The following is a 72,089-nucleotide window of genomic DNA, read 5'->3' as shown; positions in this document are numbered from 1 at the left end:
ACGGTATATTTATTCTAAAAAATATGCTTGTAATTGTATTACGACTTACGTGTAAATCAAAATGTAACGTATTAAACGTAAAGAAAAATTATCATATTCTGTTCTTTGCTTCTTTAAATAATAGTTCTGCGTAAACTAATCGACTACCTTAAAAAACGATTGAATTCGTGTTCGGTGTTCGATTCGTGTTCGATTGATTTCATAAAAATGTGAAAATAATTTGACGTGGAAGTTGTTCGTTAAAAAAATCATTTTTTTGGTCCAATCGAAGTGGTTATTATTTTGGGACAATTGGAAAAATAATTTACTGCTCGATTTACGAAACCATTCCAATTTCGTGTTGATCATTTCTTCGTATTTTTATCGACAGAGGAAATTACTTGAACGCGTTATTTTTTACAGAATATAACTTACACTTATAATATCTATTTCTTTTCAAAAATGAGAAACTAAATCTTAAATCTTAGTTGTTATATATATTAACACTAGTGACAAATTTAATTTCAAGAAAGAAGTCTCCGCAACGAAATAGATTTAACCAACGCATCCATTGCTTCGTTGTTCCTGTACTCGATGGCATCTTCGTTAACCTTAATTAATACAGATCCAACTTACAAACCCGCGACCGAAGTAACTGTCGATAGTCGTAAAGTTTCGTAATTGATTAAACTGGAACTTGAAATGTTCATTTGCGAGTGTATAGATGCGGTTACCATTTCCGCAACCGTACAAAGGTATTTGTCGAAGGTACGTAGGTACGTGTCGCGAATGTAGAAAAAGCAACGAGTAAACACACGAAGTTCTCAAGGATCGCAATTAGGAGAATTTAACGTTCGAATTCGTTCTGAACGAAATGTTTTACCCAACGATTCGCTATGTCCATTGAGTCGAGCTTCGATCGGATATTTTCGTGGCAATTATTCGATTATTTCGGTATCCATTTTTTTCTTTTTCCAGATCCACGACGCCATTTGCACACAATGGGCTGCAGCATCGTTCCCCAGAAAATAATCTCACGTTCCTCGCTGCCTCTCGTTCGTCATCGCTAAAGTTTTTACGACGCCGAAACCGCGAGGAAGCTCATTTTGGGAACACCAGCACCAGGTTGCGTGTACACATAGACGCGTGGGGCTCGCACTTCTACCAACATGGCCGACTGCGTAGAAATTGCAAGAGACAGATCTGCTATTGTAGCTTCCCACTGGATCCCGTTCCAGACGGAAGTAATAGCGCAGACACGTTTCTCAAGGAAGAAATTGCTCTTCGAAGTATTCGGTTTCAAAGGAAAGGAAATCCTCGGAGAAACACTTAACATTACCCACGGGGTGGTTTCATCGATCGAAGTTCGGATTAATTTCGTCGTGAGTAACAATCGACAGGAATAAGGGACACACGATAGAGCGTTCGAAACAGTTTCGAACAGTGATCAGCAATGTGTAATCCGCGAACCGCATGTGATCTTCTAAGTACTGTCTAGAGATCGTCAGTTGCCAAGTCCCCAAAACTGAACAATAAAGGGGGGTCTTTGCCCTTGGGACATCCCAAATTTAGGTGCTAAACGGACACAGTGTATAGAAGTAGGATCTCCACAGACGTGGGAAATATACAAAATCGCTGATACGAGGATCTCACTGCATAACAAAACTGTTGTAAACGTACGAAAAAAATAGAGAAGAGGTACAGTTATACTTCGAGTTACGTTGTTTCTATTAGTGACACGATATTCTCAATAATTGTTCAAAATCGTATTCGTAATCCCGTGTTAAGAATAGTACGTTTGTTCATCTTCGAAATTCGAACAAATAGTAAACACGAGAAACAAAGGAAAAGAAACAAAAATGAGTAACAAATTGAAAGAAACGATGCAGTTCCTACGATTGTAATATTTTCAATGTTGTGTAGAAGCAATCGTACTTTAATAATATATTTGAAACTAATTGCATTCCCGAATAAACTTGTCGATGTAAGTTCCTTCAAAACCTAAGTAAAAAAATTGTAGAAATAGCACGTGTGTGTGTGTAAGAGAGAGTAAAGAAAGAAAGGCATTGAGAAAAATTTCTTCATCGAAAATAACAAATTCTACCCTGTAAATTAAATTTGTTTAATTAATAAATTTAAATATTTAATATTACGTTCTTTGCAGTCTGTACAAAATATTAGATTTTCAATTTCGTCACACTGCGAAACAAAGGTTATTCGTCATTGATTTAGAAGATGACTCATTTATACGACTTTATCGTTCGATAGAACACGTTTTCAAAACTATGTTACGTAAATGAAACATTTAACGTCAAGCACGCTTAAAAACGAATAAACACAATACGTAGGACGTAATCTATTTCTACGTATTCGAATTTCAATTTACAGGGTCACTCCGGAGGTTTCCGTAGACTTCGTACCGAGTGGTGACAATTCGAAGAGCAGGTAAGTTTTCCAGGAACCGAGCGGAGTTACTCGTCTCCAGTTAGTTCGCTTTCGAGTACAAAACTGAAATAAATTCAGAGCAAGAAACTCGATAGAGATACACGACAGAAACCGTTACAAAGGGACGCAAAACCGTATCATCGATCTCGATGTGTCCAACGATCTGAATATCTTCGGTTCGTCGTCGAAAGTCGATTAAAAATGTTTATCGATCCTGAGTGGTGAAGAAACCAAAGATCAGTCTCGGAAAGCGAGAAGAGGTCGGTGTATCCTTTACAATTTCGCGAGATCGAGATTCCTTGGCTCGTTAAGAGCGGACCGTTAACTGAGCGCAAGTTTACGGATTAACTTTAGGGGCAGGAGTCCGTTGCTCGACGGTTCGTCAATTACGTCCCGGCTCCACTGTTCGTGACCGTTGCTCGCGAAGAAGAAACCCGTGGAACGTAAAACTGGCCTTTTATGAGCGGCACGTAAGACGAGAGTTGCGAAATATCCACTTGAAAAGCCCACAGACTGCGCAGCCAGACACGAGAGCCCCTATAAACCTACGACGATCCCTGTTGCTGAACGTGCTCCGTTGCTAGCCCTGTAGAACTGGGAGGGGATGGTGCCGGTGAAAATATCTAGCTGGCACTTATCTCGTAATAGGATAAATAATGGAGCCGCTTATACAGGGTGACCGGCAGCTAAACTACGTATTTCGAAAATACCGCTTCCGTTTCGATGGAGTTCTTGAAATAAGGGGACAACGAGGCAGACTGGTGGGCGGGAACGGGGTGGTACCGAAGTAGACGGGATTCGAGAATTAAACGTGGCGGAACAACGGCAATAAAGAACGGTGCAGGAGACTATGTTGAAGATTAGACAACGTGATCGACGCGATTCGTTTTAAAAATAGTACACCAAGTGTAACGCGTTACAGGATGTGTCGAGCAATTCGAGGTACGGTAGAAGCTACGCGAGAATATTTTTTTATAAAGTATTCCTTTCGTTCAAATCTTTTATGAGGATACGAAGTGATTCCAATTGTTGTGTAAATATTTGCGGATAACTTCTTTTACTTAACAGTTGAAACTATACGAGACTCGTTAATTCGATTAGAAGTTTTCATTTTCGTTGTCTATGTTCTGTTTGTATTTTTGTTTAATCTTTCTTGTCACCCTATTGGTACGAATAATGGGAGTTACTGTATTATCGAAAACGAGACAATTACTTGTTTCAATGTACATTGAGATTGGATAAATACGTGGCTCGATAGTTTGTTCGATTTGTGTGTCTCCGTGGACAGCTGCATACTGATTGCTTTTCCATCTTTGCAATCTTTGATTTCTCCTCGGTATCAACTTTTGCGTTCCAGATCTCCTCAGAAATCTGTGGCAGCTTGTAAGAACGGCTGTTCCTTTATTTATTGATCCTACATTGAGTTACTACATTACCGTATCTTATATCGATTCGAAAGCATGACTCTTCGATGTAACTCGATGTCTTTCAATCATTTCGGTTGATTGCATACAGGACGGCCAGAAAGGTCGGGGAATAATTAAAAAAAGTTCGTACAAACTCGTGATGGAGAATATTTGATTGACAATTATGAATCTGCGAAGACGTATCAATTGTTACGACAATTATAATAAATGTTCGAAAGTCCTCTCTTCTGCAAATTTCTATTCGAACCAACGAGCATCGAACTCTTTCGAAAAATCCTACTATATTAAAAATAGCAGTAAATGCATTTTACTATTAAGTACGTTCCCAAAGTTGATCTTTCGTTGTTGTAGTCGTAAAAATGAAACCGCAACAGAAATGAATCAAACGCCAGAATGTGTACACGAACGAAGGTCTAACAGAACGGATGATGGAGATCTAGAGGCTGTACGTCAGGCTGTAGGTTAGGACAGTAAACAGTAACTGAGAATTATTTGTGTCTATTCCGTATAACGAGTTATAAGAACAATTTTACCTGTAAATCTTCGAACGTTTATAACTTTTCGGTACAGCATTTTTAAATACAATTTTAAACGAACTTTTCTCATCTGTACGATTTCGCTAACATGTTATGTAATTCTTTCTATTATACTACAATGTTGTATATATTGTAGAAAGGAAGAAAGAGTATTCTCAAATTAAAGGGAATGCCATAAGTACTATAAAACAAAAGTAGAATCTCTTGTTATTTAATCCTTGGACTTTAATTTAATCCCACACTAACTCCAAAGACGAATGAAAATCACTCAGAATATGTGTACTGAGAGTTACAAAATCAATCAGTGTAATTCAATAGACATCGAATAAGATAATAAAGTTTTTGTAAATTAATTGTAAAGAATACCGAAGCTGGTAAAGATGCAAAAGAATATTTTTATCAGAAGATAGCGTAATAGATCAAATGCTTCTTTTTAATTTTTTTCATGGATCTACGCTCTGGATACGATAGATTTGACATTAACTTTGAAATATTGATCTCATAAAATGGAAAATCGTCTTACGCAGTTTCTTTATAGAGAAAAGATTTCGGTTGATTTTTGCAATACCTTAGTCATTTATGTTTAACCGGTTTACTTTATTCTTTTTGATATTTGTTATGTTTTCCTATAGTAAATGCAATCTTCTAAATTTTTGGAGAGAAACTCCTCTCGTATTATTTCTGTTGCCTTAAAAGGATTATATTTTTTTGATAGTTAAAACTAAATCGATACAATCGCGTGGATTATAAATAAATTCTTTCTAGTTTGCCTTTGATCAGATAATTGCAACGACGATCGGATAAATTTTGTTCGTTATCGAATAGATATTCGGACAACTTACCAAAAAAGGGATCAGTCTCTGATAACGAAGATGTAGTTTCGTTTATTTCATAAATGCTACAAGTGAGACAACCTATAACAACAAACAATAAAACGTAAACTTGACGCGACCTTAAACCGCGACTTACACCGACCCTCTCCTGAATAATTTTACCTAATCATTCCATGATCGATGTAAGTACCGCCATCTATTAGTTACATACGAAAGTGATAGTACATAGTAACGTGATCGATGTCTCAAAGTTTCAACAATAAAGAGATTCTCATTATTTTCCGAAAAATTGAACATACACCGATTGGCTTTCAAACATTCCATACATAACTTTTCATACTTTTCCAATGATGTTTCCAAGGAGCGTATACCAACAAGATAAAAATATACAAAATACAATATCAAAATAACTCGTATCCAATGCTCAAGGATTAAATACATCTATATCTTTAATATCGTCGAAGATTACAGCATTGTTGGATTAGATAAAATAACCGTTCGAAGTGTCATCGTTTCTGTTTGCTCGAATAAACATTGACTTATCCTTCGTCGATTTTCAACGCTCGAAACAACGGTTACCTTCTGCTACAACAAGATAAAATATCAAATAGAAAAACCGCGTTACGCATTGTGTCGGTTCTATTCCAACTCGTAGCCCGCACCGCGAGCGAATCTCGTTACAAGGCAACATCGATTCAACCGAGACTCTGCTTTAACCCGTTATTTTTTACCACTACAATCCTGACATCATCGTATAGTTAATTCTATCCCACTCCGCAAAACGAGAATTCAAGCAAACACGGTGCAAAATACGATAACGTCGCGGAACGCATTCCCGTGTGTTTCTTCGTGTTACACTTATTCGCGCTAGCAGCTAATTCCTGTTTCGTTTCTTTTTTTTTTCTTTTCTTTTTTTCTTTCAAACATACAAAAACGCGGGACCAAGATACATCAGCTCGTACCGTGCTCTCGTTTCAAAATACAAATGGAGAGTTACACTCGCAGGTATCTACAACCGTGCTTGTCGCGTGAGCGCGTTGTGCACACAGTCTGTTCAGATACGCATACGTTTCACCTGTCCCGACACAGGTTTACGAGGTCTCTGTACATATAACGAATCCACACCAGCAGCATACATTTACAGAGACAGTGGTTAAATACGCGTTTTCACTGCGATCCACCCTCTCCACAGGAGCTCTCGAGCAGTTTTGTGTTTTATTATCCAACACTGAACGAGCTGCTAAGCCACGAGTATATTCCTTTTTTTTTCTTTCGAGGGGGGGGCAGGAGGGAAACGCAATTAGACCGGTAAACGGCGGTGCGCGGCGATACGCGTTATTACAGCTACGAGTGAGAAGCAGAATTTTGAACGAGATACGACGATCGTTGCGAGCGTAATGCGAAAGCAGCCGAATTTCCACCAAAATGCTGACTAGCATCTTCCAACGTTAGCGGCTAATCTGGATTGTAAGCTAGAGCGTTACGTTGTTAACAAAATTAAGTTTACCGACATTTCTTGCGTTAAATCGACGCGTATCAGGAAGAGATACCACATTGAGAATCATCAAATTTGGAAGCTTCGAAAAAATGAATTTCGATGTAATAAATTGCTGGATAAGTTTTGTCGTTGGATAAGAAATTGAGATATTAGGTTCGTTTTATTTTACTAAAAATGCTACTATCGTTTGATGAACATGTGCGAAGTTTCGTGTATATTTGTTGATTCATTTGTATATTTACAGTTGTTCAAAGTTGAAGTGTCATAGTATTTTTTTACGATGGAAGACGACGAAATTTATTGAACAACCTAAAGTATATTTGTCTCTTTAAGTGGATAGAAGCCGGTACGAGTGGTAGAAGAAGAATGTAAATGGTTTCTGTAATTATCCTCATCGATCGAAATGCGTCAAAATGACACGTAAACTTAGTGTTGAATTATTTACCGTTGTAACCAAGCACGCCACCTTGAATTAAAAGCTCAATTTCGATCGATCGACAACGATCCATTATTGTGAACGAAGGATTTAGAATTTTGCTCCAAAGTAGCGAAGTAATGCACAATGTATTCAGGATCAGTTCTAGAGCGCTCAAACCGTATTCGATCCGAATCTAAAGAGCACCGAGCGTTCTTTCTACGAATAACGAAGACGATTTATAACTTTACGGGACATAAATCACTGTATAAAAATGATAGAACGGAAAAAGGTGAGCCAAGAAGTTACTCCGTTGATTGAACGAAATGGTTAATTCCTCTCGCGAAACGAAGACTCGCAACTTTTATTTCCACTGTTCATCGATCGATTGAGCCAGATTTCGAACGAGTTCCTTAAATTCCGAAGGATTTGTTAAGAACCACCGTCACGGTTGCAACGAGTGCAATAGAGAAAGCTGTAGGATAAAATTGGCAAATAGCTTTCGCGATTGTAAAGCATTTGTAGAAAATGTACTGGCATAAGATAAGCTTTAGGTTACTTAAATGGCTCTGACACGAGAAACCTTTTAATTTTCTCGTCGAGGTCGATGATAGTTTGTTAAGGTTTTAGACGGAAGTGCATTTTGGCTATCAGTCCTCGTCGAACACGCATGGAGAGAACACGCGTTACGTTTTACGTTATTTTTGTTACTTTCTATGACTTTGACCATATTTTTCTAATTATTGTGTTTCTTGTTTTTGTTAAATTATTTTTAATAGTCGCCCTAACCGATATATACGTATTAATTTAAATTACAAAATTCTCTTTCGAATCCTGACTCTCGTGGCATCCATTTATTCGACTCTGACATCTCACACTTTAGAATTAGGTTTGGGTAGCCTTTGCCCTTTCGCTCGGCTTTCTCCGCGATAAGTAATGTTTTCAAGAACGTGAACTTTTATTTTGTTCCATCGTGCCCGAACGAAGTCGTCGAACGAATAAAGTAAAATAAATCGAGCAGATCGATAAGGTACGATGGTTTGCAGATTGTGTACGTGTATTACTACCCGAGTATACCACGCGTTTATAGAAACTCAGCTTTCGCGATTAACACTAAAACTACCAAAAGGGTCAATTTCATCTGTTTCAAACTTCTTTTTAAAATTACTTAATTATTACCGGTGTCTTTGTCAACAATATTCGTGGACAATTAGCGAAATGGACAACTAAAGATACTCGTAAATTAAAATGCCCTTTCCCCATCTAACATCGAAGATACTTCTGCAACTTAACCCTTCGCTGTTGTATCAAATTTGGACATGGGTGTCGTACTGCTCGGAATTAATTTCCCTTGAAAAAACAGCGACACGTAACATTTAAGATTACGAAGGATAAACAAGATTTATCGATTCTTTTGTGAACTTTAGATACATGTTCGTACAACTATGTGTTTTAATGTAATGTTTTTATGTAAAAATTATATTTTATAATTCTCCACTGTATGGTATCTTTCAAAAGAGTTTCCAAAATACAGTCCTGCATGTCCTTTTCGACTACATGTATCGCAGAAATAATTAGTTTGGTGTCTTCCAAAGTAACAATCTTTACTTTTTGCATCTTCATAGTGCCGCAATATATACAGTTTTCCATTAAGAAAAATCATCAAGCCTTTCTTCTTTACTGTAGTCCGTTATCTCTAATAGGAGCACAGTATTCGTTCGTGAACAGATTCTTTAGACATTCAGGTTCGTTCGGAGAAAGTGTAAACTGGTACATAGTTGAATAAAGTATAAAATTAACATGGTTCCTTTCTGTGGTAACTGAGAGCAGACATACGACCATAAAGAGTTAAAACAAATGATACGTTAACTGCCGGTAGTTCCAGTGTCGAACGTTAATTCTAGAAAACGCGATGCCTTCAACGATCGTGAACTTTTATTTCGTTCCATCGTTCCCGAACGAAGTCGTCGAACGAACAAAGTAAAACAAATCGAGCAGATCGATAAGGTACGATGGTTTGCAGATTGTGTACGTGTATTACTAGCCGAGTATTCCACGCGTTTATAGAAACTCAGCTTTCGCGATCGTGAATCGTCTTAGACGTCTCGTTGCGCGCTCCATTTTTTCGAAATACTCGCGAAAATCGTAAAAGTCTACGCTTCATCGTACGAATAGGCGAACTTCGGCGGTTTCCCTCTGTTCTTACATACGCAATTTGGAGCCGCGGAAGCGGCAAGACTCTCACGACGTGCCTTGGCAACAAATGGCGTCTCAAGCTTAGCGTTCACTTTAGCGCCCTCGCTTCGAGCTAAGGTGACAACTTAACGAGAGGGCTTTCGCCCCTTCTTTAGCCTTTGGCTCGCCTTGGAGAGCCTATGTAGTATACAGACACCCCTGTCCGTTGAATTTCCACTGTGTTTTTCTACTTGTTTGCGCGGCAGCGACATGCCTCCGTACGCCGACGAGACTCGAATTTGATTTAGCTCCTCGAAAATTACGTACCTGTCGCGAGAAACCATGTTCGGCCAACGACTGGTTCCACTTTTTCCACCGAACTGGTAAAGAACGTTAAGGGTACGTTCTAGTTTATGATTTAAAAAAAATCGATTCTTTTTTCGTTCCATTTCCTTAGAGTCTACGTCATCGAAAATACGTCTGCAACCGGATTTGTTTGAATTCGTAATATTTGCGAAGTTGCAACCGTTTAAAGAACACAACTGACAGTTGTAGCCTGATAAGGAAAGATTCAAACGCGTTTTTCTCGAAACGTTATTTCTTCAACTGAATACTTCATAGTTATACTTGAACGATTAACTCAAATTTGCCTGGAACCTTCAGCAGACTTGCCATTATTGCATGAAATATTTTTTTTTTACATGTTTATTTTTTTGAAAGAATAAATTCTTCAAAAGCACCAAAGAAGCAATATTTAAACTTCAAGTTTTTTTAATGATCAAGATTTTTCATTTCTCGTGATTTATACCATAGTCAGTCATACGAAACAAAACGTCATTTTGTTTGTTTGTTCCATAGTGAAGGAACGGTCGGAATCTTGCACACTAGCAAAATATTTTTCTTTACAACATTTTTTCAGGCAAATATAATTCGTGCAATTTTTATTATTTTTGACTTAAAGAATAATTTTGTATAGCTTAAATGTTAGTAAATATGTGTACCACAACCCATACACAAAATGGTTTATAGTTTTTTTCTTTAAATCCCGTAAAATGCCAAAAATCATTCTAGACAAAAATACCGCCTTGAAGAAAATATTAATAAATTGGTACTGACGAGCTCTCGGCTTCAATTTTTATCAGCCTCGAGCGGTTAAAAATTCAGATTCTTTTCACGATTTTATGAAATGATGAAATGGCTATTACTCGTTTTTCTCAAAATTTGCAAATTTATGCGAATACCGCATAAATTGTAATTCTTGCATACTAGATAGTAACCGACACGTAAAAATTGGAATAATGTGCGTTTATCTTGCATTTATGTAAAATAGACTAATAAGCTGATCACCATTAGCACGTTACACATAAGTATTAACCCTGTACATATATGCATAACAGTGTGTGTAACGTAATCCCCAACAGCTAAAATTGGATCAAAATGAACGGTAATAATTTGTCAATGCGTTGCACGAGATCGATTACAGCAGATAAATGTATTATTTGCTTTTAGTATATTGCTAGAAATAAACAATTACACGTACACCGATGAGAATCCAAATTAGGTGACGAAACGTTTATATATAAAATATAAAAATAAACTATGCTTGTTAGAGTTCCACTTATTATATTTATTTCAAATACGACAAACGTGACAAATAATATACAGAATGAACCATTTAAACGGGTAAACTTAAATCATCGTTACTTTTGATTCTATGAAAAATGGTTTCGTTGGATTTGCTTTTTGATGCTGTACACGAATATCGAAAAAGTGTATACAGAGTTTCAAAAGTTCCAATTTAAATGATCCACCTTGAATAATACTAGTATAGCAAAATGAAGAAACGAAACTATCGAAATGAAATAAAAACAAATATATTTCCCTGCATTGATGTACGTAATTTGAAATTCGTAAATAAATACGACGAAAGGCCAGGTTTTTGAAAGTCACTAATATACGAATAGCTTTTGAAACTCGCTAATTGCGAAAACGTTGTACAGCCATTCGCGATGACGAGAAACGTATATCTCTTCGGGTGACCCGTATTCTTTAAACAGCTGCTAAATATACTTATCAACGACCATCGAACACGTACAACGAGCCCATTAGCGCTTATCAGTGGTTTCGAATCTATCGAAATGCAAAAACCTTTTATATCTCGAAGCTAAGATAAATCGATATCCGTTACTTTTCGTATCAACGATTCGAGCGAAGATTTCACAAACGATTGTTCGACGAATAATATCCAACGATGCTCGGAGGGGAGTCGATTTAAAAAAAAATTGACGTTTTCACGACGCCTGTCTCTCATCGTGCAGGGTGCAGACCACGAATGTTGTTTTTCGTGCATTTTTCGGTTAGCAATTTTCGCACGTGGAACGTGTTGTATCGCTGTTAACAGAGATCCATCGGATCGCGCTCAACGATACAGCGACCCTGAATTTGCGAGCAGCCATTAAACTTTCAAATTTATTATCGTCCAAACACGACGCGAAGGTTATGTTGTTCCAACGTTTCACCCTGTTACGGTGCGCGGCTGGATTTAGCAAGATCTACAAATCTGATACATATTGCGAACTTTACTCAGAGCTATGTATATCCGTCCCCTCGTACATTGCGTTTTAACTATCCGGATTGCTTCGTACGTAGCAGTGTCAAGAACACGAGTACCGCATATTTTATCGAGTAGCGAATATCAAGAAGGTAGCACGGAAAACGACGTGAAAATTTATCCGATTTCGGAACGTACGTCTTCGGGTACATAGTAATAACTTGAAATTTAGGTATCGCGTGCAAGTGGTACGGCAGCAGTCTGCGCCAGGCGATATACTTTGAACCGGTATTATGCAGAATTGAGAACGTATTGTCGGTGGAAGAGATACCACCAACTCGTAAAAGCACCGAGGCACAAAGAACGGTAGTGCGCTCGAGTATCGGAACTTGGAACCTCGGGCTCCAATTTAGGTGACTTTTTGCACCTAAAGAATCTAATTCCGCAGGAAATCGACCAAATTCGTTACACTCGACGAACGTATTGTTAGATCGTTGGATACGAAATTCACGATTGCGCGATCGGTTCGAATTGTCCACAATTATAACGAGAGAAAGGTATCAGAGTGTATTTATCGTATATCGATTCAAAGTTCGAAAGTAGTTGAAAAATACGCGACAAATGTTTTATAAATTGTCTCGCTGCAAGATGGTAGACTGTGGTGCAAAACGAACAATAAATCAAAGTCGAGCTCGAGTTTCTTGCGCAAATTTACATCGGATTGCAACGTAGTGGCAACTGCTCGTAACAAATGGATTAGGGATAATGGAAATCTATACGTACGATGGTGGAAAGTGTTAAGAATATACGGTTCAAATTTCAAATCTATCGAATGAATAATTTCCGAGAAGAGTTGCACAACTATTTGAAAAATCTATTTAGAGAAGAACGCGTTTAAAGTTTACAGATTGAAACGCTTAGAAACGTTGTATCTTCGGTGATACATATTTTAAATTCCGCTTGAATATAGTAGGACAGTATTTTTAAAATGTTGAATTTTCAAACAGTACAAAAAGAAGAATTTCGATTTTTGTTAACTGTCGGAGAATATACAGTTAACGAGCAAACAAACTCACCTTTCCAAAATGTCGATCAAAAGATACGAACCTCCAAACGAGCGATCGATAAAATATAAATTTCTCTAATAAAGGCACAAATGCACTTTACAATGATCAAAGTGTATTGAATCTGTAGGATCGTATTCCGATCGATAAATAAAATTTTCAATAAAGCTAGAGCCGTTGAAAGTTTCAGTTTTCTATTTCTCTTGACTTAATATTTAACAGTACACAGGACGTTACACACGAGGAAAATTAGAAAACTTCTCTTTCCTGTAGAAGTAACGTTGAGTGTGACACACCCTATGTACTGTACACAGAACCACGAGTAAATCGCAAAAGACCCACCTCTGTATCTACACGAACTACCGGTGGAAGTAAATCCATACCAGTGTAGATATCACGTTCTATTATGCAGAGAGTCAAGCAAGAAGTTCCTTACGTCAAATTTCCCACGATCTTCTTCCCACATTCGTATAAACATCGTAGAGATTCGCGTAAAACGAACACATCTCGTGAACGTCACACTGTTTCGGATGCTCAGCTTGGATTTTCGTAGATAAATAAAGTTCGTTGTATCGTCTAACTGTACGGTTAACTTCGATTCCCCACTTCTACTTTGCAACTCACACAAAATTAATTTGGCGTGTGAGGCACGTATAGCAAATTCAGCGAGTCAACGGAACATTGCTCGTACCGTACACTGTTTCAGACTTCCGGGTGTAAGCCGTGTCCTCACAATCGCATACAACTGTATACAATTAGTCGTAGCAGAACACCACGGAATTACGGGACACAAAGCACTATTTGATGAAACCAAAGTGGTACCTAGGACAAAGGGACACGTTTTCGAAAAACATTGGGAAACAACGGGAATAAATAATAGGGACACTCGATTACCAAAGTTTACCGAAACATCCTCCTCTCAACCTTTTAATTCATCGGTCAACTTTCAAAAAACTGTAAGTTCTAACTAACCAATTAAACAAATTTGAGGTCGGTGTATTCCTCGATGATTAAACTACTTTGGTATTTATTATGTACGATATTTCTAGACTACAAGTTCGCGTTAAGAAAATTTAACGATCTTCCAACGGCATAGTAAACAACCGTCGAATAAATATCATGAGAGGCTTTTGCAAAGTATAACACTGAAAGAATTAAAAGTACTTCTAGACAACAATTTCGTGTTAAGAAAATTTTCCGGTTTTCCATCGAAATGGTAAACAACCGTCGAATAAATATCGTGAGAGGCTTTTGCAAAGTATAATACTAAAAGAATTAAAAGTATTTCTGGACTACAACTTCGTGTTAAGAAAATTTAACGGTTTTCCAACGAAATAGTAAACAACCGTCGAATAAATATCATGAGAGACTTTTGCAAAGTATAATACTACAAGAATTAAAAGTACTTTTACACTACAATTTCGTGTTAAGAAAATTTAACTGTCTTCAACCGAAATAAAAAACAATCGTCGAATAAATATGAGAGGCTTTTGCAAAGTATAATACTGTAAGAATTAAAAGTATTCGCGTTAAGAAAATATAACGGTCTTCAACCAAAATAGAAAACAACCTTCGAATAAATATCATGAGAGGGTTTTGCAAAGTACAACACCAAAAGAATTAAAAGTACTTCTAGACTACAACTTCGCGTTAAGAAAATTTAACGGTCTTCCACCGAAATGGTAAACAACCGTCAAATAAATATTATGATAGGCTTTTGCAAAGTATAATACTGAAAGAATTAAAAATCTGTAGCCTCCTGTTCGCGAAAACTTTAACGAACCCACGAGTCAACGCGAGAAACTTTATCGCCCTGTTTTAAAGCGAAAGGGATGTGGTACTGAATGTATTCAGCTATCTGCCGTAAAAACAGTAACGCACCACCTCGTATTTCGGGCGTAACGTCTATGAAACAATAGTCGTAACTATGGAACTCAGAATGTAAACCCACTACGTTGCGGAAATCTGAGTTGAGACTTCATATTCTGTTTCGCCTCTAGTGACACACAAAGATACCATGGCTCGTTTTAACGATCGAATCCGTGTAACGAGTACGGGATTCGGTTGCTACAACATCGAAACGTTCTCGTGTCGCCATTCTTGGTAACGATGTTGCATCGACATCGAAAAAATTCTGGGAGCCCCGATTTCTTCGAACTAATGAAACAATCGGGTGAAATTGTCAATCGACACTTTTACAAACTGTGCCAATGGTGTTCACAACTCTAACAACGAGTTTAGAGGCTACCCGATCGGGGTGTCTTTGAATAATTAATTCAAAGACAACTATTACGTGTATCAATATTTATAATTCTGAGCTACGTTAAATGAAAAAATAAAATTGATCGAGTAGGATTTTACTTAACGTTGATATTGAAAATAGTACGAGTTCTTTCAAACATCGATTTAATTTCGGAAATATTGAAACTCGTTTTCGTAAGAGAAATATCTAATCGTGAGAGATAGCGGACAAAGTATTAATAATTTTTCGTGACAAATAAACCAACACCTACGACTGCGATTGTTAAATTTTTAAGCGTTGCGAAGCATTGTTATAATAACTCTCGTTCTTGATGTAAGTATATTCCGTATCAGTAGCTTAAAAATTGATTTCAATTTCTTCTTGTTTATTCGATACTTTCTTCGTCGGGTCGCAGTTGCATTTGAACCGAAAACATTTAACAAATTCTCGCGGCATTTCCAGCGTAGTCTCTGACCTCGATTAATTACGAAACTTGCTATAGGTACACAAAGTTGCTGATTTTGTTTGTCTTATGCTCTCTGACGTCCGTGCTCGTACCCGATATCGAGCATCGTCAGAACAAACAGTATGTATACCGAGTAACGAATTTCCTCGGTGTTGGCCACTCAAGGTCACTACTCCGACCGCAAGCGATGCCACGAACTACATCGTATTTAAAAGTAGCCGGCAAAATAATTCGAGAACAAATTATAAATGAAAACATCGAAAGACATTCGCGAAATTCAAACTCGGAATCTTATATTAAAAATTTAATATTAAAGACATTGGTGATATTGAAAATGGACTGGATTTTTCTCCTATTTTCTACTCGTTTCATGGTAAAGTATCAGTGTCGTGACTGCAATGTTCGTAGCTATTTTTTAAATAGAAATGATTGACCAATTCTAAGAAAGTTGGAAAAATTAAATCAAAATGTTTTCTTATTCTTGGTTCTAAATGATAGTTTCGAACGTTTTAAGGAATATTTGTACAGAAGAAATGCATTCTATGTCTATTAGAGCGCGGTATCGAACACGAATAAAAGAAATTATTCGTGAAATAGAACTTTTGCCGCGGTCGAGTTAAGTGTCGCCACCGCTCGAGCACATCCGAACTAAATGCTGTTGCTACGCGACTCGTTCTCTTCCGCGGCGATGTAAAAATGATATTGATTTGGCAGAAAAACAGAATAAATAAATAAATAAATAAATAAATAAAAATATATATATATTATATACACATATACATATGTATGTATATATACATTTTTTATTTATTTATCGTGTCGGGTGTACATAAATATTAATAGTGTAAACGCATTAAAAATTGATCATTCTGCTTCCCTTTTCTTTTCTTAACCTATAACAAATTTTGAACGTATTCTTTCCACGTTTCGTTATTAAAAAATAATAGCTGTTGCGAAAGCAAAATTTACGATTAAATGAATTAAATGAAATATATATTGTTATAAGGTAAACCTTTTGGACGTAAATATATTAATACACCGACTTTACAATGTGGAAATTACCTTTATTCGCAGCACGTTACAAAGCTTTGTTAACCAAAGACGATACGTGTGTATATCATTTTTTCGTTCTCACGGTTTTCGCATTTGAATATTTTCAGTGAACTTCCATGTATCAATTTAAATGAATTCAAATATTTTCTAAAAGAAATCTGTATGCGAAGAAAGAACACGATATCGTTATTCCGCGTAAGTAACCAATAACATGTAACAATGAAAGCATGTTGAGATACAAGTCACGAGCTATGCGCTTGTAAGAAATTTAACGTCCATTTAGCGCGAACTCTTCGGTGCAATTTCTGCACTTGCAACGACACGTGATTTTTTATGTATAATTTCTTAGAGTGTATACAAATTCAGTGCATAAAATTTGTAAAAATACAACACGATGTAATAGAAATTACAATGTGTCATTATAAGGTATCACTTTGTTATAAATTTACTTCAATATACATATATATAAATAGTGCAACATGTACTTTGTCAGTTCTCTGTTCCGACGTAAGAGAGCGGTGGCATCGTTCTGAGAATTACGTTCTCATGGAATGCAATTCTGTATACATGATTTTTCATGGCATAGTGAGCCGTCAGGGGACGCCATGTTTATACTGTAGGTGGTGTGGTGCGGGTATACGTGTGTCCATTATTTTCAAGTAATAACGTTTAATTATTTATTTACACGGTACACCGCGGTACGAAGTGTCCTGTGCGTGAAGTGTATTGCGATTAATGTTGTGGAGGGTCACTTTTCTTTGGCAATACATGAAATAATCACACAGACGCGAACAATCTATGACTTATGGACCTTCGTTTCTGGGAATTCTTTTGCTACTTCATAAATTGTTTACAAGTTGTTCACGCTGGTTTACGGCTAAGCAAAGCCTTTAGAACGTGCTATTTGCGCTAGGAGTACAATTTCCTTTTCAGGAATCGTCCGCAAACGTTGGATGGACGTAATGCACCCTTATTACGAGCATTTGCGCGTTTTATAACCTGACAACACGTCTAAAGTTTCTCTATCTTTATCATGTCACTGCATCTTTGACAAAATATTAAGTGGTAAGGATTCAACACAACCATGACGTCCCCGCTTTTACGTGTTTTCTAGCACGTGCTATATAGTGGGAGAAAATTGCACGTTTAAATAATTATCAAGGATGTTACACATTTTGTAAAATATCAAATAACTTTGTGAAATAAATATATGAATTTTATTTTTTATCCTTCTTGTTTGTGCTCTACTTTGTACACGAAATTGTGCCGCTCATTTTCATTTCTAGAATTTTTTTATAATCATAATTGTTAAATCTTTCATTGCTTTATAATGGTACACATATTAAACATAAATATACACATAATCAGAGTTTTAAGTACAGTGATTGTATGAAAACAATATTAAATTTTATTGTTTTAAAAGCATTGTTAAATATTATGCATATAATTATAGCCATGTGTTTTATATTTACATTGCATGTTCTTTCAGAAGATATTGATGAATATCACAATTGTTGAAAAAAATAATGTATTTCATTACAATGTATTTGAAATGTGATTGAATTATTTGTTATACACTATTTTCTTTCATGGAAATATTTTGTTTCATATATTTTTACAATAATACTGTTAACTGTTCATCTATATAAACCCATGTTTGATACTTAGATAATAATAATATACATTCCAATATAGTTTATTGTTTATATAATCAAATTTCAATAAGTCTGAATGTTTAAGTATAAAAATTTGAATCCTTATTATGTTTCATTATTATAAAATGATCACAAATGAAAGTAACATGTTGTTCTATTCCAGATCTGAAACAAAATTAATGAATGCCAAAATGTGGTCATCACAAGGTAATAACTCAAACACAAATTCTTCAAATGAAAGAAATCTTCGTACATTGGGTATGACATCTGCTATCAGTGTAGCAGAACCAAAACCCAGTGATCTTACTAGGACAAATGAGTTAAAGGAAGCATTAAAACCTTATAATGTATTTGAATCGGAAGAAGAATTAAATCACAGAATGGAAATTTTAAGGTATTTTTCTGCACATAGTTGCATTGTGCAATATTAATTAAAAGTATTATATGTACATTATATTAATTGTTGCATTCAATTAGCAAATTAAACGCACTGGTGAAGCAATGGATAAGGGACACAAGTATTGCCAGAAATATGCCACCCAGTGTTGCTGAACTAGTTGGCGGTAAAATATATACTTTCGGTTCATATAGGTTAGGAGTACATCACAAAGGTGCTGATATAGATGCCCTATGTGTTGTACCTCGTCACATCTATAGGTTGGATTATTTTACATCCTTCTTTGAATTATTGAAAATGCAAGAAGAAGTTACAGATTTAAGGGTATGTATTTCAAATAATATTGAATAGTAGTAGCCATTAATTTTTCCTTTAACACGAATTTCTTTTCAAATAGCATTTACACGGTAAGTATGGAAATTGACATTTAGAGTAATTATTACAGTTGACAAAAAGCATAAGATTCTATGCAAATACATCATTGACGTGTCTTATATAAATTATTTGTGTAATTTTGATTAAAATTTCATTGCTTTATGTTATATTATTTAATATTTTTTAGGCAGTGGAAGAAGCATTTGTACCAGTTATAAAAATGAATTTTGATGGTATTGAAATTGACATGTTATTTGCAAAACTAGCACTTAAAGAAATTCCTGATTCAATGGTTAGCAAATTATCTGTAGATAATGTGAAATTTTTAAATATATTTTATATATATTACTGACAATAAATTTTATTCGTATGTATAGGATCTTAAGGATGATATGCTTCTGAAGAATCTTGATCAGAAATGTGTGAGAAGTCTTAATGGCTGCAGAGTAACAGACGAGATACTGCGTTTAGTACCTAATATAGAAAATTTTAGGTTGGCACTTAGAGCTATTAAATTATGGGCAAAACGTAAGATTATTGTTTTCTTGTTATTTTTACACTCTATAATGTAAAATATTTTTTTCTTAGAACTAATTTTATTTTTGTATTCTTAGGAAATGGCATATATAGTAATGTGCTAGGTTATCTAGGAGGTGTTTCTTGGGCAATGTTGGTTGCAAGAACGTGTCAACTGTATCCTAATGCTGTTGCAGCAACACTAATAGAAAAATTTTTCCTTGTATTTTCTCAGTGGAAATGGCCACAGCCAGTCCTATTAAAGCAGCCTGACAATGTTAATTTAGGGTTTCCAGTTTGGGATCCAAGAGTAAGAACTTGTATCATATATACATATACTTTTGATTACTTTTCATTTTTTAATACTAGAAGCTCCTTACTCTGGTACATTTTTTTCGAAGGTAAATATATCAGATAGATATCATTTGATGCCAATAATTACACCAGCATATCCTCAACAAAATTCAACGTTTAACGTATCAGTTTCAACGAGAACTATTATGCAAGAAGCATTTGAAACTGGTTTGTCAATAACAGAAGAAATCATCATGGGGAAAGCAACGTGGGATAAATTATTCGAACCTCCAAATTTTTTTGGCAAATACAAACATTATATTGTATTACTAGCCAGAAGTTTGACTGCCGAGGATCAACTTGAATGGTGCGGGCTTGTCGAGTCAAAAATACGACATTTGATAGGTAAAATATTGAATACAACAATAAATATATTCTATTGAACTTTAGGGATATGTTGAAATTTGTTTACAAGTACACGTGAAGCCTTATTCTACATTGTATACAAGATGTTATATAAAAAGAACATGAATTATATGGTAATGATCGCCAAACACAAATAAGTTATAGGGTAATAAAAGCCATTGTTTCCACTTGAAAAATGGTGCGAAACAAAGGATAGAAGATATTTTTTTTTATTTTTAATCACTTAATGCCGTTCATCGTGAATATTTATACAGAAAATTTGAAGATAATAAAACACATAACATCTTGTAAATTAAAGCAAGCATTTCAAGATTCTTAAAAAGTGTCAATAATAAAGCATTACCTGCCCTTGGTACTAGATTATTACATTATGTTGTGTTTGTTCCAGTTAAATGACGTAGATTAAAACAGGTTACTTTTATTGGAATATAAATTAAAAAAAATTATTCATAGGTCTTCGGATAAATGTATGCATCTTTCACAGGAGTAAGCAGCAGCTAAAAATCAGTGAATTTGATAAATTTCTGTCTTAATCTGTGTCTTTTCTTATCATCAAACTTTGAATTTGTTTATTACTTTGTCGATATTGCAATGCTAATAATCCGCGGATGCCAAAATGGCAAAATCCTAACTTAAAAACAGGTACACTGGAAAGGAATCCCCACATTACATTGGCACATGTAAACCCAGAGGCATTTCCACCGTTAGAACCAGAACCGGAGGGGCACTGCTCCATGTGGTTTATTGGCTTACTGTTTGCCAAAAGTGAAAACTTAAATGTTGATCTGACATACGATATAAAATCCTTTGTAGATTCAAGTAAGAATATATTGATACGTAGCGGATCATAATTTATAACGTTTTCTCAATTTCAACAATTGGTTTTATATAAAATTGCAGTTCAAAGGCAAGCAGAACAATTAAACATGTTGAAGGATGGCATGTGGATAGAAGCTAAGCATGTGAAGCGAAAGGACCTACACACATATGTTTCTCCTAGTTTGATCAAACGTGAAAGAAAAGTATGAGAACAGATAAATTTATTCTTAACAATTAAAATATTTTTTTTATATCCCATCGCCTACATAATTTCGTGGCGAACGCTAACTAGCGATCTTTAACAGGTTTCTGGCAGTGTACATAAAAATGGAAACATTGCTGGCAACGGAAACAGCGGTAGTGTTTCACCACGAAATCCAGGAGATGCAGCGAGTAGGAAGAGACTGTCAGATCAAAATCCGGACGCGTGTGGAAAAAAACGAAGGCTCAATGACGGTGAACAGCAAGTGACACAGGTGTATATTAAAAAGAATATAATAATGCATGGTTAAGAAATACAAGTTCAAGATAAATGTAACTAACACGATATCAATACCTATTCAGGGAGAAGATGGATCGTTAGTGGTTCAATCTTGTGGAGAAGATAGCAATTCCGGATTTAGCTTGGATGAATACAAACAAACATTGACAGCTACTAAGGATGTAAGACATTGTACATATAATGAACAGTAATCACCATAGAACAAAATTAGGTAACTACATATAAAAATAGAGAATAGTAAGTGAATTTTGGATTCATTGGAGAAGAAAATTTTTTAACGTAAATCGGAATCACGAGGAGGTAAGGAGCGGAGAATACCGTGTATAATTTATTTGCAATGTTCCGCTTCTTTCTCTTACTTTGATGTACTTGATTTCCTAATTTCTCGATCGGTTGCCTTTAATTTCTCTGTTACCTTATATGTTTCAGGATGGGCCTACTGGTACATCTACAGTAGCACAGGAAGGATACGTTTGCACTTGACCACTGCAGGATTACTACCTCACGTCGATCCACAGATGCTCCTCTGGGCCATCTAGACTGTAATCACATCTCATGCAACCATCCACTGCCCACTGTAAGTCCCCCGTTTCGTAAAAACAAAGCAACGTCATGCGTTGGAGAAAGCTACCCGTTGGAATCAATCGATGCACGACTGTGTGACAGACGCTCTGATTTTAGTATTTATAAACAACATCAACAGTCAATGGGAACGATTACGCTACGAATTAATGATTGTGCCAGTGTCTGTGATGTAATTTTTATTACGAACCGTATAGTAATTTGGGAACTCATAACGAAATGATTACAAATAATACGAAACTTAAATCCATCATTATCTGTAAGATTAATAACTTTATTTTTATATTTCATTTTGTACATATCGCTTATAATGATTTTTATTCGCGAAATTATGAAAAGGAAAAGGAAGTACGTCACGGTGACGTACGTCAGTGGGTGACGGGTCTGGAAAACAGTTCGTGTTATCGTGCTGATATGTGAATATAGGCAACGGTATTTTGATTAGAAGCTTGTACTAGAATTTTCGACTAAAAGAGAAAAAGAGTGAAAAAAAAAAAAATACGAAGGTTTCAGTGTTACGAAGATGAAACGTATTCTTGTATAAAAACGCATTTCTTTAATGCATAAGTAGATAAACTATAAAAAAAAAAAAAAGAAGTATGTCTAAGTTGTAAATAATTCGTGCTCTTTGTTACTCTCGCGCGTCGATGTAAAATACACGAAGCGATCTGTCTTTGAGTTTGAGATACTGTAATCGTAACATGGTAATGCGTTTTACTTGCTTCAGTTATTTAGATCATATTTATAATAACATTACTTAATATTATTTATAATATATATGCTAAACGGATTATTTGAATATCAGTTACTAAATGGAGCTCAATTCCGATGCATACGATATTATACTTTCGCGTAAATCTAAGGTTCTTTTTTTAGTTTTGTATCGTATCCGTAACGAGTCGGCTAATGAACGAAAAATCACCGACACTGGCATAACAGATTTAATGTTTCATTTACAGAGAACGAACAAACAAACAAACAAGCGTTCAAATAACATAGATTCGCTTAACGGTTACTTAGAAACGGTCTGTAAATGAAACATCCCTAAGCAAGCCATTGACTATATTGTTGACGATCGTGTTACGTAAATGAGTTTCGTATTGGAGTCGCTTTTTAGTTTTTATTCACAGAAACGAACTTATAGCTTTAACAATGCAACAAGGGACTGGCATCTGGATTATTCAAATCATCAATCACCTGTTGGTGAGTTTTTTCAGGTGTTCAACTGCCTTCAGTTCCCTTCTATTATAATTCTCTATCTTATATTCCTGATCCTGGTTTTCGTCGTACCAATCCTCTCCACCCCTTTTCAAATTACCTTTGTGTTAAAGGCATGTCGGTCATCGAATGTCTCGAGGTATTTGATGTTCACTCTCTGATACATGTACAGATATCGAAACGCGTAATACGTCACATTTCTATTAAAAATCACCGCACCGAGGAACTAAGTATTTGCAGGGAATTAACTACCGTGCGCGAATACAATTTTTGTATATGTACAAAGGCGCATAACACGGCATTAGTCATCATAAATTGTATAGTTCTTTTTCATCTCATTTCTTGAAATAATCCTCATCGTAGGTCGATGCATGCATATACTCCTCGATCGTAGATCTTTCTCGCGAGTCTACGCAATATTCGATCCGAGACGCGTTACAGTACACTCTGGGAATACTGTAGTTAATTCTATTCAGTGGTTAGGGACCATTTCGTTGTTTGTATATATTCATCGTAATCTTGGTATGGTATTCTCTCTTGTTTCAGGGCTTGCTCGTTTTTCATCGATACTATCGATGGATATTCGATACGAATCGGTGTATTCCCTCGATGTGTTGTTTTACGCCAATCGTAGTATACAATAACGAACACGTAATACGTTATTTTATCGAAATACTTGGTCCATCGGAATACGATTTTTCCTCTTTTCCGCGTTACGATTCATGTTGCATTCTGTCGCTTTGTTATAGTAACAGGCATACCTCTAATTGTGACTCGCGAATTACGGACATCGAAGAGCTTCTCGAATTTAGGTGAATGTAATCGATCGGTGTACCAATTTCATCGTGTAAATTGAGATCTTCGAGTCTCGAATAGACGAGGCTCTTGTACAAGAATATTATTTATTCTACGCTCCAATTAGAATGTTGTACGCTCTCGATTGTATAAGCTAACGTATTAACGTTTACGTGATCGCCAATGTGGACTTAGCATTCTTGTAGGAGAATTTGATTCAACAGTTGAATTGTACGGTAGAAATTATTTTTTCGTGTACGAAGATGTCTGATAATTGATCTCGGCCAGAGTATGACTGGTTCTTTCGGTGTAAAACGATGAGAATCAAAGACGACCTAATTTATCGTGCAATACGTAATTCTTTCGAACGTCGTTTCGATCAAGCGTAGAAGTAATTAATTGAAAATCGAGAACTAGCATTTCGAAACGACTTTTAATCGTCAAAGGAAAAGTTGCGATTACAGAGAAACCGTTTCCTTTTTTTTTCTTCTTCTTCTTCTTTTGTTTTGTAGGGAAAATATACGTATCGCGAGCTCAACTGCACTCGTGAGTAAATTACGTCCGAAGATAGATCCGAGGTCGACGAATGTTATGCTCAGTTTGTATTTTTCTTAATGTGACTTTGATCGGAACTTTTCCATTTAAAGCGAAACGAAATTTGAATACGAGACGAAAGCGCGTAGGAAGTAATTTTCTATCGAATAGAACGAATAAAAGTTCTTGGCTGTAGATTTTTCGATCGTTCAAGCTTTTCACTTGAAACGTTTGTTATCATCTATTGGTTCTTGAAATTTTACGAGAATTCTAGGATTTATAAGGACACGATATTTTCATTATCCTCATTATACTACTATTACTTTTCCCGCCAATATTAATATTATTATTAATATTACAGTTAAAAATCGCTATATCATCGTATGATTTACCTATTATTATAGCTTTAATAATAATCATTATTAACGTTGATATTATTGTCATTATTGCTATTATTATTATCAATATTATTATTATTATTATTATTATTATTATTATTTAATTTTCTAATATCAAAGTGAATAAATGGATCATCGGTTCAATATTTTCTTACAAAGAGGAAAATGTGATCGATAAATACATGGATGGTATCGTGAAATCTCGCATGTTTACACACACTTATACACACGTACACGCATATGTGAACATCAACCCTCGCACGTAAAATACCACGTTCTTTCATAAATTAATTACAAATAAAAAGAAAAGGAAAAAAAAAAGCAAAAGAATGAGATCGTGCGTTCGAGCTCCAGCCACGTTCGTTTCCCTCAGAACATCAGGCAGACATGTCTATAGCACATTTTCATTTTCTCGATCCGTTCTCGAGAACGTCGCACTGTTCTTCTCTCTCGGTTCGACGTTCCCGAGCCAACCAATAAGAACGATAAGAACGCTAAACGAAACGGTGAATATCGCCCGTGACTCACCTCACTTGTACAATACCGGTAACAAACAAACGGAAGACGACAACCAAGCAAACAAGCAAACAAGCAAACAAGCAAACAAATTTAAAAGAAAAAAAAACTGAAAAAGCCGAAAAAAAATGCTGAAGGCAAGGCTGAATATCTTAGAGACAAGTGTTCTCGAAAGAGTGTAGAGTTCGGAAATTTCGACCTATCGAAATTTCACGTATTCTGAAAATCGATCGGCTCTCGATCGGTGCCGGTCGTCTAGGATTCTTGTCGAACGTTGTCCTGTATTATATACTATCTCTCTCTACTTTTCTCTCTCTTTCTCTCTCTCTCGAATGCAACGTAAAAAGACCTCAAAACGAACGACTCTAGTGAACACAACTCGCTTTCATACCCACAAATCGAACCCAGACACATACACACGTACACCAACCGGCGTTACGCGCGTACGTACACGTATTACACGAAAACGTACGTTCACATACGAGAGACAGCGTACCACAGAGACGCACGATTTTATATTGGAACATATGGAAGTACCGCGAACGCATCGAGACTGCGTGTTAAAACATGTGAACGTGAGTCATTTGTCTGAATGAAAATAAACGGCATCGAATTCATTACCATGTGTTTATGTGCTTGTACAGCATACAAGTGTCGCGATACACCGAACGATCCTGTGCGCGGCGTGCAATGGTATGGATTCAATTTTTAGTCACAGTCGTGCCGTTGCTTATCGGCCGTGCCGAATCGTTGTAACGTCTCGAAATTCTTTTAGGTTCCTTCCGAAGAGGAAGCTGTTCGGTATCGAAAGCGAATGCAATGGCGCGAGGAGGTCGAAGTCGATTCGATTAATCGCTGCTGGGAATGAAACGAAAATGACGATAGTAATCGCCGCCGCACCCTGTCGTTACGAAATTATTCCAAGTGTACGGGTATTCGAGACTTTCGGATCGGATGGTATATTAATTATTTGAATTCGAATCGGCTCGAGATCTCGAAAGTTTCTTGCCACATCGGACCCGCCGATGCGTAATTGGACATTTTCCGACTCTACGCAACTCTGCGGTACGAGTCCGAACGGAGGTAATTCCACCGCGCGGATATCAATCGAAAATCTGGAATCGAATTTTCCGTGCGAGGCTTCGCTTCTAAGAAAATCAATCTCGAACTTAGGTTGCGCGCGCACGCGTCACTTATATCGAACCGCTCGAGGGAATGCCCCTGGATGCACGCGAGTCGCTTGATCGAACGATCGGGCCTTTCAACGAAAATGCTTTTCTCTCTCTCTCTCGCTATCGATCGGTGTTTCGTATCGCACAAACTGAAATCAGTAATTCAACGGAAACACAACTCACGGTCGAAAACACGGATTTCGCGAGCATCGTGAACGTCATTCAGGGTCGTTCTTTGGCAGTTCCGGTACGATTCGGTTCAATGGGTTTCGTTACGGATGTTTATCCGGTTTGCACGCAACGTTCAGAAGCAACGAGTTATGACCAGAAATACTGCTCCCGGTATTTCATTTTCTCCGTTTATAAATACGATAGGGTTAAGTAGAGATTTACACAAGTTCGTTGAAACTTGCAGACGTTGACCGCGTACGTCGCCTACGTTTGAATATTGACTCTCCCCGAACCAAAAAAAAAAGGATGCCTCGTACAAGAAAACTGTATTCCAAGCATTTTTGTATCATTTATCGCGGGACATCCTGTATAGTGTTTCGTATCCCACGTGTTACTCAATTTTATACATTGAAGAACGAAAGAAGCGTTACAAGTAAGTGACCCGATACTTTATTTTAAATTGAAAACTAAGGAACGTGATTCATCCACGCGCTCTATATCGATAGTTCGCTTCTTATTATTCGAACGATTTAAATAAAACGTAAGTTATCGCTGTACAACGCGAATAACTAACTTACTTCCCTGTATTTCTCAAGCGTTGTACACCATCGACGATAAGTTACACGAAAACGATTGCATACACAGAAATACGTGATCTTATGTCGTAAGAAAGTTTCAAGATCTCTGTAATCTCGACTGATTGAAAACTATAGAGCGTTAAAACGTTTCGACTACCCTCGCACCCCAGGTTACGAACACGTACTATACTTCCATCGGGAACGATTATTATCGTTTGATTTCTCTCTCTCTTTCTCTCTCTCTCTCTCTCATTTTTTATTTTTATTTTTTTTTTTAATTATTTTATTTATCGCCCAGCTGGACAGTGATATCGTTGTATGCAAGTTTTCAGGAACGGCCGCTAGGAATTCACTCCATACCATCGTACATATCGCGTTCATTGTCCCGTGATTGTACGCTCGGCCGGCACACCGTGTATCTCGAAATTCGCGAAACGCGAGCAGAGCCTCGTCGAACGATCAGCGTGTCTCTCGAAGAGCGTCAGAGGTGCGCGACGATGCGCACCGTTACTCGAAAAGTTCCTGCTACCGAAAGTACACGCTGATCGGCCCATCGAACGCAGGACCGTGCACCGCGATGGTGTATCGCGAGGACCGTACACCTACGCGTTAGCTGTTACTTCATTCGTAGGATCGAGGTCGTTGTAAACAGACAACGACGCCAGGATCCACGTGCTTCGACGTTGCAATAGAGACGATTGTTTCACCGAGAAGCACGGGCTGTATGCATAATTTGTATCTCCCGGCAGCTGTACACTCTGTATCTTTCTTGAATAAACCGAAATAAATTTTTCTTTTAATTCCTTCAGCCAAAAGTATCGACCGCTGGCGACGATTTGGCGGAACGACGCCATTGACGAAGAACCACGCGCGTAAATTGGTACGTGAAGAGTTTTCGAAATTCGTTGTTTCAACGAGACTCGATTTCGATGTTCCACGATGCGCGTCGTTCTACTTTGTCGTCGCTGGCATTTGTTTTCTGTTCGACCACCTGTCCCTTCGATCGGGTCGTGATTCGGAATCTTGCGATTGGGAATGTCGATAGCGAGCGTTACATTCACATTATGCGTTTTATTAAACTGTTCAAAGTTACGTGTACATTCTTTCTTATATTCTTAAGAAACTATTCTATGTTCGCAGCTGATTAGATCGCAATTACACGCACCGAACAATCCTTCGTCGCGAGTAATACCGATTACCAACTCTCACCGCGAAGAGATTGCTGTAAGCGGAGATTCGAAGGTAGATAGATGGAATCGAAGTTCTATCGATCCCCCCCTCTCTCTCTCTCTTTCTCTCTCTCTCTTTTTTCTCTCTGCATTACTATCGATATTACTAAACCGAGGAGATAAAAGGAATCAAAGATCTTTCGATCTTTTCGTTCTGTTCTGCCAAGCAATTACATTGCAATTACAATGAGGTAAAGTTGGGAAAGGCGCGACGTGAACAGTGTCGGTTGGTTCTAGAGTTAATTCCGTTTCCATTTAGCGAACTGGATCGAAGAAACACGACTTAAGACGTCCGACACAGTCAGGACCTCTTAACTCTGGCGTCTTTCGCAGATAGGCGTGGGCAAAATATCTTTTTCTAGAAGCGAACCAGAGAATAGCAACTGACCGATCGGACCAGCTACACGACCGGTCACTTGTATATACAACAAGCAGAGGTAACCGGCGTGGGAATGGAGTAAGTAAGCGAAAATATACTATTTATTGGATAACTGCTTGGCAAAGTATAGAGATTTGTACACGGTGATCTTAAAACTAGCTTCGTTTAGATGTCTTCTAAAACAAAACTTAGATCTAGGTAAACATACCTAATCATACACGAAATGTGCAATCAAGATCCTCGGAATTTCTCCGGTTTGCTAAATAGATGCTACGTCTTGTGTGCCCCATCACCATTACTATCTTACTGATCTACCAAATTCCCTTTCTCTCGAAGTATATTTTTAATGTAACATCTAACTAAGAAGTGGACAAATTATTCTATTACTTAAAATTAATCTTATTATAAATCCTCTTTGCTGGAAAAAATACCTTGCTACGTCAATCAAATGGATGAATATCAAGTAATTCAATACACCAAAAAAATATTATACCTAGCTAAAGAGTTATAAAAATTTTAAATACGATATGAAAATATAGAAGCAAAAGTGAATTAATATATATCACTATAAATTATGTCTACTCGACGTTACACCTAATAAAAGCTATATACATAAATTCAAGGAACAATAAGAAAGTATAAATACTAAAGAATCGAACATAATTGATTAATATAAATTCTATTCTTTCGACGATGCACCTAGCGAAAGATTCGTACGCATTCAATCAATACTTGGAAGATTCAAACTAACAACTGATCAAACAATTATCTTCCTTCACTAATAATACGTCCGCTTAGTGTTGTACAACTTCAATTATAAAGATTAATTGCTGTAAACGATTAAAATTATTTTAAATCTTCTTCCTTCGTTATAATACCTACATATGGAGTAAGGAAACATTAGTTGAATCGACACACAATAGTTGAATTAATTACGAACAATATCTATCGTGTAAATAACGGTTCAAAGTATCATTTTTGTCGCAAGTATTAATTTTTGGTGAAGTAATTTTCGGTTAGATCGGACAGACCTCGAACTAACTGTAAATCTGTGACGTCACACCCCCTTGTAAGTATATATAGACCCCCGCCCTCCGTAACCGAAAACTTTCTTCTCCAGGGAACCTTCGAGGAGGACGGACCTACCGCTTGGCTATCCTTGGGTACCCTTTACCTCACGGACCACCTCGGACGCCAATCGACCTCTGGGTGACCCCTATTAACCGGTGCTGACCACTGATAACCGTTGCCCAGCATTGATGACCTCTCCCGAATTTTCAATCGTAACCATTTTCTGCCGTTTCTTTTGTTTTTCTTTTTTCCGTCTGTTCCCACGTAACTGTATTTAATCGATGATCGGTTTGATTTTTTCATCGTTACGAATCTTTGTCTACTCCATAGATTGGTATCACATCGAACGAAAATATAATACCAGTAGTTTCTAATCATTTACTGCATTTATTTGCTCATTGTTTTTTGAAATTAGACGACTATTAACTGTTCAATTGCCCGCTATTTTTATTCACTTAATTATTGATGGAATTCGTATGACATTTTAGCTAAGTGTATCGTTGTAAAAGGATCATTTATAATAGTTTTCCTTCTTTATTTTCATACTACGTATTGAATTTTGATGACTTTTTACATAGGTGGAGCATCGATATTTTGATTTATTTTTATTATTTTTCTTACGATTTGAATTATTTCATGTTTATTAATTTAGTTTCATAATTGTATAGGTATTTCCCTGAATGAGAGATTTAAAAGAAGATTACTTTTAAGTTTGTGTCGCGATCTCTGTTCTCCCTCGTAATCTAGTAGAATAATTTATACGCTTCTTAATTAGGTGTTACGTTAATAGGATACTTTGGTAGAAAGAGAATCTGATAGGTCAGCCGAATAACAATGGTTGGCGGTGGCGTATAGAGAATGAAGCATCTCACTATCCAGCAGAAGCAGAGGAATTTCGAGGATTTCAATTATGCATCCTGCTTACGGTTAAATATGTTTACTTATAGCTAAGCTTTATTTTAGGTTCGAAGCAGTTATCGAATAGACAGCTTATTTCTACTTAATATTAATTAATTTACATAAATGTCACTTGTAATATTTAGATTGTTCTTGTATCGTAACCTTTAATTATTATAAAATAAACGCTCTTTTTACAGTAACCTGATAACCAATAATTTGTATTGCGAACGAGCGTATTTGTGTATTTAGTTAGTTCATCGAGGTACCCTAGACGTTTACATAATACCTCTCAAAACGGAAAGGTATGCCATGGATGCTTTCATTATCTAGAATAAAACGAATAGGTTTGAAATATATTCTTTTTTGAGGAAATGGGAAATTTCTAACGCAATTGCTTATCCAACGTAAATGCTTAAAAGGTTGTGCAACATTAAGAAAACTCACAGCGCCGAATGTTTCTAATGAAAATACGTAGAACTTGCCCGCAGTTAAATACGATGGTTTTTGCGATCGGGCGATGCAAAACATTAAAGACTTTGCGTACTCGTCTGGCAAGTCGTACCAATTAGTAAAATAGCAAGCCACCTGTATTTCGTTACTCTGAAAATAATGCAATGTACGATGAAGTTAGTTGCAATGTTGACGCTGAACACTACCACAAACACAATTTTCACACTCGCAGCATTGATTGCAAAATAGTATGCAGGAAGATCTAGGTAATTTCAAAATAATGTAATTTGAAGTATCATTTCAAATACTTTATTTATTACTGTATTTTTCGTTTGTCTTCCATTTAAAGTACAATTTCGTTGAAGATTTTGGAATAATGATACACACTATTCATAATTCAATGCAAATACATTCTAGATTTATAGAATGATACCGTTTTCAAATTATATTCAAGTGCTTTAAATATATATTATATTTATTTTTTTTATTCTTATATTTTCTATGGCCAAAAAAGTGACAATTTCATTCATTGTTAAAGTAAGGTACGTTAAAAAGTATTAAGAAGAATTGTCTCAGAAATGATATTTTCCTCGATGCTCAATGTTCAATGTTTTGTTTGAAATTCGGCCAGCTTTGAGTAGAAAATATAAAATTTATAAATTGTATTTATACGTGATTTACATTAGATCTTCTATTTAAATATCATTTCTGTGTCGATATTCTTTCGAAATTGTAACGTGTGCAGTGACAAACAAAAATCTGCAATAATTGCATCGATTGTAGTACAACTGTAATTACCTCAGAAATTAGACACTCCCCAAGGAAACAGTAGCAAAATGCTAACAATACTACAGCGCAGGAGTAAATTATAAAATGTATCGTGTTCATGTCTTCGTCAGATTCGCTCGTCTATAAAATATCGTTACAGTTGAATTCTTCAAACGTTTGAACATTTTTTTTCTGAAACACTCATAGTTCTTTAAAACGAGTAATAATTTGTAACACGTGATACAAAAATACCTATCAAAGAAAGAACTAAATGACAAATTAGGTGCTTTACGATACCAAACGTGCATGCGATTGTGTGTAATTAATATCATCTAACGTTCAAAATTTATAACTTTACCATAAGTAATTGGTAGGCCACGATGCACAAAGAAAATATCAATCCTACTGTCTGCACAAACATAAGAGAACTGAAGGTTTCCGCCAAAATATTTGCCAATCTATAATAGAATCAATCATACAAAGTATTGTAATCCTTGCAACAAAAGTTGAAATGTTCAAACCATCGCTATATTCTTAGTGAAAAGAAATCTTGAAACACGTGTAAATTGAACCGCTGTTAAGTCTAAAGGTAAATGAATTTTAATGGAACAATATGTGGAAAACGAAATGATTTTTGTTTAATAATACCATACACGTGTACGTATACGTGTACTTTTGATAGAACGATTATTTGTTTGAAACGTCTTACCGCAGAAGCTCAGTGTGTCGTTCAACGAGTATTTTCATTTTTGAAAAATATTTTTGCGGTTCAAGGTCGATGTTTCTGACTCGATGCGACAGTATCGATAGTTGACTACACAGATGAAAAGTTAACGTAACCAGTAGACTGTCCGCGCCGGTTGCACCGATTGTCAATAGCATGCTAGTCGGTATAAAATAAACGCAGAACAACGCGTACGTTCGCATTTCTGTCACTTCGTAAACGGAATTCACTCTCATTGGTAACTCGTAAGGAAGCGTACAGTTGCTGAACTCTGTGAATCAATGATAAACACTACACTGAAGATCGCTCTAACATTCAGTAATATAATACATTCAATCGATTCGTTTTCAAAGAATAGCGAATGAAATACTTGAAACTGGGAAATATATTAGGAAAAATCATTGCACAGTTTTACAGCATAATTTTAGCAAATAATTTAATAGATTTTAAGTATATTTTAAGTTTGCACGAATTAGAAATAAAAAAATGAAAGGAGATTGAATTATTTGCTAAAATTATGCGAAAATAGTAAAAGAAAATGTTACTTTAATTGTACATATTTTTGTTCAAGCTCTTCAATAGCGTTCAAAGAAACAGCAGAGAACAAGCATGAATAATTTAATACCTCTTCATAAGAAATGATAAGCTAGATGATTGGTCTACCAAAAAACATAATTCTATATAAAAAACAAAAACAAACTTAACCTTTCTACACATTCATTCCTCAAATATTATTATTTTACCAAATTCCTCTCTTCTGAAACCGTACAAATTCCACTTGTGACATTTTTTCATACAATAAATAGTTCTAAAAAATATTCAAGAGTATCGATTTAAATGACTCACCCTGCACGTGGAATAACACGTTGAGATATATATACATACATCCATTTAAATTTCTATTCGTGTCGATTGTTTAACAAGGATGTACGCAAACTATTGAAAAATTTCTTCAGTGAAGCATTCCTATTGCTCGTTCAATTATTAATTGTTCCTCGAGGAAAATAATATACGAAACGGACGATTATTGTTTTATCTACACAGTTTTCTCGGCCATTTCTTCGAAGAAGAGGGGACAATGTAGAGACACGTCGAGTGCATAAATTCGCGTTTCCTCGCCAGTGAGGGACTCGCTTAAACGGCCGCGAAAAAGTCACAGCGTCGGTGGTCGTGCAAAATCTTCGACAAACTGTGACAGGCTCGTAAAACGTAACCGTTTGTGTATCGTGAAGGAAGTATAACTGTCGCCTTGGTACATCATAAAACTGCGCGCGCGAAGTAACTGTACGCGCGATCATATGTATACGGATATCGAATGCGTTTCCTGGATTCGACCGATAAAGTCCACATTAAAATCTTGATTTATCTCGCCCGCGCATCCGCGACACCGATAATAACGACGAGCTTAATAAAGCCACGACTTTTACCGCTTTCTTCGATACCCACGATCTCGCGTCACGGAATGCAACGTGATTTCGCGTCTTAACGTAACACCTGGTTGACACGTAAAGCTGAAAATTAAGTTCTCAATGATGTTCTTCGAGATAGTGGGGATAATGTTATTTTACAGCAAGCCCAGGGTGCAGTTCTTTTTATCGATTATTCAAAACGTTAGCGAGTTTTCGAGCACGAAAGGATTGAGGATTTGATTCCTCTCGTCTTCTTGGAAGTCTGCGCGACTCAAAATCGAATTTAAATTTTCATAGGTGTTGTATCTTTACATTTATATTTCACATTTCGTGATCTTGTATCATTGGTGTTACTCTTGGTATAGTTCACTTTTAATTGTCTAAAGAAAATTTTATTTCTCTTTACCTAAATGGAAAGTGTCGCGTAAAGATTCTCGTGTAAATTGTGTAAATTGTGGCCAAAACTGAATATGTACAACGTGGTAATTGCAGGCATTATAGATTATTATGGGCGAATCATAATCTTGTATCTGTGAAATAAATGTTAATGAAGTTTCTAAAGAAATTCTGACGTATTATGATTTCTTAATTTTTATTTTGTTTCTCGAGAGAATTAAAATAAAATATTTGAATTTTTGAAACTACTTGGAAGGACTTTATCTCGTAAAAAGGTTTCTGATCTTTCGATGAAATGATCGATATCGATCGTTTGTAAATGTTACGTATACATATTGCTTGATACATCCACTATCTGCGAAAACCATAACTACTTTTGTCACTGTGCTCAAAATACAGTCTAATAAATGCCAGAAAAGTGTGCAAAGTATGCAAATAATGGTGGTTCTATCGTAAATATATTATAAATGAATCAGTAAGTCGAAGAACAGTACGAGTTCAAATTTATCCATTTTCAAATAATCTCGAAAGTTCTAGGTTGTTCAATAAGTTTTGTCGTTTTTTCCATTGTAAAAAAAATATTCTATCATTTCAACTTTAATATACGAACAATTTTAAATATACGAATGAGTCGACAAATCTACATGAAACTTCACCCATTTTTATTAGACAGTAGTACTTTAGAAAAATAAAACGACAAACCTAATAAAAATAAAAGGAACTCCATTTCTTATCGAACGACCAAACTTATCGAGTAACCTATTATATGTAAAATACATGGAACCACACGTTGAGCTGAAGAACAATGCAAAAGAAGCGTTTTAAGTAGTTCCTTTAGTTTAATAAATGGTGTTTTTCCAAATATCTTAAAATGTGGTTTTTGACACTAGATTTACCAATCAGTCAAAATATCTGGTTTCGACTATTTTTACAAAGAAGTTTACTATAAATTCCATATCATATTTTCCAAAGACGTTATTACTTTTTCTACGTTATGAATACAATCAATTTCATAAGCTCATCTTTTTCCTCAATCATCGATTTTCCTAAGACACGTACAAGTAAGACTTTAATATACAATCAATTTCATAAGCTCATCTTGTTCCTCAATCATCGATTTTCCTAAGACACGTACGAGTAAGACTTCAATATACCGAAATCTATTATCTAGCGTTAATTACTACCAGTCCCAGTACTGTTTCTCGACTCGCCGATTCGAGTTAAAAACGACTATAAATGTGACGTTTGAACGCTATCGAGGCATTTCGTTCTGTCAACGAATGGGTTAACGTCTGTACCGCAGCTCGACGAAAGTATCGTACATCGAGCGCGCGTCGAATCGCAGATAGCCATCAGCCGATCGAACTTACTCGATGAAAGACAGTTGAGAACTGGCTTCGCGTAAAACAACGTGGGCACGAAGAACAAAGACAAGGCCGACGAGGTGGTAAATAACGTGGCGGCCACGTTGTACCATACCACCGTTCGTCTTTCCTCCTGCGACTGATACAAGCCTTGCTCCACATCCCTTTTCACGACCGCCAGTAAAGGTAGCACGAGATGCATGTTCAGCCGAAACATCACGGCCTTCAGTACTATCAAGATCGTCGGAAACGATAACGTGATATTTTTCAACGACTTCTCAAGGTCGTGCATGTTCTGCAGGAACGTCACGATCTCCAGCCAAGTGAATATCATGACGTACGTAATGTAGAAGAAAAATCGAACGTCGTTCCGATTATCCGGCCAGAGACCGGATAAGCCGAGGATGCGTTTGCTCCACGAGAGCACGTTCTCGTCGTACAATAATTCCACGTTCAACGATACCGGTTTCTTCAACCTCGCAAACATGATAATTCGACAATCGTATCTTTTTTCCTGGAAGATAGCAAAGCATTGGATCGTGAATGTCGATCGTTTTCTTAAATACCGAGCAAACTGTACGATTTTTATCTCTTTAAGTTATTCAACGTGAACGTGTAACAACGGAACAGTTCGGAAAAGATAATTGTTTGATACGTTTCAATGTGTGCAGACAGTTTTTATTCGATGGACAGTGTTTTGTATATTTATAATGAAAATGAAGAAATAAACCATTATTAATTCGTGGATCGAGTACTTTTACGATGGATTTATATTTTTTAATATTCGATTAAAATTGAGAGATTGAATTAAGGAACTTTGTCTTACAGGAAATACAAACGTGACGTAATTTATAACAATATCGCGATATAACAAAGGACACGAGGAGATAACGAATTGGAAAAATAATAGAAAATATAAAAGAGTACAAATGACGAATTAACTCCTTTTTCCCGATTAACCGGTCAAACTCGATGTAAAATTGAAAATTATAAATCTTCGAAGATAAGAGGAAATTCATTTGCTAGACAAAAATTCGGATTTTTACAATACGAACAAAATTTTTTAAATTTACTTCAATTTTAATTTTCACATATATTCGTGTAATAATAGTTATCCGTTGCAAGTTAAGGTCTGTGTATTTGCACAGCTGTTCTGAAATTAAAAAATTTCTAAGAAACGAGGCGTTCAAATTATCAAATAGCGTAACAAATTGCGAAAACAACTGTCCCGTCACTTCATCGATCGTTACAATAACATATTAATTCCTGTTCGTATCATCGAACAATGTACAATAGTACACAAGTTGCTCAATAAAAGTTTTGTCGTTCAACAACAAAAAAATGTAGCTATTAGATTCGTCGTTTTATTTTTCCAAATATGGTACTACCGTTTGATGAACATATACAAAATTTCATGTAGATCTGTCGACTCATTTGAATATTTACAATTTTTCAAAGTTGAAGTGTCATACCATTTTTGTTACAATGAAAGCAACGACAAAACTTATCGAATAACCTAGTATTTTACGTATAACAGAAACTCACTTTCAAAAATTGATTTACATTACATTTCCTTGATCGTGAAGCAATGCTTCCGATGTATCGAGATCTCGTATTGAAAATGTCTCCGTCACGAGTAACAGCCAAAGTTTTCGTATCGATAGCCGATAAGCGACTGGAACTCCGAACGAAACGATCGGTCGGTTTCGTTGACGAAAACTTGGCTAAACATTCGCGAACTGGACGTTGCCCGGAATCACGGCAGCTTTTTCGATCGATACGTAGTTCTCCATTAATGCGTAATTACATATTCCGTGGTCGCGGAACGTGTGGCCAGTTGCGGTCATCGGCGTGAATTCTGACTGCTCGAAGTGTGGTTGCAATTTTGTCACAGACGAATCTGCATACGTTATTAGAGGCACTGGTGTTTCGTGTACTTGGGAAGGTACATACGTATGACGCAACCACCGAGAACGAACTTCGTGAAAACGTTACGACGCAATTATTAGTTTCTCCACTTTTTCGAACCAAGAACTTCGATCTCCCAGCGCTTGACGGTGTAATTATCTTCCAATGTTTGTTTTTCAATTTAATCGAAAGCAAAAATTTCATCTTCGCGTTGAATTGCAAAGTAACGCTGGGTTTGGTTGTATTGTCACGTTGTGAAATCCATCGAGCGGTAAGCTGTTGGTAATTCTAAAACTTTTGGTTTAGTTCGGATCATTTTTCAGAATATGTATTACGAATAAATTGAATCGCAAAATAACGGTGCGAACGGTTGTATTGTCATTTTGTGAAATACATAAACTGATGGTAATTCTAAAACTTTTGGTTTAGTACGGATTATTTTTCAGAATTATATTACGAAAAAATTTCGTCTATAAATTGAAACTCAAAATAACGGTGTCAACGGTTGTATTATCATTTTGTGAGATACATAAACTGTTGGTAATTCTAAAACTTTTGGTTTAGTTTGGATCATTTTTCAGAATATATATTAAGAACAAATTTCGTCTACAAATTGAATCGCAAAATAACGGTGCGAACGGTTGTATTATCATCTTATGGAATACATAAACTGTTGGTAGTTCTAAAACTTTCGGTTTAGTTCGAATTATTTTTCAGAATATGTGTTACGAAAAAATTTGATTTTTGGTGTTGAATTTGAAAATAACAGTGTGAACGTTTGTATTATCACCCCGTGAAATAGATAAACCGAAAAGCTGTTGGTAATTATAAAATTTGCAGTTTAATTCGCATTATTTTTCAGAGTAAGTATTACAATTGTTAAAGGAATAGAAAATAATAATAAAAGTAATCTAAGTTCGTAAGAAACTGTGCGATACATCGAATAGCTTCTAAAAATAAATAATTTAAATTCGACGAATAATGTATCAACGAAAGGTACAAATATGTTTAAATGTTGTAGATTTCTTTGCGTCCCTATCGACGAATTATCGATACAGTATCGTGAACTTTTATACGAAAAGAAGCTATCTACCGATAGTTAATTTGTATCATAGAAACGTTACGGAGTAATAATTAACGGATTGAGTAACAAGTTCGTTTTATTGTCTCAAAGTGTTACTAATAAAAGGTGATTTCTGTAGACACTAAACGTTTACGTAAATGTACTATTACACGTTTTATAGAGAAGCTCGAGCGAATTATTGGATCTAATAGTATCTTCATAATTTCAAACGGAGAATTTCAATCTTAGATCGAATTTTTACCTTTGGAAAGTACGATAGCCATTTTACACTAACGGCTTAGTTTATTCGGTAATAAAAGTTTAAACTCGAAGTGTAGTTTACTAGTTCCACTCTGTGAACTCCAATAGCTATAGTTTAAATAGTTGTGTCGTTCTATATTGCGAATCTTGAATACGTAGAGCTATATTGTGAATCTGATCTAGTAGAGCGTGAAATATTTTATAATTTATGCGTGTCTAAGAGTCCTAAATTCGTTAAGAAATCGGCTAAAAAACAAATGCATTTCTGTGCATTAAATACAACGAAATATCATAACTGTATTACTAGGCAATGAGTTGCGTCATCCTCTAAAAATGAATTTAAACCAAATATTCATTTATTTCGATGTAACCGTAACTAGTTCGATGAGGAAGCACTTAAAAGTGAAATCTGAGAGGTTCGAAATTATCGTCGAAAAATTAATAAATTAATCCGCGAGACGCGACCGTGTCAATACCAAAGGAGATAACTTGCGCGATATTAATTTTTCCATTTATCATCGAACGCGTACTTGTTGACGTATTTGAAAATTTACCAATACTTTCACCAGCTTATCGCCTGTTTTCTGTATCACGTATTTCACCTTCACGATTCATCGATCAATTTAATTGAAAGAGACGTTCCGTCGGAGTGAAAATAAATTTTTCTTCGATCGTTACGAATCTGTTCCACCTACGCTCAGGCTGTCATCTTCGTTCTCTCGTCGCATGATATTCTTTACAATCGAAAACGTCTATCTGTACCGTGGAGATCGTTCAGATAAGAATAATCGATCGATGTAATTCAGAATGGAATCTCGAGCAACAAACGGACAAGGAAACCTCGTTCGAGGACGATGAAGAGCGCGTGTGCGCGACGTCGGAGCTTGCAACGTGCTAGCGGATGCAACCAGTGTCATGCAGTCGTTGCACCGAGTGGACGTGGAGAACGTTGCTCGTGCGAGGAAAAGCACGAAACTCGATCGAAACCAACCGCGAGAGATCGATTTCAAGCTCTTACAGGAGGAACAGATATTTTCAATTCGACATGCGATACAAGCGAATCGGCATTATTGGAGCGTCTTTGATCGCTTCCGTATGCTTACTAGCAGGGCTCATGTATTACTTTAATCAAGGTACGTGACTTGTTATAGATTTCTGGGAATTTACAGGGTGACCAGAAATAACGTTAAACGTTCCAACAGTGACACATTTTTAGTCATTATTTCATTCAAACGCAACGAAACAAATAATTAGCAATTTTTAAACTACGAAAGAGATCTTCGTTAATATTCTATTCGATGGTTCTTGGAACAACTGTCTGTTTTAATAAATTATTATGACACGACACGACGCATTTTCTATTTGTTCAACAGTGACCGTGGCAATAGTATATTTACCGGAAAATAATTAATGATTTTAGCCTTACTTCATTATGTTGATAGTAACTTAGAGTAGAACTAGCACCGAAACTAAAAATAATAGAATAAAATAAAAGAAGAGCGTATTAAAAAGTTATGTAAATTAAAATATATTGTAACTTTTTTGTACAAAACCGTAATTTAACACTCCGTTACTATTGGTTACCCTGTATCACATTTTCTCCCAATATTTAATGGTTGTTCATTTGGTAGTTTCAGTGATATTTTTAACAATGACAATTTAAATAACTGGATGCTTAGTAAAAAGTGCTTAACACGCGATTTGATTATAGTATAGTAGTACCTGTTATATGTACAATTTACTTCTGTTTTAGACGTTAAAAAAATACAATTTCTTCGCAAAAACGTCGCAAAATATTAAATTAATTTCGTAGAATCAACAGTTGAGTTTCCACGTATTGATTATTTGCACGATATTTACACGACAAAACACGCGGTATAAACGATAACTTAGTATTTTCAAATTGTGCTGAAAGTTATGCTTTTGTTATTGATATTTATCCGTGTGTACGCATTGAAAGAAATAATTTTTCAAGAATTATCGAACGTACTGAGAACTTGATTATTTTCCTCTTTTTTTAACGAATAACGTCTTCAACAATACGTAATAAATCCATCTTTTGTCACTTATAGCACTTACAAGTATTGAATTATGACGAAGTTTACGTAAACTTTGTCTTATACGTATTGTGTTAACGACACAAAGTTAAAAAAAAATTGCAAGTTCATACAACGTTACGTAAATTATCTCTCAGTCGTGTATCTCTGATAAATAGTACTTATTTCTTAATGCTTCGCAGCGCTGAAAGTTCCGTAGTTTTGGGTTACAATATTTCGCGAATTGGAAGCAATCATTAATGCTTTATAAGTATTATTTTAATTCAATTTCATCTTTCGTGCGAGTTCAATATGTGTTTGAAACGGTCTAGAAATAGATAATTGACCAAGCCGGCAAAAGAGGTCGCGATTGGATGAAAGAAGCGGACAAATTAAGTTATTAATCAATTACTCACTGATAGTAACCCATTCCTCGTCGTTTCTGAGCCGGAGTATAATTTAAATTATCTTCGAACAACTGCATCCACCATAGTGCTTCGTAATTCGCCCGAATTCATTTTATTGCTACCAAGTGACTTTAATATTATCTTAACTATCCTTCCGACCGACTTAGGTAAGCAGAACTTACATTGACAACAGACGATGACTTCGAGTTCAATGTTGCGACCTTTATCAATAGAGAAATCACGCGAAAAATTCTTCGTGATTGCAGACACCTGTCCCGTGGGAACTTTCCTTTGTCACAACACCACTATTTGTTTCCTCAAAGAAATTGGTACAACCAGGACGTGCAGTGTCCTTACGGCGATGACGAACAAAGTTGCTGTAGGTTAACATTCTTAGATAACAATTTCAATATTTTCTCATTAAATAATATCAAAGAAGAATATTCATACCGGGTGTAAGTAAATTTAGAAATTTTGTGAGTCGTTGAAAGAATTTATTGAAAGAAACAACAGTTTTAGCACACGATCGTAAGATAACAGTTTCATAAATATTCGGAGTTATAATTTGTAAGTAAATAATTGTGTATCGTCTAAACTGAGTTTTATGGAAGATACTTAAAATAACGGTGAATTTTTAACTTGGAATTAATATTCTGAATTCTTAACACGTTATCGACAGCATGCTATCAAAAGTACGTAACAATTTATTAACGTTATATTTTATAAAAGTTCATTGACAGATTTAATCAAGTATATATGCAATACGTAAATTGCAGTCTCCTATCAATTGACGTTTCACGTTAACAGTGTTTTAAGATAATCATTCTAGGGCACACACACGGTTGCATTAAAAGCTATTTGCTTAGAAGTTGGAAAGTATTGTTATTGTTCGAAAACGATTGTTTTACGAAAGTATTTTTATCGAAACTTTTTCAATTCGTATCTAGAATATTAAAACACCCTGTATTTCTTCGCGTACTTGTATACGGTATCAATTGCATCCTTCGAAGTAACATTCTTTAAGTAGAAAATGTTATCTTGCACACAGTTGATCTCCACGGTGTGTTGGACTGGTTTGGCAATGACAGAGACTCCTTGAAGGAAGCCTTAAGGGATTTCGTTTGCGGTAATAAATTATCCATGATTTATTAAACGGGGAGACAGAATATCGGATAGCACGAATAGGACAGAGAGAAAAAATAATATGTACGAAAGACAGAATTGGAACATTACGTTTCTTTTGTAGATGTCACTGACATTCCAGTCGGATGTACGTACATGATGTGTCGCGCAACTTGTCACAGATATTCCGAAATACCTCAGAACCTGTCTTCTCAAACGACCTCGATGTACGAATTCTAAAAATTTCAAACTCGAGTACTCTATACAGGGTGCTCCAGGAAGAAACCGAATAACTTTACCAGTATGTTTCATAGGTAATTCTAAATAAAAAGTGTTGTATACACTATGAGTTTTGGTGCACTCGTTTTTGATTTATTTCAAAAAATAGATTCTATATGTACACAATTGAAATAGAGTAATAGTATTTTATTTTGCATTTCTTATCTTCTTTCACTCGTATAGGATAAAGAAGGTATAAACATAAATCTATTCGAAGTTTTAACGATCGTTGCTACTCTATTCTAATAATTTGATTTCCGTTACTTGCAACACTCCAGTGCACTTCTTGACACGCATTTTGTGCTATAATTGAGTAAAATAAATAACGATTATATCGAGAATTAATCAACCAAGACTCGTAACGTTTGTATATCACATTTTCGTTTCAAAATTATCTACCAAACATACCGATAAAGTTATTCGATCTCCTTTTAAAACACCCTGTATCGTACTTCGTATACTTTTATACAGTATTTTTCAATGCTATTAAACCAACGTAAAAATTGAAAACCGACAAACTTTTTTAGAAGTCTGTACGACAGCTCAATTAAACGTGTGCCAAGGAATGTTTTTGCGCGATACTCGGAAATACGCATACTGTAAGTGTTTTTCGATAGATTCTAGGTGGAAATTGATTATGAGCGATATTGTTCAAAAATATATTTAAAGAGAAGGAAACCATTTTTTCCAGATATCTCGATGACATCGGCATAAGCGAAATAGAAATCGGTGCTTTCGCAAATTTAACGAAACTAGTTTCGTTGTAAGTATTTTTGCAACAATCTTTTTTATAATATTGATATGACTCTGTTTTTGAAAAACTATATCGTGGAATATGGGAAATACAAAGGGGCAGTGGAATTATTGGGAAATGTCTAAATATGCCATAAATATATATTCGTGATTAATTATCTTTACATCAATTTTTTTTATAATATCGGTATGACTCTGATTTTTAAAAACTATATCGTGGAATATGGGAAATACACAGGGGCAGTGGAATTATTGGGAAATGTCTAAATATGCCATAAATATTATATATACTCGTGATTAATTAAGACTGTAATTACCATATGGATATACTTAAGCAATATATAATAATATTGTTGTTCCGTTCTCTCCTCCTATCACTTGGATCTCTGGAGGAGAGATCTTTGAATGATTTATCCCCGTACGAGCCCCCAAATAACTATTGCTCTGATGTGGTATATTAAAGTATATTTAATAATATTATATATTACAATGATGGTAGTGTTAGATGTAGTGTCAGTGGTTAGTTTCGCTGGATACGTCTTTTAGTTGTCTCGTCTTATCGTCTTTTTAGTCATACCGTCCGCGACACACTCTTCGGACATACTCTCGTCGTCATACTTTGTCATACTCTGTTCCTACGTTCTTCTCGCGCTCTATATAGTCATTCCCATTCATTCTCTTTCATTCCAATCCCCAGTCTCTCTCACTTCAGACATTCGGCCACGCTCGGCCATCCCAATCACCCGTCTTTTCTAAACACTCTTCACTTTCTCCGAACCACATGTATTTCCTTTCATCCCCGTGCATTCTCACGCTCGGTCGTCGCACAAGACCCCCTGTAAAGGATACTCGTGCCTTCCAGGAAAGCTAGCGGGCCGATCGGCGCTAAATGTTTACTTCAACTCGAGTCCAACCGCGCACGTTATCTTGTTTAGGTCTACGCTCGAAGCAGGCTTAAGCGGACGCCGAAATCCGATACTACAATTTTTTTTATAGTTATACCATTTATAATCGGAGGATTCGGAAACTGAGTAATTCCCTTAATAATTGGATTCCCTGATACAGCATTTCCCCGAATAAATAGTATAAGATTGTGATTAATCCCGCCTTCATTATTACTTTTAATTCTTACATCACTATTATTCCCAGGCTCGGGAACTGGATGAACAATCTACCCTCCTTTATCATCAAATCTTTATCACCCATCTTTATCTATAGACTTAACAATTTTTTCTTTGCATATTGCAGGTATCTCTTCAATTATAGGATCAATTAATTTTATTGTTACAATTCTTAAAATAAAAAATAATGCTTTAAAATTCGATCAAATATCCTTATTTGCTTGGTCAGTGTTAATTACTACAATTTTACTTCTTCTCTCACTACCTGTATTAGCCGGAGCTATTACTATGTTATTAACAGTCCGAAATTTAAATACTTCCTTCTTTGATCCTACTGGGGGAGTGGACCCAATTTTATTTCAACATTTATTTTGATTTTTTGAGCATCCTGAAGTCTATATTTTAATTTTACCCGGGTTTGGATTAATCTCCCATATCATTTTCAATGAAAGAGGGAAAAAGGAAACTTTTGGGAACCTAGGGATAGTTTATGCAATACTCGGAATTGGATTTCTAGGATTTATTGTGTGAGCACATCACATATTCACAGTAGGCTTAGATGTAGACACACGAGCTTATTTCACTTCGGCAACTATAATCATTGCAATTCCCACGGGAATCAAAGTATTTAGATGACTAGCTACGTACTACGGGTCAAAACTTATTATTAATCCTTCTATTATTTGATAATTTGGCTTTATTTTTTTATTTAGAATAGGAGGATTAACAGGAATTATATTATCAAACTCATCTATTGATATTATACTACATGATCCATACTATGTTGTCTCTCATTTCCACTATGTACTGTCAATAGGAGCAGTATTTTCTATTATTGCTTCATTAATTCATTGATTCCCTTTATTCACAGGATTTACCCTAAATCAATTTTATCTTAAAACTCAATTTTATATAATATTTATTGGGGTAACTATAACTTTTTTCCTTCAGCATTTTTTAGGAATGATAGGAATACCTCGACGTTATTCAGATTACCCGGATTCCTACTACTGTGAAAATTTATTATCATCTATTGGCTCAATAATTTCATTCAAAAGAATAATTTTACTCTTGTTTATTATATTGGAGAGATTTATAACTAAACGTCTAGCTATATTTAAATTTAATCAATCATCACTAGAATGACCCCAAAACTTTTCCCCAAAAGACCACTCATTCCTCTCTATTCCTCTAATTATTAAAAACAAATCTTAATATGGCAGATTAGTGCATGAATTTAAGATTCATTTATAAAATGTAACATTTTCATTAAAAATGTCCCATTGAAAAATAATTAATTTCCAAGACCCCAATTCGCCATATGCCGATAATTTAAATCTTTTTCACAACTTCACAATAATTATAATAATTATAATCTCTTCAATAACTCTAATAATTATATTAGATATTTTTACTAATAAATTTATCAATCGATTTTTACTTGAAAATCATCATATTGAAATTGTATGAACTTTACTCCCAATAATAATTTTAGGAGTAATTGCACTTCCTTCTTTAAAAACCCTATATTTTATTGATGAACTATGAATACCCGTATACTTAACAATCAATTCAATTGGGCACCAATGATATGGATCCTATGAATACCCAGAATTTAATAATTTAAATTTTGACTCCTATATAGATAAAGATTTAAATAATATTTACATTTTTCGTCTCCTAGACGTAGATAATCGAATAATTATTCCATCTAATGCACTAATTCGAATATTAACAACATCAAACGACGTAATTCACTCTTGAACTGTTCCGTCTTTAGGCTTAAAAATAGACTCAGTACCAGGGCGAATTAACCAAATAAATTTAATTACTAATCGACCTGGAGTATTTTTCGGACAATGTTCTGAAATCTGCGGAGCTAATCACAGATTTATGCCAATTGTTGTGGAAAGAACTAATTATTAAAACTTTATTAATTGAATTAACAACCAAAATTAAATTTTAACCTACTCATATAATATTTAATTAAATCAAATCATTAGATGTCTGACAAAAGAATTGATTTTTTAAATCAAATTATAGTAACAAGTTACTTCACTTTTTATTTTAAAACTTTAAGAATCACCTCTTTACTTCGAAGCTTGATCAAAATTAATTTCTATAAGTTCTGAATCATTTGTAATGCATCAATAAGATGAACATTGTTCGATTAATATTGGGAACATGCATGAATGTTAGTAAAACTCGCGGAAATGAATGAACATTCACCGAAACTATTCGCCTTCGCAGATTTTGCAATATCTTGACGTTTATTTATCATAATTATTAACAATTGTCGTAGTACCATAGTTTAAATAATTATTAACAATGCCCTAGTATAAATAAAGGCTTAAAATATCATTTCATCGAAATATTCATTGCTCGCGATGGAATTTTTCGTTGAGATCGAACTGACATTCTCAAGGCTACACGTATCGATGATCGATTCACAAGCGTTCATCGCTATGATTGTTGTATCTAGAAAAGCGATTAATTGAATTTCAGCGCTTTTAAATAAAAAATGCAACTACTACGCGTATTGTGTAAATTATAAGAATTAAGCAAATGTTAAATTAATGTATTTAATAAACAATTGTTACTTTCCCTGCTATAAAACTTTACGAAACACGTTTTACTTTGAATCTCGATCCAAATTAATTTCTATGAGGTACTTAATCATTTTCAATGCATAAATAGGATGCACATTGTGTTAGTAATGTTAGTAACAATGGCGGAAATGAACAAACATTCACCCAAACCGTTCGCCTTCGCAGATTTCGCAATATCTTGACGTTTATTTATCATAATTATTAACAACCGTCGTTGGACCGTAGATTAAACAATTTTTCACAATGTTCCGGTATAAATAATGGCTATAAAGCCATCAATTTCTTGAAGTATTTGGTTAGATCGAACAAATACAATCGAAGAAACCGTGCGATAAAATAAATGAATATTTCTCTACATATCGGAATTATAGTTTGTATGCATGCAAATATATTCTGAACCCGCAATTACAAATCCCTGTAACGTGGTAATAACATATGTTGCCATCTATTGGAGAAAGGGTTAAACTACACTTAAGGGGTGAAAACACCTGGCGGAGAAACGCTCAAGTTTGTCGAGGAATTGTTCTAATCTCCACAAATAGATGGCGCGACAAGTACAATTTACCGACATTAGTGATAAGTATTTCCATTTGTATGATATTCCCTACCGTGCGATAAAATAAATAAATACTTTTGTACAAACTTTTGTATGTTTCATCTTTCGAATAAATGTAAAATTAAACCTTCCACGGTATATTCTAGCCTTCCTTTATACATTTAAAAATCATTAATACCTTGAAATCAAGGCTTCACGTATCGATTATCAACTCACAAGTGTTTATCACGACGATTTTTCTATATAGAAAAGCGATTAATCGAATTTCAGCACTTTTGAGAATAAAATATAACTTCTACGCGTACTGTGTAAAGTATGAAAATTAAATAAATGTTAAATTATTGGACTAATGCACAATTATTACTTTTCATGCTTTTAAACTTTACTAAACAAGTTTTTACATTGAATCTCGATCAAAATCAATTTCTATAAGTATAATTATTTATAATGCATAAATAAGATACACATTGTTCGATTAATATTGAGAACATGCATAAATGTTAACAGAAATCGCGAAAATTAACGAACCTGTTCTCCAATACAGAACAACCCTTATAATTACCACGCTACAAATGTTTGGAATTGCGCGTTCAGAATATATTTGCATCCATACAAACAATAATTTCGATATGTAGAGAAATATTCATTTATTTTATCGCACGGTAGGCAATGGCATTCGAAAGGGGATACTCATCTGTAATGTCGGTAGATAATGCTTGTGGAGCCATCTATTGATGAAAGTCAGAACAATTCCTCGACAAACTTGAGCGTTTCTCCGCCAGGTGTTTTCACCCCTTAAGTGTAGTTTAACCCTTTCTCCAATAGATGGCAACCCATGTAATTACCACGTTACAGGGATTTGTAATTGCGGGTTCAGAATATATTTGCATACATACAAACTATAATTCCGATATGTAGAGAAATATACATTTATTTTATCCCACGGCTTCTTCGATCGTATTTGTTCGATCTAACCAAATATTTCAAGAAATTGATGGCTTTTGATACCGAAACATTGTCAAAAATTGTTTAATCTACGGTCCAACGACGGTTGTTAATAATTATGATAAATAAACAACAAGATATTGCGAAATTTACGAAGGCGAACGGTTTCGATGAATGTTTGTTCATTTCCACGATTGTTACTAACATTTATGCATGTTCCCAATATTGATCGAACAATGTGCATCTTATTTATGTATTGCAATTAATTAAGAAACTTATAGAAATTGATTTTGATCGAGGCTCGATGTTAAAACGTGTTTCTTAATGTTTTAAAGCATGGAAAGTGACAATTGTTTATTAGATACATTAATTTAACATTTGTTTTATTCTTATAATTTACACAATACGCGTAGAAGTGGTATTTTTTACATAAAAGTGCCAAAATTTAATTAATCGCTGTTCTGGATAGAAAAATCACCGCGATGAATACTTGTGAATCGATAATCGATACGTGTAGCCTTGAGAATGTCAGTTGGATCTCAGCGAAAAATTCCTCCGCGAACACAGGATATTTCAACGAAATGATATTTTAAGGCATTATTTATACTAGGACATTGTTAATAATTGTCTAAAGTATGGTTCTACGACGCTTGTTAATAAATATGATAAATAAACATCGAGATTTTGCAAAATCTGCGAAGACGAACGGTATCGGAGAATGTTTGTTCATTTCTGCGATTGTTACTAACATTTATACATGTTCCGAACATTTATCTTACAATATGCATCTTATTTATGCATTAAATATGATTGGTTCGCCTACAGCAATTAATTTTGACCGAGATTCGAGGTATAAACGTGTTTCTTAATGTTTCAAAGCATGGGAAGTGGCAATTGTTTATTAGATACATTAATTTAACATTTGTTTCGTTCTTATAATTTTCGGAATACGCGTGGAAGCTGTATTCTTTAAGTAAAAGCGTCGAAATTCAATTAATCGCTTTTCTAGATATATAAATCATCGTGATGGACGTTTGTGAATCGATAAACATTTCCAGCCTTGACAATGTCGGTTCGATCTCAATAACAACTATTCCATCGCGAAAAAAGAATATTTCAACGAAATGATATTTTAAGCCATGATTTATACTAGGACATTGTTAATAATTGTCTAAAGTATGGTCCTACGACGGTTGTTAATAATTATGACAAACAAACCCCGAGATATTGCGATATCTGGGAAGGCGAACGGTTTCGGTGAATATTTGTCCATTTCCGCGATTGTTACTAACATTTATGCATGTTCCCAATATTGATCGAATAATGTGCATCTTACTTAGGCATCATAAATCATTAGTTAGTTTTCAGAAATTAATTGCGATCGGAAATGAAAGTAAAATATTTGTATTCATATATTTCTCGATTTGCAACCAATATTTATCTTCATAAGGAAATTATTGATTTACAATGCAAAAGAAAATGTATTTTGTAAAATTAATAATCCCAACTTTTACAGTGCAAACCATTAATTAGTTTACAAATATTAATTTTCATAAGAAATCGAGAAATATATGTATACCAAACTATTAATTAAATTTTCCGATAAAATTTAATTTTCATACTGTAATATAAAAGTTGGGAACTTGCAAAAATGTTTATAACAATCGCCTAGAGACATAAACATTCGCTATAGCAATACGCCTTCGCAGATTTCGCAATATCTTGATGTTTGTTTACATTATTATTAACAACCGTCGTAGGATCATACATTAGACAATTTTTAACAATGTCCTAGTATAAATAATGCCTTAAAATATCATTTCGTTGAAATATTCTGTGTTCGCGGAGGAATTTTTCGCTGAGATCCAACTGACATTCTCAAGGCTACACGTATCGATTATCGATTCACAAGTATTCATCGCGGTGATTTTTCTGTCCAGAACAGCGATTAATTAAATTTTGGCACTTTTATGTAAAAAATACCACTTCTACGCGTATTGTGTAAATTATAAGAATGAAACAAATGTTAAATTAATGTATCTAATAAACAATTGTCACTTTCCATGCTTTGAAACATTAAGAAACACGTTTTAACATCGAGCCTCGATCAAAATCAATTTCTATAAGTTTCTTAATTAATTGCAATACATAAATAAGATGCACATTGTTCTATCAATATTGGGAACATGCATAAATGTTAGTAACAATCGTGGAAATGAACAAACATTCACCGAAACCGTTCGCCTTCGTAGATTTCGCAATATCTTGTTGTTTATTTATCATGTTTATTAACAACCGTCGTAGGACCGTAGATTAAACAATTATTAACAATGTTCTAGTATAAATAATGGCTAAAAAGCCATCAATTTGTTGAAATATTCGATTAGATCGAACAAAGACAATGGAAGTAACGGTAAGTCACTGGTAAGTGACCTTGCGGTGGGTATATAAGGAGCCGCCGATTGTTTAAAATTTCATTCTTCCTGGAGGCTGCGAGATGGACGGATCTCTTCGTTTTAGGTTTATGGAAGGGGGACCCCCCACCTTGGTAACCGGTACTGGCCGCCGGTAGGCGGTGGTCAGTACTGGCGACCACTCTCTCAATCCTTTCTTTTTTTTTTTAACTGTTTCTTTGTCTAATTCATTTCATTTGTTCTCTGATTTTAATTTCTACTTGTTTTTACATATTATATTTATTCTTTTCCACTAACCAAATTCATTTCTATTTTCTATTATGCCTTGACTTTAGGTTTCTCTTAGGTTTCTCTTAGGTTTCTCTTAGATACATTCTCTTAGATGTATCGGAAAACGAAGAACGAAGAACGAAGAGGACTGATGTATTGCATCCTCCGCGGGACTGTTAATTCCAAGTATAGACTAAGTTAGTTTTAAGGTCACCATGTACGAATATCTGTCATCTGCCGAGCAATTATCCAATCTTTAGCTTCTTTTTGCTCGCTTGCTCGTATCTCAGTCCGGCCACCTCTGCTTGTTGCATAAGCAAGTGACCGGCCGTGGAGGTGGACCGAACGCTCGATCGCCGTCTCTTCTGGTGCGTCCGCTTTGAGAGAGAATATGCTGCGAACACAGGGGCAGGTGTTCGCACCGGTCCCTGCGGAAGCCCTTGTGCCACAAGACCCTCTCTTCGTCATCCTCCGTAAGTCAGGTCCACGCTTTGCGTGGTTCCTGACGCGGAGTTGGGAGAAACGGGGCACTCTATATGAGTGGACGGCGTCGTGCATTTCCTCTTTAATCGGGCCCACTGAGGGGAAACGGGACCGACCTAGTAGGACCAACTGCACGGTTCGTGTCGCGTCTTTCCCAATTTTGCCTAATTTTTCCATAATGTAATTGCTCGGCAGAATTAAACGAGGAGTTCGAAGGAACATTGATTCCTTCTATCTCTGCAGTTAGAATAAGTTAGTTTTAAGGCTGTGATCTGCCAAGCAATTACCCAATCTTTAGCTTAATTTTGCTCGCTTCCTCGTTCCTCGGTCCGGTCACCACTGCTTCTTGTACAAGCAAGTGGCCGGCCGTGTAAGTTGTCCGAACGGTCTATCGCCGTCTCTTCCGGTGTGTCCGCTTCCAGAGGGGGCATGTTGCGAGCACAGGAGCAGGCATTTTAGCCGGTCCCTGCGAAAGCCTCCGAAATAAGACCCTCTCGTCGTAAAGATGGAGAAACGGGGCACTCCTCTAGGGGAGTGGTAGGCGTCGTTCGTTTTCTCTGGAATCGGAACCACGGAGGGGAAACGGGATAGACCTAGTAGGACCAACTGCACGGTTCGTGTTGCGTCTTTCCCAATTTTGCCTAATTTTTCCATAATGTAATTGATTGGCAGAACTGAACGAGGAGATCGAAGGAACATTGATTCCTTCCATCTCTTTGGTTTAGTATCTTCGTTTGTATCGCGTGTCGAGGGAGATCGATGGAACTTTGATTCCATCTATCTCTCTCCGGGTCTCCGCTCGCAGCAACCTCCACGTGGTGAGACCTGGTAATCGGTATTACTCGCGACGAACAATAATTATTCGTCGTGGGTAGTACCGAGCTAATCGGCTGCGAATTTAGAATAGTAATTTTTACGGTACAGTAGAATACTTTACGGTACAGTACTTTCTACAAGTAGAGTACTTTAGAGAACAACATTTTTGTAATGAGTATGAAAGTGCGAATATGTTAATGGATCGAAGAAAAGCGATTGTATTTCCGATGAATTGATGTATTGAAATAAAATCAATTTCACTGACAACAGAAACTTTATTTTTGTCCATTATTTGTTTCCATTTCTTTAACCCGATCCTATCAAACTGGTAAAACAACTTAAAACTATATGTCCTCGACTATCATGTTCTCCTGATACAAAGAAAATCGGGATCCATGATTCAGAAATTCGTTCGAAAGTCCTACAAATTTCCGATTCGCGGAAATTCTTGGAATTTGACGTCAATTCGAAGAATCCGCGAAATCGTGCCACTTCCTCGCATATCGTATACTGACACCAAGAGTCCCAAAATCAAACATTTTCTAAAATTTATGCCTGAATTTCAACCTTTGGTATCAGGAAAATACCAAAAATTTCGATTCTTCATGTATTAATCAAATGTTAAATTGATATATCTCATAGACAATTATTACTTTCCATGTTTTAAAACTTTAAGAAATATCTGTTTACTTTGAAGTTCGATCAAAATCTATTGCTAGAGGCGAATCAATCATTTTTAGTGCATAAATAAGATGCACATTGTTCGATCAATATAGGGAACATGCGTAAATGTTAATAACAATCGCTGAAATGAACAAATATTCACCGAAACCATTCGCCATCGAAGATTTCGCAATATCTCGATGTTTGTTTATCATAATTATTAACAACCGTCGTAGAATCATACATTAGACAATTATTAACAATGTCCTAGTATAAATAATGGCTTAAAATATCATTTCGTTGAAATATTCCTTGTTCGCGAATGAATTTTTCCTTGAGATCCAACTGACATTCTCAAGGCTACACGTATCGATTATCGATTCACAAGTATTTATCGCGGTGATTTTTCTATCTAAAAAAACGATTAATTGAATTTTGGCACTTTTGTGTAAAAAATACCACTTCTACGCGTATTGTGTAAATTATAAGAATTAAACAAATGTTAAATTAATGTATCTAATGAACAATTGTTACTTTCCGTGCTTAAAACTTTACGAAACACGTTTTAACGTGGAGTCTCGATCAAAATCAATTTCGATAAGTTTCTTAATTAATTGCAATACATAAGTAAGATGCACATTGTTCGATCGATATAGGGAACATGCGTAAATGTTAATAACAATCGCTGAAATGAACAAACATTCACTGAAACCGTTCGCCTTCGCAGACTTCGCAATATCTTGACATTTATTTATCATAATTATTAACAACCGTCGTTGGACCGTAGATTAAACAATTTTTGACAATGTTTCGGTATAAAAAGCCATCAATTTCTTGAAATACTTGGTTAGATGGAACAAATACGATCGAAGAAGCCGTGGGATAAAATAAATGAATATTTCTCTACATATCGGAATTATAGTTTGTATGTATGCAAATATATTCTGAACCCGCAATTACAAATCCCTGTAACGTGGTAATTACATGGGTTGCCATCTATTGGAGGAAGGGTTAAACTACACTTAAGGGGTAAAAACACCTGGCGGAGAAACGCTCAAGTTTGTCGAGGAATTGTTCTAATTTCCACAAATAGAAGGCGCGACAAGTACAATTTACCGACATTAGAGATAAGTACTTCCATTTGTATGATATTCCCTACCGTGCGATAAAATAAATAAATACTTGTGTACAAACTTTTGTATGTTTCATTTTTCGAATAAATGTAAAATTAAACCTTCTACGGTAAATTTTATTCTTGAATTTATTAATGTTTCTAGGACGATTTATTTCAGTATAAAGAGTGCTATAGGTGGGAAATTTGTGTACATAATAATTACTGAGTATAAAATAATTTTTCTTTTATAAGAGGTTAATATATGAAATAAGGAAGAAGAGTTAATCTTTATTATTTTAAATATAAAAATTAAAATCAAAGAAATTATTGAATATAAAGTGAAATATGTTAAACATGTATTTTTGTTAATTATTAATAAAATAACTATAATAGATGTTTGTATAACCGATGAATATCCTATAATCATTATGATTGATTCTTTTGTTTAAGCAAATGATAGGGGCAATAATTACATTAATTAGGCAAATAAAATAAATTACATTATTAAATTTTAATATGAGTTCTATAACAGTTATAGGGATTAATTTTATTAATGTTATTATAAAGAATAGATTAATTCAATTTAATGAATAAATTAAAGAAATGAATCGCACATTTAAAGAGTACATCCCAATTTTTAAGAGAAGTGAAAAAAAAATAATTATTATAAATAAATAATTAGATTTATTTCCGATTCTGTGTAAATTATTATATATAGTAAATAGTACAAATAAAATTCCTCTGGAGGCTAAAGAGATTAAAAAATATATTAAATATGTATTTAGAGTATTAGTGTCTAAGTTAAATATAGATCCAATGACTTATAATAGAAATTATAAATATTATAATCATTTAATCGAAACGGAGAAACGGAGAAACGGAGAAGCGATGAAACGAAGGGAGAAATGGAGAAACGAAGAAAGAAACGGAAAAATGAAGAAGGAAACGAAGAAACGAAGAAAGAAGCGGAGAAACGAAGAAATAAACCGAGAAACGGAGAAAGAAACGGAGAAACGAAGAAAGAAACAGAGAAACGAACAAAGAAACGCAGAAACGAAGAACGAAACGGAGAAACGGAGAAATGAACGGAGAAAAAAAAGAAAGAAACGGAGAAACAAAGAAAGAAACAGAGAAACGAACAAAGAAACGTAGAAACGAACAAAGAAACGGAGAAACGAAGATAGAAACGGAGAAACGAAGAAAGAAACGGAGAAACGAAGAAATAAACCGAGAAACGGAGAAAGAAACGGAGAAACGAAGAAAGAAACAGAGAAACGAGCAAAGAAACGCAGAAACGAAGAACGAAACGGAGAAACGAAGAAATAAACGGAGAAAAAAAAGAAAGAAACGAAGAAACAAAGAAAGAAACAGAGAAACGAACAAAGAAACGTAGAAACGAACAAAGAAACGGAGAAACGAAGATAGAAACGGAGTAACGAAGAAGGAAACGGAGAATCGGAGAAATAAATGGAGAAACGAACAAAGAAACGGAGAAACGAACAAAGAAACGGAGAAAGGAAGAAAGAAACGGAGAAAGAAACCAAGAAACGAAGAATGAAACAGAGAAACGAACAAAGAAACGTAGAAACGAACAAAGAAACGGAGAAACGAAGAAAGAAACGGAGAAACGAAGAAAGAAACGGAGAAACGAAGGAAGAAACAGAGAAATGAAGAAAGAAACGGAGAAACGAAGAAATAAACCGAGAAACGAAGAAAGAAACGGAGAAACGAAGAAAGAAACGGAGAATCGGAGAAATAAATGGAGAATCGGAGAAATAAATGGAGAAACGAACACAGAAACGGAGAAACGAAGAAAGAAACGGAGAAACGAAGAAAGAAACGGAGAAACGAAGAAAGAAACGGAGAAACGAAGAAAGAAACGAAGAAACGAAGAAAGAAACAGAGAAACGAACCAAGAAACGTAGAAACGAACAAAGAAACGGAGAAACGATGAAAGAAACGGAGAAACGAAGAAAAAAACGAAGAAACGAAAAAAGAAACGGAGAAACGAAGAAAGAAACGGAGAAACGGAGAAATAAATGGAGAAACGAAGAAATAAACGGAGAAACGAACAAAGAAACGGAGAAAGGAACAAAGAAACGGAGAAGCGAACAAAGAAATGTTTCTCCGTTTCTCGGTTTCTCCGTTTCTCCGTTTCTCGGTTTCTCCGATTCTCGGATTCACCGTTTCTCCGTTTCTCCGATTCTCCGTTTCTCCGTTTCTACGTTTCTCGGTTTCCCCGTTTCTCCGTTTGTCGGTTTCTCCGTTTCTCGGTTTCTCCGTTTCTCGGTTTCTCGGTTTCTCCGTTTGTCGGTTTCTCCGTTTCTACGTTTCTCGGTTTCCCCGTGTCTCCGTTTCTCCGTTTCTCCGTTTCTCGGTTTTTCCGTTTCTCCGTTTCTCCGTTTCACAGTTTTTTTTTCGTTTCTCCAGTTATTTCTCCGATTCTGCGTTTCTTTCTTCGTTTCTCCGTTTCTTTCTTCGTTCCCCCGTTTCTTTCTTCGTTCCTCCGTTTCTTTCTTCGATTCTCCGTTAATTTCTTCGTTTCTTCATTTTTTTCTCCGTTTCTCCGTTTCTTTGTTCGTTTCTCCATTTATTTCTCCGTGTCTTCGTTTCTTTGTTCGTTTCTCCGTTTCTTTGATCGTTTCTCCGTTTCTTTGTTCGTTTCTCCGTTTCTTTGTTCGATCCTCCGTTTCTTTGTTCGTTTATCCGTTTCTTTGTTCGTTTCTTCGTTTCTTTGTTCGTTTCTCCGTTTCTTTGTTCGTTTCTTCGTTTCTTTGTTCGTTTCTCCGTTTCTTTCATCGTTTCTCCGTTTCTTTCTTCGTTTTTCCGTTTCTTTCTTCGTTTCTCCGTTTATTTCTTCGTTTCTCCATTTATTTCTCCGTTTCTCCGTTTCTTTCTTTGTTTCTCCGTTTCTTTCTTCGTTTCTCCGATTCTTTCTTCGTTTCTCCGTTTCTTTGTTCGTTTCTCCGGTTCTTTGTTCGTTTCTCCGTTTCTTTGTTCGTTTCTTCGTTTCTTTGTTCGTTTCTCCGTTTCTTTCTTCGTTTCTCCGTTTCTTTCTTCGTTTCTCCGTTTCTTTGTTCGTTTCTCCGTTTCTTTGTTCGTTTATCCGTTTCTTTCTTCGCGTCTCCGTTTCTTTGTTCGTTTCTCCGTTTCTTTCTTCGTTCCTTCGTTTCTTTCTTTGTTTCTCCGTTTCTTTCATCGTTTCTCCGTTTCTTTCTTCGTTCCCCGTTTCATTCTCCGTTTCTCGGTTTATTTCTTCGTTTCTCCATTTACTTCTCCGTTTCTCCGTTTCTTTCTTCGTTTCTCCGTTTCTTCGTTCGTTTCTGCGTTTTTTGGTCGTTTCTCCGTTTCTTTCTTCGTTTCTCCGTTTATTTCATCGTTTCTCCATTTATTTCTCCGTTTCTCCGTTTCTTTCTTTGTTTCTCCGTTTCTTTCTTCGTTTCTCCGATTCTATCTTCGTTTCTCCGTTTCTTTGTTCGTTTCTCCGTTTCTTTGTTCGTTTCTCCGTTTCTTTGTTCGTTTCTCCGTTGCTTTGTTCGTTTCTCCGTTTCTTTGTTCGTTTCCCGATTCTTTCTTCGTTTCTCCGTTTCTTTGTTCGTTTCTCCGTTGCTTTGTTCGTTTCTCCGTTTCTTTGTTCGTTTCCCGATTCTTTCTTCGTTTCTCCGTTTCTTTGTTCGTTTCTCCGTTTCTTTGTTCGATCCTCCGTTTCTTTGTTCGTTTATCCGTTTCTTTGTTCGTTTCTTCGTTTCTTTGTTCGTTTCTCCGTTTCTTTCTTCGTTTCTCGGTTTATTTCTTCGTTTCTCCATTTACTTCTCCGTTTCTCCGTTTCTTTCTTCGTTTCTCCGTTTCTTCGTTCGTTTCTGCGTTTTTTGGTCGTTTCTCCGTTTCTTTGTTCGTTTCTCCGTTTCTTTCTTCGTTTCTCCGTTTCTTTCTCCGTTTCTCGGTTTATTTCTTCGTTTCTCCATTTATTTCTCCGATTCTCCATTTCTTTCTTCGTTTCTCCGTTTCTTTCTTCGTTTCTCCATTTATTTCTCCGTTTCTCCGTTTCTTTGTTCGTTTCTCCGTTTCATCGTTCGTTTCTCCATTTATTTCTCCGTGTCTTCGTCTCTTTCTTCGTTTCTCCGTTTCTTTCTTCGTTTCTCCGATTCTTTCTTCGTTTCTCCGTTTCTTTGTTCGTTTCTCCGTCTCTTTGTTCGTTTCTCCGTTTCTTTGTTCGTTTCTCCGTTTCTTTGTTCGTTTCTCCGTTGCTTTGTTGTTTTCTCCGTTTCTTTGTTCGTTTCTCCGTTTCTTTGATCGTCACCTCGTTTCTTTGTTCGTTTCCCCGTTTCTTTGTTCGTTTCTCCGTTTCTATGTTCGTTTCTCCGTTTCTTTCATCGTTTCTCCGTTTCTTTCTTCGGTTCACCGTTTCTTTCTTCGTTTCTCCGTTTATTTCTTCGTTTCTCCATTTATTTCTACGTTTCTCCGTTTCTCCGTTTCTTTCTTTGTTTCTCCGTTTCTCCGAATCTTTCTTCGTTTCTCCGTTTCTTTCTTCGTTTCTCCGTTTATTTCTTCGTTTCTCCATTTATTTCTCCGTTTCTCCGTTTCTCCGTTTCTTTCTTTGTTTCTCCGTTTCTTTCTTCGTTTCTCCGATTCTTTCTTCGTTTCTCCGTTTCTTTGTTCGTTTCTCCGTTTCTTTGTTCGTTTCTCCGTTTCTTTGTTCGTTTCTCCGTTTCTTTGTTCGTTTCTCCGTTTCTTTGTTCGTTTCTCCGTTTCTTTCTTCGTTTCTCCATTTCTTTCTTCGTTTCTCCGTTTATTTCTTCGTTTCTCCATTTATTTCTCCGTTTCTCCGTTTCTTTCTTTGTTTCTCCGTTTCTTTCTTCGTTTCTCCGATTCTTTCTTCGTTTCTCCGTTTCTTTGTTCGTTTCTCCGTTTCTTTGTTCGTTTCTCCGTTTCTTTGTTCGTTTCTCCGTTTCTTTGTTCGTTTCTCCGTTTCTTTGTTCGTTTCTCCGTTTCTTTGTTCGTTTCTCCGTTTCTTTGTTCGTTTCTCCGTTTCTTTGTTCGTTTCTCCGATTCTTTCTTCGTTTCTCCGTTTCTTTGTTCGTTTCTCCGTTTCTTTGTTCGTTTCTCCGTTTCTTTGTTCGTTTCTTCGTTTCTTTGTTCGTTTCTCCGTTTCTTTCTTCGTTTCTCCGTTTCTTTCTTCGTTTCTCCGTTTCTTTGTTCGTTTCTCCGTTTCTTTGTTCGTTTATCCGTTTCTTTCTTCGCGTTTCCGTTTCTTTGTTCGTTTCTCCGTTGCTTTGTTCGTTTCTCCGTTTCTTTGTTCGTTTCTCCGTTTCTTTGATCGTCTCTTCGTTTCCTTGTTCGTTTCCCCGTTTCTTTGTTCGTTTCTCCGTTTCTATGTTCGTTTCTCCGTTTCTTTCATCGTTTCTCCGTTTCTTTGTTCGTTTCTCCGTTTCTTTGTTCGTTTCTCCGTTTCTTTCTTCGTTTCTCCGTTTCTTTCTTCGTTTCTGCGTTTTTTGGTCGTTTCTCCGTTTCTTTGTTCGTTTCTTCGTTTCTTTGTTCGTTTCTCCGTTTCCTTGTTCGTTTCTCCGTTTCTTTCTTCGTTTCTCCGTTTCTTTCTCCGTTTCTCGGTTTATTTCTTCGTTTCTCCATTTATTTCTCCGATTCCCCATTTCTTTCTTCGTTTCTCCGTTTATTTCTTCCTTTCTCCATTTATTTCTCCGTTTCTCCGTTTCTTTCTTTGTTTCTCCGTTTCTTTCTTCGTTTCTCCGATTCTTTGTTCGTTTCTCCGTTTCTTTGTTCGTTTCTCCGTTTCTTTGTCCGTTTCTCCGTTTCTTTGTTCGTTTCTTCGTTTCTTTCTTCGATTCTCCGTTTATTTCTTCGTTTCTCCATTTTTTTCTCCGTTTCTCCGTCTCTTTGTTCGTTTCTCCATTTATTTCTCCGTGTCTTCGTTTCTTTGTTCGTTTCTCCGTTTCTGTGTTCGTTTCTCCGTTTCTTTCTTCGGTTCTTCGTTCCTTTCTTCGTTACTCCGTTTCTTTCTTCGTTTCACCGTTTCTTTCTTCGTTTCTCCGTTTCTTCCTTCGTTTCTCCGTTTATTTCTTCGTTTCTCCATTTATTTGTCCGCTTCTCCGTTTCTATCTTCGTTTCTCCGTTTCTTTGTTCGTTTCTCCGATTGTTTCTCCGTTTCTCCGTTTCTTGCTTCGAATGTCCGTTTCTTTGTTCGTTTCCCTGTTTGATTCTTCGTTTCTCATTTTATTTCTATGTTTCTCCGTTTCGATTAAATGATTACAATAGTTATAATTTCTATTATAAATCACTTGAGTTGCTTTTAAACAATTTCAAAAAAAACAATTATTGTAAATAAATAATTAGATTTATTTCCGATGCTGTGCAAATTATTATATATCGTAAATAGAATAAATAAAATTCTTCTGGAGGGTAAGGAGATTAAAAAATATATTAAATATGTATATAGAGTATTAGTATCTAATTTAGCTATAGATCAAATGATTTATAATAGAAATTATAAATATTATAATCATTTAATCGAAACGGAGAAACGGAGAAACGGAGAACGATGAAACGAAGGAAGAAACGGAGAAACGAAGAAAGAAACGGAGAAATGAAGAAAGAAACGATGAAACGGAGAAAGAAACGGAGAAACGAAGAAATAAACCGAGAAACGGAGAAGGAAACGGAGAAACGAAGAAAGGAACGGAGAAACGAACAAACAAACGGAGAAACGAAGAAAGAAACGGAGAAACGAAGAAAGAAACGTAGAAACGGATAAATAAATGGAGAAACGAAGAAATAAACGGAGAAACGAAGAAAGAAACGGAGAAACGAGGAAAGAAACGGACAAACGAAGAAAGAAACGGAGTAACGAAGAAAGAAACGAAGAAACGAAGAAAGAAACGGAGAAACGAACAAAGAAACGGAGAAACGGAGAAATAAATGGAGGAACGAAGAAATAACGCAGAAACGGAGAACGAAACGGAGAAACGGAGAAAGAAGCGGAGAAACGAACAAAGAAACGAAGAAACGAACAAAGAAACGGAGAAACGAAGAAAGAAACGGAGAAACGGAGAAATAAATGGAGAATCGAAGAAATAAACGGAGAAACGAAGAAAGAAACGGAGAAACGAAGAAAGAAACGGAGAAACGAAGAAGGAAACGGAGAAACGAAGAAAGACACCGAGAAACGAAGAAAGAAATGCAGAAACGAACAAGGAAACGGAGAAACGAACAAAGAAACGGAGAAACGAAGAAAGAAACGGAGAAACGGAGAAATAAATGGAGAAATGAAGGAATAAACGGAGAAACGAACAAACAAACGCAGAAACGAAGAAAGAAACGAGGAAACGAAGAAAGAAACGGAGAAACGGAGAAATAAATGGAAAAACGAAGAAATAAACGGAGAAACAAAGAAACGAACGGAGAAACGAACAAAGAAACGGAGAAACGAACAAAGAAACGGAGAAACGGAGAAATAAACGGAGAAACAAAGAAAGCAACGGAGAAACGAACAAAGAAACGGAGAAACGATGAAAGAAACGGAGAAACGAAGAAAGAAACGAAGAAACGGAGAAACGAAGAAAGAAACGGAGAAACGAAGAAAGAAACGGAGAATCGGAGAAATAAATGGAGAAACGAAGAAGAACCGAGAAAACGGAGAAAGAAACGGAGAAAACGAACAAAGAAACGGACAAACGAAGAAGAGAAACGGAGAAACGGAGAAATAAACGGAGAAACAAAGAAAGGAACGGAGAAACGAACAAAGAAAACGGAGAAACGATGAAAGAAACGGAGAAACGAAGAAAGAAACGAAGAAGACGAGAAGAAACGAAGAAAGAAAAAGGAGAAACGAAGAAAGAAACGGAGAATCGGAGAAATAAATGGAGAAACGAACAAAGAAACGGAGAAACGAACATAGAAACGGGATAAAGAAAGAAACGAACAAAGAAACGTAGAAACGAACAAAGAAACGGAGAAACGAGAAACAAACGGAAAAACGAAGAAAGAAACGGAGAAACGAAGGAAGAAACGGAGGAAATGAAGAAAGAAGCGGAGAAACGAACAAAGAAACGGAGAAGCGAACAAAGAAATGTTTCTCCGTTTCTCCGTTTCTCGATTTCTCCGTTGCTCCGTTTCTCCGTTTCTCGGTTTCCCCGTTTCTCCGTTTCTCCGTTTCTCCGTTTCTCCGTTTCTCGGTTCTCCGTTTCTCCGTTTCTCGGTTTTCCGTTTCTCCGTTTCACCGTTTTTGTTCGTTTCTCCATTTATTTCTCCGATTCTCCGATTCATTCTTCGTTTCTCCGTTGCTTTCTTCGTTTCTTCGTTTCTTTCTTTGTTTCTCCGTATCATTCATCGTTTCTCCGTTTCTTTCTTCGTTTCTCCGTTTCTTTCTTCGTTTCTCCGATTCTTTCTTCGTTTCTCCGTTTCTTTGTTCGTTTCTTCCGTTTCTTTGTTCGTTTCTCCGTTTCTTTGTTCGTTTCTCCGTTGCTTTGATCGTTTCTCCGTTCGTTGTTCGTTCTCCGTTTCTTTGATCGTCTCTTCGTTTCTTTGTTCGTTTCCCCGTTTCTTGTTCGTTCTCCGTTTCTTTGTTCGTTTCTCCGTTTCTTTCTCGTTCCTCGTTTCTCTGTCGGTTCTCCGTTTCTTTCTTCGTTTCTCCGATTCTTTCTTCGATTCTCCGTTTCTTTGTCGTTTCTCAGTTTCTTTGTTCGTTTCTCCGTTTCTTTGTTCGTTTCTTCGTTTCTTTGTTCGTTTCCCCGTTTCTTTGTTCGTTTCTCCGTTTCTTGTTCGTTTTCTCCGTTTCTTTTCTTCGTTCCTCCGTTTCTCTGTTCGTTTTCTCCGTTTCTTTCTTCGTTTCTTCCGATTCTTTCTTCGATTCTCCGTTTCTTTGTTCGTTTCTCAGTTTCTTTGTTCGTTTCTTTCTCCGTTTCTTTGTTCGTTTCTTCGTTTCTTTGTTCGATTTCTCCGTTTCTATGTCGTTTCTCCGTTTCTTTCATCGTTTCTCCGTTTCTTTGTTCGTTTCTCCGTTTCTTCCTTCGTTTCTTCTCGTTTATTTCTTCGTTTTCCTCCATTTATTTCTCCGTTTCTCCGTTTCTTTCTTTGTTTCTCCGTTTCTTTCTTCGTTTCTCGTTTCCTTTCTTCGTTTCTTCCGTTTCTTTCTCCGTTCTCCGTTTATTTCTTCGTTTCTCCATTTATTTTCTCCGTTTCTTCGGTTCTTCGTTTCTTTCTTCGTTCCTCCGTTTCTTTCTTCGATTCTCCGTTTATTTCTTCGTTTCTCCATTTTTTTCTCCGTTTCTCCGTTTCTCTTTGTTCGTTTCTCCATTTATTTCTCCGTGTCTTCGTTTCTTTTTGTTCGTTCTCCGTTTCTGTGTTCGTTTCTCCGTTTCTTCTTCGGTTCTTCGTTTCTTTCTTCGTTACTCCGTTTCTTTCTTCGTTTCACCATTTCTTCTTCGTTTCTCCGTTTCTTCCTTCGTTTCTCCGTTTATTTCTTCGTTTCTCCATTTTATTTGTCCGCTTCTCCGTTTCTTTCTTCGTTTCTCCGCTTCTTTGTTCGTTTTCTCCGATTGTTTCTCCGTTTCTCCGTTTCTTGCTTCGAATGTCCGTTTCTTTGGTCGTTTCCCTGTTTGTTTCTTCGTTTCTCCATTTATTTCTCCGTTTCTCCTTCCGATTAAATGATTACAATAGTTATAACTTCTATTATAAATCATTTGAGCTGGCTTATAAACAATTTCAAAAGAAAATAATTATTGAAAATAAATGATTAGATTTATTTCCGATGCTGTGGAAAGCATATATATCGTAAATATTATAAATAAAATTCGTCTGGAGGCTAAAGAGATTAAAAAATATATTAAATATGTATCTAGAGTATTAGTATCTAATTTAGCTATAGATCAAATGATTTATAATAGAAATTATAAATATTATAATCATTTAATCGAAACGGAGAAACGGAGAAACGATGAAACGAAGGAAGAAACGGAGAAGCGAAGAAAGAAACGGAGAAATGAAGAAAGAAACGATGAAACGGTGAAAGAAACGGAGAAACAAAGAAATAAACCGAGAAACGGAGAAGGAAACGGTGAAACGAAGAAAGGAACGGAGAAACGAACAAACAAACGGAGAAACGAAGAAAGAAACGGAGAAACGAAGAAAGAAACGGAGAAACGAAGAAAAAAACGGAGAAACGAACAAAGAGACGGAGAAATGAACAAAGAAACGGAGAAACGAAGAAAGAAACGCAGTAACGAAGAAAGAAACGAAGAAAGAAACGGAGATTCGGAGAAATAAATGGAGAAACGAAGAAAGAAACGCAGAAACGGAGAAACGAACCGCGAAACGGAGAAACGCAGAAAGAAATGGAGAAACGGAGAAATAAATGGAAAAACGAAGAAATAAACGGAGAAACAAAGAAAGGAACGGAGAAACGAACAAAGAAACGAAAATACGAAGAAAGAAACGGAGAAACGGAGAAATAAACGGAGAAACAAAGAAAGGAACGGAGAAACGAACAAAGAAACGGAGAAACGATGAAAGAAACGGAGAAACGAAGAAAGAAACGGAGAAACGAAGAAAGAAACAGAGAAACGAAGAAAGAAACGGACAATCGGAGAAATAAATGGAGAAACGAAGAAATGAACCGAGAAACGGAGAAAGAAACGGGGAAACGAACAAAGAAACGGACAAACGAAGAAAGAAACGGAGAAACGGAGAAATAAACGGAGAAACAAAGAAAGGAACGGAGAAACGAACAAAGAAACGGAGAAACGATGAAAGAAACGGAGAAACGAAGACAGAGACGGAGAAACGAAGATAGAAACGGAGAAACGAAGAAAGAAACGGAGAATCGGAGAAATAAATGGAGAAACGAACAAAGAAACGGAGAAACGAACAAAGAAACGGAGAAACGAACAAAGAAACGGAGAAACGAACAAAGAAACGGAGAAACGGAGAAATAAATGGAAAAACGAAGAAATAAACGGAGAAACAAAGAAAGGAACGGAGAAACGAACAAAGAAACGGAGAAACGAAGAAGGAAACGGAGAAACGGAGAAATAAACGGAGAAACAAAGAAAGGAACGGAGAAACGAACAAAGAAACGGAGAAACGATGAAAGAAACGGAGAAACGAAGAAAGAAACGAAGAAACAGAGAAACGATGAAAGAAACGGAGAAACGAAGAAAGAAACGGAGAATCGGAGAAATAAATGGAGAAACGAAGAAATAAACCGAGAAACGGAGAAAGAAACGGAGAAACGAACAAAGAAACGGAGAAAAGAAGAAAGAAACGGAGAAACGGAGAAATAAACGGAGAAACAAAGAAAGGAACGGAGAAACGAACAAAGAAACGGAGAAACGATGAAAGAAACGGAGAAACGAAGAAAGAAACGGAGAAACGAAGAAAGAAACGGAGAAACGAAGAAAGAAACGGAGAATCGGAGAAATAAATGGTGAAACGAACAAAGAAACGTAGAAACGAACAAAGAAACGGAGAAACGAACAAAGAAACGGAGAAACGAAGAAAGAAACGGAGAAACGAAGAAAGAAACGGAGAAACGAAGAAAGAAACGCAGTAACGAAGAAAGAAACGAAGAAAGAAACGGAGATTCGGAGAAATAAATGGAGAAACGAAGAAAGAAACGCAGAAACGGAGAAACAAACAGCGAAACGGAGAAACGCAGAAAGAAATGGAGAAACGGAGAAATAAATGGAAAAACGATGAAATAAACGGAGAAACAAAGAAAGGAACGGATAAACGAAGAAAGAAACGGAGAAACGATGAAAGAAACGGAGAAACGAAGAAAGAAACGAAGAAACGAAGAAAGAAACGGAGAAACGAACAAACAAACGGAGAAACGAAGAAAGAAACGGAGAAACGAAGAAAGAAACGGAGAAACGGAGAAACGAACAAACAAACGGAGAAACGAAGAAAGAAACGGAGAATCGGAGAAATAAATGGAGAAACGAAGAAATAAACCGAGAAACGGAGAAAGAAACGGAGAAGCGAAAAAAGAAACGGAGAAACGAAGAAAGAAACGAAGAAACGGAGAAACGAAGAAAGAAACGAAGAAACGGAGAAACGAAGAAAGAAACGGAGAATCGGAGAAATAAATGGAGAAACGAAGAAATAAACCGAGAAACGGAGAAAGAAACGGAGAAACGAACAAAGAAACGGAAAAACGAAGAAAGAAACGGAGAAACGAACAAAGAAACGGAGAAACGTTTCTCCGTTTCTCGGTTTCTCCGTTTCTCGGTTTCTCCGTTGCTCCGTTTCTCCGTTTCTCCGTTTCCTCGTTTCTCCGTTTCTCCGTTTCTCCGTTTCTCGGTTTCTCCGTTTCTCGTTTTCTCCGTTTCTCCGTTTCTCGATTTCTCCGTTTCTCGGTTTCTCCGTTTCTCGGTTTCTCCGATTCACGGTTTCTCCGTTTCTCCGTTTCTCGGTTTCTCCGTTTCTCCGTTTCTCGGTTTCTCCGTTTCTCGGTTTCTCCGATTCTGCGTTTCTCCGTTACTCCGTTTCTCTGTTTCTCCGTTTCTCCGTTTCTCCGTTTCGCCGTTTCTCCGTTTCTCCGTTTCTCCGTTTCTCGGTTTCTCCGTTGCTCCGTTTCTCCGTTTCTCGGTTTCCCCGTTTCTCCGTTTCGCCGTTTCTCCGTTTCTCGGTTTATCCGTTTCTCCGTTTCTCCGTTTCTCCGTTTCTCCGTTTCTCCGTTTCTCCGTTTCTCCGTATCTCCGTTTCTCCGTTTCTCGGTTTCTCCGTCTCTCGGTTTCTCCGTTTTTCCGTTTCACCGTTTTTTGTTCGTTTCTCCATTTATTTCTCCGATTCTCCGTTTCATTCTTCGTTTCTCCGTTTCTTTGTTCGTTTCTCCGTTTCTTTGTTCGTTTCCGTGCTTCTTTCTTCGTTTCTCCGTTTCTTTCTTCGTTTCTCCATTTCTTTCTTCGTTTGTCCGTTTCTTTCTTCGTTTCTCCATTTATTTCTCCGTTTCTCCGTTTCTTTGTTCATTTCTCCGTTTCTTTCTTCGTTTCTCCATTTATTTCTCCGTTTCTCCGTTTCTTTGTTCGTTTCTAAATTTCATCGTTCGTTTCTCCATTTATTTCTCCGTGTCTCCGTCTCTTTGTTCGTTTCTGCGTTTCTTTGTTCGTTTCTCCGTTTCTTTCTCCATTTCGTCGTTTCTCCGTTTCTTTGTTCGTTTCTCCGTTTCTTAGTTCGTTTCTCCGTTTCTTTCTTCGTTTCTCCGTTTCCTTCTCCGTCTCTCGGTTTATTTCTTCGTTTCTCCATTTATTTCTCCGATTCTCCGTTTCTTTCTTCGTTTCTTTCTTGGTTACGCCGTTTCTTTCTTCGTTTCTCCGTTTCTTTCTTCGTTTCTCCATTTATTTCTCCGATTCTCCATTTCTTTCTTCGTTTCTCCGTTTCTTTCTTCGTTTCTCCATTTATTTCTCCGTTTCTCCGTTTCTTTGTTCGTTTCTCCGTTTCATCGTTCGTTTCTCCATTTATTTCTCCGTGTCTTCGTCTCTTTGTTCGTTTCTACGTTACTTTCTCCGTTTCTTTCTCCGTTTCGTCGTTTCTCCGTTTCTTTGTTCGTTTCTCCGTTTCTTTGTTCGTTTCTCCGTTTCTTTGTTCGTTTCTCCGTTTCTTTGTTCGTTTCTCCGTTTCTTTGTTCGTTTCTCCGTTGCTTTGTTCGTTTCTCCGTTTCTTTGTTCGTTTCTCCGTTTCTTTGATCGTCTCATCGTTTCTTTGTTCGTTTCCCCGTTTCTTTGTTCGTTTCTCCGTTTCTATGTTCGTTTCTCCGTTTCCTTCATCGTTTCTCCGTTTCTTGCTTCGTTTCTCCGTTTATTTCTCCGCTTCTCCATTTATTTCTCCGCTTCTCCGTTTCTTTCTTCGTTTCTCCGTTTCTTTCTTCGTTTCGCCGATTGTTTCTCCGTTTCTCCGTTTCTTTCTTCGAATGTCCGTTTCTTTGTTCGTTTCCCTGTTTGTTTCTTCGTTTCTCCTTTTATTTCTCCGTTTCTCCGTTTCGATTAAATGATTACAATAGTTATAATTTCTATTATAAATCACTTGAGTTGCTTATAAACAATTTCAAAAGAAATAATTATTGTAAATAAATAATTAGATTTATTTCCGATGCTGTGTAAATTATTATATATCGTAAATATTATAAATAAAATTCTTCTTGAGGCTAAAGAGATTAAAAAATATATTAAATATGTATTTAGAGTATTAGTGTCTAATTTAGCTATAGATCAAATGATTTATAATAGAAATTATAAATATTACAATCATTTAATCGAAAAGGAGAAACGGACAAACGATGAAACGAAAGAGGAAACGGAGAAACGAAGAAAGAAACGGAGAAATGAAGAAAGAAACGAAGAAACGGAGAAAGAAACGGAGAAACGAAGAAATAAACCGAGAGACGGAGAAGGAAACGGAGAAACGAAGAAAGAAACGGAGAAACGAACTAAGAAACGGAGAAACGAACAAAGAAACGGAGAAACGAAGAGAGAAACGTACAAACGGATAAATAAATGGAGAAACGAAGAAATAAACGGAGAAACGAAGAAAGAAACGGAGAAACGAAGAAACAAACGGACAAACGAAGAAAGAAACGGAGTAACGAAGAAAGAAACGAAGAAACGAAGAAAGAAACGGAGAAACGAACAAAGAAACGGAGAAACGAAGAAAGAAACGGAGAAACGAAGAAAGAAACGGAGAAACGAAGAAAGAAACGGCGTAACCAAGAAAGAAACGAAGAAAGAAACGGAGAATCGGAGAAATAAATGGAGAAACGAAGAAATAAACCGAGAGACGGAGAAGGAAACGGAGAAACGAAGAAAGAAACGGAGAAACGGACTAAGAAACGGAGAAACGAACAAAGAAACGGAGAAACGAACAAAGAAACGTAGAAACGGATAAATAAATGGAGAAACGAAGAAAGAAACGGAGAAACGGAGAAATAAATGGAGAAACGAAGAAATAAACGGAGAAACGAAGAAGGAAACGGAGAAACGAAGAAAGAAACGCAGTAAAGAAGAAAGAAACGAAGAAAGAAACGGAGAATCGGAGAAATAAATGGAGAAACGAAGAAATAAACGCAGACAGAAACGGAGAAACGAACAAAGAAACGGAGAAACGGAGAAAGAAGCGGAGAAACGAACAAATAAACGGAGAAACGAACAAAGAAACGGAGAAACGAACAAAGAAACGGAGAAACGAACAAAGAAACGGAGAAACGGAGAAATAAATGGAGAAACGAAGAAATAAACGGAGAAACGAAGAAAGAAACGGAGAAACGAACAAAGAAACGGAGAAACGAACAAAGAAACGGAGAAACGAAGAAAGAAACGGAGAAACGAAGAAAGAAACGGAGTAACGAACAAGGAAACGGAGAGACGAACAAAGAAACGGCGAAACGAACAAAGAAACGGAGAAACAAAGAAAGAAACGGAGAAACGGAGAACGAATCGAAGAAACGAAGAAAGAATCGGAGAAACGAAGAAAGAAACGGAGAGACGAACAAAGAAACGAGGAAACGAAGAAAGAAACGGAGGATCGGAGAAATAAATGGAGAAACGAAGAAATAAACCGAAAACCGGTGAAAGAAACGGAGAAACGAACAAAGAAACGGAGAAACGAACAAAGAAACGGAGAAACGAACAAAGAAACGGAGAAACGAAGAAAGAAACGGAGAAACGAACAAAGAAACGGAGAAACGAACAAAGAAACGGAGAAACGAAGAAAGAAACGGAGAAACGAAGAAAGAAACGGAGTAACGAACAAAGAAACGGAGAAACGAAGAAAGAAACGGAGAAACGAAGAACGAAACCGAGAAACGAAGAAAGAAACGGAGAAACGGAGAAAGAAACGAAGAAACGAAGAAAGAAACGGAGAAACGAACAAGGAAACGGAGAGACGAACAAAGAAACGGAGAAACGAACAAAGAAACGGAGAAACGAACAAAGAAACGGAGAAACGGAGAACGAAACGAAGAAACGAAGAAAGAAACGGAGAAACGAAGAAAGAAACGGAGAGACGAACAAAGAAACGGAGAAACGAACAAAGAAACGGAGAAACGAAGAAAGAAACGGAGAAACGAAGAAAGAAACGGGGGAAACGAAGAAAGAAACGGAGTAACGAAGAAAGAAACGAAGAAACGAAGAAAGAACGGAGAATCGGAGAAATAAATGGAGAAACGAAGAAATAAACCGAAAACCGGTGAAAGAAACGGAGAAACGAACGAAGAAATGGAGAAACGAACAAAGAAACGGAGAAACGAACAAAGAAACGGAGAAACGAAGAAAGAAACGGAGAAACGGAGAAAGAAACGAAGAAACGAAGATAGAAACGGAGAAACGAAGAACGAAACGGAGAGACGAACAAAGAAACGGAGAAACGAACAAAGAAACGGAGAAACGAAGAAATAAACGGAGAAACGGAGAAATAATTGGAGAGACGAACAAAGAAACGGAGAAACGAACAAAGAAACGGAGAAAGGAAGAAATAACGGAGATACGCAGAAAGAAACGAAGAAAGAAACGCTGAATCCGAGAACTAAATGGAGAAACGAAGAAATAAACCGAGAAACGGAGAAACGAACAAAGAAACGGAGAAACGAACAAAGAAACGGAGAAAAGAACAAAGAAACGGAGAAACGAAGAAAGAAACGGAGAAACGAAGAAAGAAACGGAGAAACGAAGAAAGAAACGGAGAAACGGAGAAAGAAACGAAGAAACGAAGAAAGAAACGGAGAAACGAAGAAAGAAACGGAGAGACGAACAAAGAAACGGAGAAACGAACAAAGAAACGGAGAAACGAAGAAATAAACGGAGAAACGGAGAAAGAAACGAAGAAACGAAGAAAGAAACGGAGAAACGAAGAAAGAAACGGAGAAACGAAGAAAGAAATGGAGAAACGGAGAAAGAAACGAAGAAACGAAGAAAGAAACGGAGAATCGGAGAAATAAATGGAGAAACG

The 72,089-nt window shown here is 36.2% G+C and overlaps 3 protein-coding genes across 9 annotated transcripts; 2 read left to right on the top strand and 1 right to left on the bottom strand.

Annotated features, from left to right (window-relative positions):
- Positions 1 to 17,298: 17,298 nt before the first annotated feature.
- On the top strand, positions 17,299 to 28,441 carry Hrg (poly(A) polymerase hiiragi). 4 transcript variants are annotated; one of them, XR_012993489.1, is made up of 13 exons: positions 17,299 to 17,749; positions 18,503 to 18,733; positions 18,817 to 19,060; positions 19,299 to 19,403; positions 19,489 to 19,639; positions 19,726 to 19,937; positions 20,029 to 20,326; positions 20,990 to 21,166; positions 21,248 to 21,369; positions 21,472 to 21,642; positions 21,731 to 21,829; positions 22,098 to 22,245; positions 26,487 to 28,441. XR_012993489.1 is itself a non-coding variant. In XM_076321708.1 (12 exons), exons 2-12 carry the CDS (start codon positions 18,519 to 18,521, stop codon positions 22,149 to 22,151), a joined length of 1,848 nt encoding a protein of 615 aa, XP_076177823.1. In that variant the 5' UTR covers positions 17,299 to 17,749; positions 18,503 to 18,518; the 3' UTR covers positions 22,152 to 26,331. The 4 variants fall into 4 exon arrangements, 2 of the variants coding, with proteins under 2 accessions (XP_076177823.1, XP_076177825.1); XR_012993488.1 differs by lacking the exon at positions 26,487 to 28,441 and adding an exon at positions 24,015 to 26,331; XM_076321708.1 differs by lacking the exon at positions 26,487 to 28,441 and having other exon boundaries at positions 22,098 to 26,331.
- Positions 28,442 to 31,306: 2,865 nt separating this feature from the next.
- Positions 31,307 to 37,896, bottom strand: LOC143151982 (odorant receptor 82a). Its single transcript, XM_076321560.1, has 7 exons — positions 37,868 to 37,896; positions 36,329 to 36,836; positions 33,139 to 33,424; positions 32,788 to 32,887; positions 32,460 to 32,570; positions 31,656 to 31,811; positions 31,307 to 31,537 (listed from the first exon to the last, which is right to left on the bottom strand). The coding sequence occupies exons 2-7, from the start codon at positions 36,807 to 36,809 to the stop codon at positions 31,487 to 31,489; spliced, it is 1,185 nt and encodes a 394-aa protein (XP_076177675.1). The 5' UTR covers positions 36,810 to 36,836; positions 37,868 to 37,896; the 3' UTR covers positions 31,307 to 31,486.
- Positions 37,897 to 38,356: 460 nt separating this feature from the next.
- LOC143152025 (uncharacterized) lies at positions 38,357 to 52,194 on the top strand. 4 transcript variants are annotated; one of them, XM_076321670.1, is made up of 7 exons: positions 38,357 to 38,379; positions 40,361 to 40,687; positions 43,046 to 43,123; positions 43,244 to 43,346; positions 43,926 to 43,997; positions 44,090 to 44,161; positions 52,143 to 52,194. In XM_076321670.1, exons 2-7 carry the CDS (start codon positions 40,456 to 40,458, stop codon positions 52,162 to 52,164), a joined length of 579 nt encoding a protein of 192 aa, XP_076177785.1. In that variant the 5' UTR covers positions 38,357 to 38,379; positions 40,361 to 40,455; the 3' UTR covers positions 52,165 to 52,194. The 4 variants fall into 4 exon arrangements, with proteins under 4 accessions (XP_076177785.1, XP_076177784.1, XP_076177782.1 ...); XM_076321669.1 differs by lacking the exon at positions 52,143 to 52,194 and adding an exon at positions 45,400 to 46,584; XM_076321667.1 differs by lacking the exon at positions 52,143 to 52,194 and adding an exon at positions 45,014 to 46,584.
- Positions 52,195 to 72,089: the final 19,895 nt, after the last annotated feature.

This window comes from Ptiloglossa arizonensis, chromosome 10 (assembly GCF_051014685.1).
Source record: "Ptiloglossa arizonensis isolate GNS036 chromosome 10, iyPtiAriz1_principal, whole genome shotgun sequence".
Classification (NCBI taxonomy): domain Eukaryota; kingdom Metazoa; phylum Arthropoda; class Insecta; order Hymenoptera; family Colletidae; genus Ptiloglossa; species Ptiloglossa arizonensis.
Note: the sequence above shows the minus strand (reverse complement) of the source record. Positions and strands in the feature narration are given on the sequence as shown.

Coding starts and splice junctions, on each gene's coding strand:
- LOC143151982 (XM_076321560.1), bottom strand. CDS start 36,809: ATGTTTGCGAGGTTGAAGAAACCGGTATCGTTGAACGTGGAATTATTG. Junction 32,571..32,787: donor TGGCCTACCAATTACTTATG/GTAAAGTTATAA, acceptor GATATTTTATAG/ACGAGCGAATCTGACGAAGA. Junction 31,538..31,655: donor CATTAGAAACATTCGGCGCT/GTGAGTTTTCTT, acceptor GTTTTATTCTAG/ATAATGAAAGCATCCATGGC.
- Hrg (XM_076321708.1), top strand. CDS start 18,519: ATGAATGCCAAAATGTGGTCATCACAAGGTAATAACTCAAACACAAAT. Junction 19,938..20,028: donor TTCCAGTTTGGGATCCAAGA/GTAAGAACTTGT, acceptor TTTTTTTCGAAG/GTAAATATATCAGATAGATA. Junction 21,370..21,471: donor TGATCAAACGTGAAAGAAAA/GTATGAGAACAG, acceptor GATCTTTAACAG/GTTTCTGGCAGTGTACATAA.
- LOC143152025 (XM_076321667.1), top strand. CDS start 40,456: ATGCAACCAGTGTCATGCAGTCGTTGCACCGAGTGGACGTGGAGAACG. Junction 43,124..43,243: donor CTTAAGGGATTTCGTTTGCG/GTAATAAATTAT, acceptor TTTCTTTTGTAG/ATGTCACTGACATTCCAGTC. Junction 43,347..43,925: donor TCTTCTCAAACGACCTCGAT/GTACGAATTCTA, acceptor AAACTTTTTTAG/AAGTCTGTACGACAGCTCAA.